At 35.0% G+C, this 60,948-nt stretch overlaps 2 protein-coding genes and 1 pseudogene across 2 annotated transcripts; all 3 read right to left on the bottom strand.

Moving 5' to 3' along the window:
- Positions 1 to 22,512: 22,512 nt before the first annotated feature.
- Positions 22,513 to 23,169, bottom strand: LOC133699398 (endochitinase WIN8-like). Its single transcript, XM_062122628.1, has 3 exons — positions 22,779 to 23,169; positions 22,627 to 22,679; positions 22,513 to 22,596 (listed from the first exon to the last, which is right to left on the bottom strand). Exons 1-3 carry the CDS (start codon positions 23,167 to 23,169, stop codon positions 22,513 to 22,515), a joined length of 528 nt encoding a protein of 175 aa, XP_061978612.1.
- Positions 23,170 to 29,415: 6,246 nt separating this feature from the next.
- Positions 29,416 to 30,549, bottom strand: LOC133698324 (germin-like protein subfamily 1 member 16). Its single transcript, XM_062121205.1, has 2 exons — positions 30,391 to 30,549; positions 29,416 to 30,292 (listed from the first exon to the last, which is right to left on the bottom strand). The coding sequence occupies exons 1-2, from the start codon at positions 30,515 to 30,517 to the stop codon at positions 29,739 to 29,741; spliced, it is 681 nt and encodes a 226-aa protein (XP_061977189.1). The 5' UTR covers positions 30,518 to 30,549; the 3' UTR covers positions 29,416 to 29,738.
- A 15,421-nt stretch (positions 30,550 to 45,970) lies between these two features.
- On the bottom strand, positions 45,971 to 48,368 carry LOC133699008 (endochitinase WIN8-like; annotated as a pseudogene).
- Between the last annotated feature and the right edge of the window lie 12,580 nt (positions 48,369 to 60,948).

Raw genomic sequence — 60,948 nt, 5'->3', positions numbered from 1 at the left:
TTAATACCGAATTTGTATCTTTACAGTATAAAAATACAAACCAATATTGATCAAAATGCAGTAAAAATACGCGCGAAAATCCTAAATTTTTTAAAAATATTTTTTTGATTTTTCTAGCTGGACAGACCCGGCCCAGTAAACAAAAACAACCAGGGGAGAACTCTTCACTGTTCACCTGCAACGTGAATAGTGGAGCAGCCCGGGCAAGGAGGAAGAAGAAGAAGAGAAGTGGAGGCTTACCTGGCGGTCGTCCGTTCTCACGGAAGCTGAAGCTGCCGGTTATATGCTGTTGGGCGGTGGTTCTGTTCCTTCTCTGTTCTGTTCTTTATGTGTTCCTTCTTCTCCCCGCTTCTGTCTCTTATTTCTCCTTTTCTTCTTGTGCTTCTAATGTTGGAGATGTCGTGGTTGATGGTGGCACTGGTGGCTGCAGATGATGGCTCTTCTCTGCGGTGGCGGGCAGTGTTTGCTGCTGTTCTTCCCGTCTGTGCAGAGGCGCGAGCTTCTTCTTCTTCTTCACGGGTGTTGCAGCAGGGGGAGGAAGATGACGGTGGCGTTGTTGTCGCGGCAGCCGACTGTGGTGGCTGACGTTGCTTCTCTTTCTTCTCACCTCTGCTTTGCCGTGCTGCTTGTTTCCTCTGTATTTCGTTTCTCTCGTCAACAGTGTTCTTGCCTCTCTGCAGTGGCTTTATGGAGGTGCTGCTGGTGCTAGCGGTGCTGCTGGTAGCTGTTAAAGAGATTTATGAAGAATGAAGTAATGAAATGTTTTTCCTCCATATTTTAGAGGATTACATACTGTTTTATTTCGCTAAAATCGGAAATATTCATTTGAATTGTGAAACGGTGTCGTTTCCTTTGACACTATTCATCACCATCTTCAGCCGTTTCAGCAGACAGGAACCGTTTTCAGCAACAAATGCCACAGATTATGGGAACGTTTCACAGCTACCATTTCTTTATCGTTACCACTGCAATAATGGTCCTGAACGTTTTCATTATAAAAAACACATGCAGTTTTGGCTATAAAAGAGGAGAAAAGAAGGACAAAAAAGGGGAGGGGAAAAAAGATGTCAGAGAGAGAGGGGAATGTAAGGGGGGAAAACAGAGATGACCTGAGGAGAACATAAGAGAACTGGAAAAAAAAAAGAGGAAACGAGAGGGAAAACCAGAGGGGAACGACAGAGGAGAAAAAAAGGAGGGGAGAGAGCCGCACCAGCATTAGCAACGCCATCGTCAGCTCATCATCTTCTTCGTCCAGCAGCCACTGCCATTCTCCATCACAACCGCACCAGCACTGCACAACGGAAAGGAGGAGAGGAGAGAAAAAAAACAACGAGAAAGTGAGAGGAGAGAGGACAGAGGAAAAGGAGAGAGAACAAAAGGAGGAAAAAGACGACACAGAGAGGGAAAGAAAAAAAGAACCGGGGGCAGAAACACAGAAAAAAAACGAGACAAGGAGGAGAAACAGAAGCACGCAGAAGGCAGGAGGAAGAAGAAGAAAATACAGAAAAAACCGAAACAGCGTCCCCCACTTACCACCACCCGTCTTCCTCTTCACAGCTAATGGCGCAACTGAATCTCCTGCACCGGATAAAGCTCATGCACGAGATAAAGCTCAAGATAAATCTCAACAAATGGATAAAGATCAAATTCAAAACAATCGAGAAGAAGAAGAAGCTCACGTTCAGGAAATAACAAACTCTATGTAAATTCAAATATTTTCAAATGCATCTTGTAACAGAGTTGTTCTCATCCAAAACCTGCTATAAATAAAACAGTATGTAATCCTCTAAAATATGGAGGAAAAACATTTCATTACTTCATTCTTCATAAATCTCTTTATGGTATCAAAGACAAACGTCTCTTATGGCATCTAACAATTCTTCTTCCTCTTCTGCTGCTATCAGCTCTATTCTCCCCACTCAACTCCACCACTTCATCACAATCAAACTCACCCTAGATAATTATCTCCTTTGGCGAGCTCAGCTAATACCATACCTTCGTGGTCAAAATCTTTTCGGCTATCTAGATGGTTCTGTTCCCTGCCCAGCTATTACAATTCCCAACTCCTCCACTCACATTCCTAATCCTGAGTACATTCACTGGTCCCAACAAGATCAAATAATACTCGGTGCCCTCCTCTCTTCCCTCACTGAATCCCTTCTCACACAAGTTGTGGGCCTCACATCTTCTCGAGCTGTCTGGCTCGCATTAGAGAAAACATTCTCTTCTACCTCCTCTGCTCGCATTCTCAGCATGCGTTTCCAACTCTCCACCCTTAAAAAGGCATCCCTCACCATCACTGATTATTTCACAAAAGTCAAACAACTCTCCGATACTCTCTCTGCCATCAGTCACCCCCTTGATTCCTCAGAAATCACCTCATATCTTCTTGCTGGTCTCCCTCCCTCCTATAACTCCCTTGTCACTTCTATTACCACTAGGCTTGAACCTATCTCACTTGATGAACTCTATGGTTGCCTCCTCACTTATGAAAATCATCTCAACCAACAAAACACCACCACTGACTTCAGTCTGCCCACAGCTAACATAGTCACCTCCTATCCCACTCGGGGTCACCATGGTCTGCCTCCATATAGAGGTGGCTCTCACTATGGAAATCGATCTAGAGGCAGGGGGCGTGGATTTCACAATTCCTTCCCACACAACCAATCACAATCCACCCGCACTCAATGTCAAATCTGCTCCAAAATAGGCCATACAGCAGCAACTTGTTGGTATCGCTTTAACCAGCAACAACATTCTCCTTCTCCACCCACTCCTCAAGCAAACATGGCCCACTCTTCTGTGTCCTCCTTTGATCAAAATTAGTATCCTGATACTAGTGCCACAAATCACATTACCTCAAATCTCAGCAACCTTTCACTCCAAGCCGATCCTTACACTGGTCCTGATCAAATTCAGGTTGGCAATGGACAAGGTTTGCGCATTTTTCACACTGATTCTTCTCTTCTTTATTCTACTTCCAAATCTTTCCTTCTTAATAACATTCTACATGCTCCTGAAATCAAAAAGAACCTACTCGCAGTTCATCAGTTCACAAAAGATAATAATGTGTACTTTGAATTTCACCCTTCCTTTTTCTGTGTCAAGGATCCATCCTCGGGTGCTATCATTCTTCAAGGACTGAGTAACAATGGCCTTTATCCTCTGCGTACTCTGACTTCTCCAACCACCAGTCCAGCCTCTCACCTCAGTGAAAAAGCTTCGTTTCTACAGTGGCATGCACGCCTAGGACACCCTGCTTTACGCACAGTCAAAGCCATTCTCTCCAAGTTTCAACTAGCAGTCACTAACAATAAAAATTTTCCAGTTTGTCATGCTTGTCAATTAGGCAAAAGTCATAAACTTCCTTTTCATCTGTCCACTTCTGTTTCATCTTCTCCGTTTCAGTTAATATTTATAGATGTATGGGGCCATCGCCCACTGAATCTATTCGTGGCAATAAATATTACTTAAGCATCATTGATGATTTTTCTAAGTTCATCTGGTTATTCCCTCTTAATGCTAAATCACAAGTTGCTCATACCTTCATCAACTTCCAAACTCAGATTGAACGCTATTTTGATTGCAAAATCAAAAGCGTCCAAACTGATTTTGGCGGAGAATTTCAGGCCTTAAAATCCCATCTTCTTACCTATGGCATCGTTCATCATCTATCTTGCCCACACACTCACGAGCAAAATGGGTCAGTCGAGCACCGACATCGCCACATTGTTGAGACCGGCCTCACACTCATGGAAAATGCCTCTGTCCCTTACCAATACTGGGACAATGCGTTCCTCACTGCTACCTATCTTATAAATCGTCTTCCGTCTCCTGTCATTCACCACAAAACACCACTTGAACTCCTGTTCAAACAAACTCCAGACTATACTCTACTTCGCACTTTTGGGTGCGCCTGTTGGCCATATCTTTACCCATATAACTCCCATAAAATGGATTATCACTCAGCCCTTTGTGTTTTTCTTGGCTACAACCCCCTTCATCGAGGATATCAATGTCTGCAACAATCTACTAGTAGAGTCTTTATCTCTAGACATGTCATCTTTGATGAATCCCATTTCCCATTCCAACAAAAGCATCCTCCTTCTCCTGCTCCCCCAAATCCTTCCCCAACACTACCCTCATCACTATGCATCTCACAGCCAAATACTGTACCCACTACCCTCTCCCTTCCACCAACCCAACTCGCCATTGACTTGTCAAACGGTCAAAACGACCCACCAGCCACTACTTTTGAGCAACCAAACTCCCATCCCATGATCACACGGTCTAAAAACAATATCCACAGGCCCAAAAATGTTCCACCAGATATGGCACCCACTCCACGGGCCTTGCTCACCGAAATACATTCCATAGAGCCCACTTTCTTCACTGCAGCCTCTAAAAGTCCACATTGGAGACATGCCATGAATGAGGAATTTCAAGCCCTGCTAGATAACGGCACATGGGTCCTAGTTCCTCCGAAGCCCAATACCAACCTTGTGGGCTGTAAGTGGGTCTACCGCATCAAGAAACGGGCTGATGGGACCATAAAGCGTTACAAAGTCCGTCTAGTTGCCAAAGGCTTTCACCAATTACTAGGTATTGATTATGATCACACCTTCAGTCCAGTGGTTAAACCCACTACCATTCGGACTGTTATCTCTTTTGCAGTCTCACAAAATTGGCCCATTCGCCAACTCGACGTCAAAAATGCCTTTTTGCATGGCACCCTACAAGAAACAGTTTACATGACTCAGCCTCCTGGATTTTCTAATCCATCATGCCCAGAGTATGTGTGTCATCTTCAAAAATCACTTTATGGGCTCAAACAGGCTCCTCGGGCCTGGTTCTCAAAACTCAGCAATAAACTGGTGTCCATGGGTTTTTCAGCTTCCAAAGCCGATACTTCATTATTTATTTTCAAATCACCACAGGCTGTCATCTACTTCCTTATATATGTTAATGATATCATCATCACTAGCCCTAACAAGTCTCTTCTACACTCTGTCATTTCTAATTTGCAACAGGATTTCCCTCTCAAAGATCTTAGAAACCTTCACTATTTTCTTGGAGTTGAAGCATTACTGGATAACCGTGGCCTCTTTCTTTCACAGCAAAAATATATTTTCGATCTGCTCAAGAAGACAGATATGATCAATGCCAAGCCAGTGAACTCCCTCATGTCTCCATCATCCAACTTATCTATGTTCAAAGGCGATCCATTCCATGATCCAACCCTCTATCACAGCATAGTTAGATCTCTCCAGTATCTCTCATTTACCAGACCCGACCTTGCATTTGCAGTCAGTAAAGTGTGCCAGTTCATGCAAAGTCCCACGATTGAACACTGGTCTGCTGTCAAACGGATTCTCCGTTATCTCCGCCAAACCATCCACCACGGTCTTCTCATTCGCCGCACCTCATCCATCGACATCCATGCTTTCTTCAACGCTGACTGGGCCGGTTGTTCTGATGATAGACGATCTGTCAGTGGCTACTGTGTATACCTTGGATCAAATTTAATCTCCTAGAGCTCACGCAAACAACCGACAGTATCACGTTCCAGCACGGAGGCAGAATATCGTGCGGTTGCCAACACCACTGCTGAAGTGATGTGGCTCCGATCTCTCCTCACTGAACTTGGCATCTTGAGTCCAACTCCATCTGTGCTCTGGTGCGACAATATCGGCGCCATGTATCTCACTGCAAATCCTCTCTATCACTCACGCACGAAACACATTGAACTAGACATTCACTTCGTGCGTGATCAAGTTGCCCAACGTCATCTTCAGGTTTGGTTAATTTCCAGTACAGATCAGATTGCTGATTCTTTCACAAAGGCACTCCCAACTGCCCAGTTCTGCAGTCTCCATAACAATCTCAACGTTCACGAGCTCCCGTTGCGATTGAGGGGGCATAATGGCGCAACTGAATCTCCTACACCGGATAAAGTTCATGCACGAGATAAAGCTCAAGATAAATCTCAACAAATGGATAAAGATCAAATTCAAAACAACCGAGAAGAAGAAGAAGCTCACGTTTAGGAAATAACAAACTCTATGTAAATTCAAATATTTTCAAATGCATCTTGTAACAGAGTTGTTCTCATTCAAAACCTGCTATAAATAAAACAATATGTAATCCTCTAAAATATGGAGGAAAAACATTTCATTACTTCATTCTTCATAAATCTCTTTAACAGCAACCAGCAGCACCGCTAGCACCAATGGAGTCACCATTCTGTCGCAAGTGTGCGGTGTCATTAGCGAAAACATCCACCCTCAAAATCTTATCTAATGTGGCAAATATGGGGAGACAAGGAATTCTTGTCTTTTATTAGTGGAAAAATGGAAAGGGAGTCGCCACCTAGTATTTTGGTCACTATGAACCCTAAGTGGTTTCAGAGATCGGGTGCGGGGACTGGTTGCGTAAAGGAAAGGTATTAGCATCCCAAATACGTCATACCTAAGGTAAGCTACATTGTTTTATTGTTTGATAAAATCTAAAGTCTTGTCGTGTTTTCTAGTTGTTGGTCCATCTGTGATTTAAGAAAAGTTCTCCTCGTAAGGAGATTCTTATCTTATCGGGTAAAATCTAACCGTTCTAACCTCAACAAAAAAATTTAATATCCAGAATACGCCTTATGTATAAGATCATAACCCTAGATATTAAAAGAAAACAAAATAATTTTTTTTGAATTTTTGAAATATTGGCTTAGTTCTCGTGACTTTAATAAATTGGTTATTAAAGCTAAAATGCATGCTAATACCTATTTTTTTGAATTTTTGTTGGATGAAAATATGATATGAATTTTTTTTAGAGACTTAGCCGTATGCATGAAAACAAAATATTTTTTTATGTTTTGATAAAAACCAGGTATTTTAATACCGGATTTGTATCTTTACAGTATAAAAATACAAACCAATATTAATCAAAATGCAGTAAAAAATACACAAAAAAATCCCAATTTTTTTAAAAATATATTTTTTATTTTTTTAGCGGGCAGACCCGGACCAGTAAACAAAAACAACCAGGGGAGAACTCTCCACTGTTCACCTGCAACGTGAACAGTGGAGCAGCCCGGGCAAGGAAGAAGAAGAAGAAGAGAAGTGGAGGCTTACCTGGCGGTCGTCCGTTCTCGCGGTAGCTGAAGCTGCCGGTTATATGCTGTTGGGCGGTGGTTCTGTTCCTTCTCTGTTCTGTTCTTTTTGTGTTCCTTCTTCTCCCCGCTTCTGTCTCCTGTTTCTCCTTTTCTTCTTCTGCTTCTAATGTTGGAGATGTCGTGGTTGATGGTGGCACTGGTGGCTGCAGACGATGGCTCTTCTCTGCGCTGGCGGGCAGTGTTTGCTGCTGTTCTTCCCGTCTGTGCAGAGGCGCGGGCTTCTTCTTCTTCTTCACGGGTGTTGCAGCACGGGGAGGAAGATGACGGTGGCGTTGTTGTCGCGGCAGCCGGCTGTGGTGGCAGACGTTGCTTCTCTTTCTTCTCACCTCTGCTTCGCCGTGCTGCTTGTTTCCTCTGTATTTCGTTTCTCCCGTCAACAGTGTTCTTGCCTCTCTGCAGTGGCTTTGTGGAGGTGCTGCTGGTGCTAGCGGTGCTGCTGGTGCTAGCGGTGAAGAGGAAGACGGGTGGTGGTAAGCGGGGGACGCTGTTTCGGTTTTTTCTGTATTTTCTTCTTCTTCCTCCTGCCTTCTGCGTGCTTCTGTTTCTCTTGGTCTCGTTTTTTTCTGTGTTTCTGCCCCCGGTTCTTTTTTTCTTTCCCTCTCTGTGTCGTCTTTTTCCTCCTTTTGTTCTCTCTCTTTTTCCTCTGTCCTCTCTCCCCTCACTGTTTCGTTGTTTTTTTTTTTCTCTCCTCTCCTCCTTTCCGTTGTGCAGTGCTGGTGCGGTTGTGATGGAGAATGGCAGTGGCTGCTGGACGAAGAAGATGATGAGCTGAAGATGGCGTTGGTAATGCTGGTGCGGCTCTCTCCCCTCCTTTTTTTCTCCTCTGTCGTTCCCCTCTGGTTTTCCCTCTCGTTTCCTCTTTTTTTTTTCCAGTTCTCTTCTGTTCTCCTCAGGTCATCTCTGTTTTCCCCCCTTACATTCCCCTTTCTCTCTGACATCTTTTTTCCCCTCCCCTTTTTTGTCCTTCTTTTCTCCTCTTTTATAGCCAAAACTGCATGTGTTTTTTATAATGAAAACGTTCAGGACCATTATTGCAGTGGTAACGATAAAGAAATGGTAGCTGTGAAACGTTCCCATAATCTGTGGCATTTGTTGCTGAAAACGGTTCCTGTCTGCTGAAACGGCTGCTTTGAAGATGGTGATGAATAGTGTCAAAGGAAACGGCGCCGTTTCACAATTCAAATGAATATTTCCGATTCGGTCCCTGGTTGTTTTGATAATTTTCTAATCAAGCCCCTGGATGAATTGTAATTGGATCCCTTGAGTTTAGCACTTTTTTAGTTTAGTCCTTGGTTTTGAATTGTTTCAATCAAGTCCCTAATTGGCCATCAAACTTCAAGAATTGTGCAATTAAGCTCCTAATTTGACTAAATCAACTCTTCAAAATTATAATTGGACCCCAGACCTTTAATTTCTTCCAATAAAAACCTAAATTGATTTTAAAAAATTAATTTTCTTGCAATCAAACCCTCCATAAATTCAATTAAACCTTGCATAAAATTTAATTGAGTCCATAAACATCTGATTTTGGACTTTTCTTTCTCCAATCGAATTTTCCTTATCCCTAGAGCTCTCATTAGTCAAAAATATACTATCAAATTTCAACCTTTTGTATTTTTGAATCTCCTCAACCAATTTTGGCATTTCTTCAGAATTCCAGCATCCTTTTCTCGCTCCTATTAAATTTTTGAATTTCTTCTGAATATTTTTTTGATATATTTTTTTGTATTTTCTTATTTTTTTTGAGGAATCCAAAAATAAATAACAACAAAAATATATAAGTAATCACTACTAACAAACACAAGCCAAATGTCTTGGCCTTTTATTTATTTATTTATTGCTTGGATTATTTAGTTATATTTGGATTATTTAATTCCAAGCAATAGCCTTAGCATCAAACTACATGGTACTGACACCATTTTTAAGAGTCCATTATCCTCAAATGGCTTTTGGTCGTCGCAATCAAGGTATTCACCAGGGTCAACCTCTAAGAAGTCGCAGTACCTCAAATAGTACTTAATGCGATTCTGCTCCCTTGTTTCCTCGTCATTTGTACATTCACTGCCATTAGAAAGTTCAATACCTGTAAAACAGTTTTTTATCATGGGTTTATGAAATTTCATAAGATAAAGTCAATGAGTTTTAAGTTTGAAATCATGATAAATTAAAGAATAAATTTTAAATTTTAAAAACAAGAGTGTTTTTTCTTATTTTTTATAGTAAATGCTTTGAGAATTAAATTATGAATACTCGACGAATAGAAAATATAAATCCTTTACCCGGATGCTTCAGAGGATATTTATAGCTCTTAAACCTTGTTATATTACTGAAATAGAGGGCTGGAGAGTTATTTTCTCCTATTAAAATTAATGAGAAATAAATATCTTTTACACAACATTAAACAAGAGACAAATATCTCTTATACCATATTGATAAAGGATAAATATTCATTACACAATATTAATAGCAATGGAAATATAATAGGCCGTTATACACCTAGGGATGTAGAGAGATAAATATCTCTGATATTTTCATTTTAAGTTAAAAATCAAAAGAATAAACAAATAAAGCCTCATATTCCAATATAGGGCCTATAATGGTCGTCAGACCCATATCCACTTAAACTTAATATAATACTAAGCTCACGAGTAGTAGGTCTGATAACTTGTCAGACTTATATTTATTTGGGCTCATCATGTAGCTAAAACTAGGGATATTGAGTTTGGAAGCTTACCAAACCCACATCTGTTTGGGTTCGGTGCTTAGTTGAACCAATGGATGTTGGTTCTAGCAACTCGTAAAACCTATATATACTTGAGCTTAGCATGCAACTGAATCCAAAAATGTTGAGTTTGGCAACTCGACAGACCATATATACATAGGTTCAACGCGTAATCGAACCCAATAACATTAGGTATGGTAGATTACAAGACCCATGTGGCTCAACACTTCATTGAATCCAAGAGCGTTGAGCTTGAAAGCAAGTTGGTCTCATGTCTTCTAAGCCTCACGTTCTATCAAGCACAGAAATATTGGATTATCATCTTATCTTTGACCCTTTTAAACATGTATTTAGGTTAAAAATTAAAATATTAAAATATGTTGATCCACATCTGTTTGGGTTCGGTGCTTAGTTGAACCAATGGATGTTGGTTCTGGCAACTCGTAAAACCTATATATACTTGAGCTTAACATGCAACTGAATCCAAAAATGTTGAGTTTGGCAACTCGACAGACCATATATACATAGGTTCAACGCGTAACCGAACCCAATAACATTAGGTATGGTAGATTACGAGACCCATGTGGCTCAGCACTTCATTGAATCCAAGGGCGTTGAGCTTGAAAGCAAGTTGGTCTCATGTCTTCTAAGCCTCACGTTCTATCAAGCACAGAAATATTGGATTATCATCTTATCTTTGACCCTTTTAAACATGTATTTAGGTTAAAAATTAAAATCTTAAAATATATTGATCCATTATATAGCTATAGTTAACCTAAAAAAATACTTAAAAGAGCACGTCAAGTATATTATTATGGGACAACACTAGGTATGGGTTGGTTATTAAGGGGTTATTTAAGAGTATTGTCATAACCCAATTTTGGCCCTTTGGCTTTTAATTTAATTTTTATAGGGTTTAAAATGAAAAATTAAAATATCAGAGATTTATTTCGATGAAAAGTGTGATTTGTCAACTTCCGTGAAAATTAAGGACTACAATGTGCTTTTGTCATTCTATCTTTATCTTCAAGATAATTCCTATCTTCAAGATAATGATAGTTATCCGCTTTCAAATTTGATTCTTAATTAAATTCAAAGTTCAAATAAGAGAATGAGTTTGATTGAAACTTGGTTTCTCACACGCGAAGGGACTCTGGCAATATAAATACAGACCTCAGGGTATGAAAAAAAGAAAAAGAAGGAGGACAATTAGAGAGAAACCCTAAAAAAGAGACCCCAAGAGGAGGCCACCAAAAGCCCTAAAAGAGAGAAACATAAAAAAGGAAGGGGATGGCGAACTCTATACTAGCCGCTGCCGTCCTCAACCCCTGTTTTTAGCCCAGTCTCCCTCGACTTCACCTCCAGCAGCCGCACGCCTAGGTAAGTTTCCTTCATTCCTTGCTAAAATAATTAAATGGTTATTGTTGCATGCATGCGTGAACCTTTCATGCATGACTGTGCTAGATCCAATCCAAAAGGAAAAAAAGAGGGGGCCGGGTCTGGGTTTAGGCCTAGCCGACCCAAACTGTGTTTGCTAAGGGTATGCTTGGCAAATCACCCCCTTATGCCTTGGCCATAATTTTTATGCCCATTTTAATTTGATATTTGACCAAACAAACCCCTTTTCGATAACAGAAAATTCCAAAAATATTTGGAGCCTTCATTGATTTATTTGTGGCCCCCTCACACTTTGTTTTATTTTTTTTCTTTGGGTTTGTATTTTTTATAAATGTGCTCAATCTGTAGACTATTACTGTTAAACGCAAATATGACATGCAATGTTTTTTTTTACTTCCATCTAAAAAGGAAAAATAATAATAAAGGATAAACAAGAAAAAAAATGACATAGAAAATTTCTTCTTCAAATTCATTTTTTTGCGAAAATATTCACTGACGCTAGAGTCAGGAGTATCGTATTTTTTGAATTTGTACGATATTTACCAACACCAGAGTTGGAAATATTCGTAGGAATTGTTCACTGATGCTAGAGTAAGAAACATGAAAGGAAGAATAAAAAAGAGAAAAAGGAGAACAAATTCTTAGCAATTTTAGAAAAAATTAGCAATGCAGCCTACCTTAGGTAGGATGCTTAAGGGGTGATAGCATCTTCCCTTTTGCGTAACCAGTCCCACACCATAGAATCTCTGTTGACCAGTTAGGGTTCCTAGTGACCATAATACTAGGTGGCGACTTCTTGAATAAGACCTTTTCCCCTAAAAGAACAAGATGCCAGATATCTGTTCTTTTTCTATATCGAGATAAATTTTTAAGGTCACCGCGATGTTCGGACTAAGCTTTGCTATTTGTCTTTTTTATTTCTAAACTATATTTGTTGTACTGTTTTTTTTCTCTCCTTGTTGTGGCTATGTTGAGTTTATCAGGTTTTATTTATCTATTTATTTATTTTTGCTCTTTTTTTTGTTTTAGCATGCATTGTTTTTCATGTTTATCATGCATAGATATTGGATATGGATCTAAGGTCTTCACGCATCAGTTATCTCATTTTTAAATACGTGTGGTATCAACTTTAAGATAAGTGGAGGAGTAACGGCACCCTAATGGCTTTAGCCTGGGTAAGGCTCGCGAAACTATCCAACTCTCACATGATTGTTTGCTCGACAGTGGTCGATATGCCAAACTGATATTACTCAAGGCCTCTATCTTCACGCTGCTTGTAAACCTCATATTAACCTTTCGAGGGCGATCACTGAGCATGCGAAAGACCATTGAGACTAGATAGCAAAACTACCCTGATGCATTTAATGACTAGAACCTATCCTTTAGGTTAATCCTTGCATAAATTCATTGAGATAAGCTTAAACGTGCTTTCGGGTGACATAATGACCGATATTCCTAAGATAACAACTGTTGAGTATGGATTCGAGTCTGAATCCTTGCAAATGATCGAGGAGACTGCCTTAGACTGGATGTCGGTGAGATACCGCTACTCAAAGACATTAGATGCATAGTAAAAGACACCAAGAATGTGGCTGAAAGCTCAGATGACAAAACACTAAACAGATCTCCTCTCGGCATTGCAATGAATATCAGATTCGGATCTGACCACACATTTAAAGAATAGCGATCGTTATGTCACCCCCCAAAAGGCGAATCCACACCCAATATGCTGTATTCATCTTTATGCATGTTGGAACATACAATTATGACCTGTCATAATACCGCACTCCAGGTGAAATATAGGTCCCCCATTGAAACCTACCTATAACAATCATTTGAGAAAAAGACAAATGGAAAACGAAGAAAGAGCCCAGTTGGAAGGCCTACACCAAAAAGAGGTGGACAATCTTAAAGAAGAAGTCACAAGGCTTACTAGTCTACTCGAACAAGCTTTGAGAGAGAAATCCGGAAAAGCAACACATATAGCTTAACCTGAACCTATGCTCGTAAATCCCTTCACTCCACAGAATCTGGGGGCAAACAAGAAGGAATCTTAAAAAGGCAAGATGGTAAAAGAAGATGATCTGAACAAATTCATTGCCCTAGAGCAAAGGATGAGGGCATTTAAGGGAATTCGCCTATATGATCCTATAAAGGCTGTTGAGATGTGTTTGGTGCCCAACGTTGTCATTCCTAAAATTTTAGAGTGCCAGAATTTATTAAATATACGGGAACTCAATGCCCTATAACTCATCTCAAAGCATACTGCAACAAAATGGCTAAGGTGGTTGATGATGAGAAACTACTGATTCATTTCTTTCAAGACAGCTTGAGTGATGGTGCCCTCACTTGGTATATGCGGTTGGACAATACCAAGGTTAAAAAATGGAAGGATTTAGTTGATGCCTTCATGAGGCAATATAAGTTCAATATAGACGTGGACCCTGATCGTTTAAACTTGCAAGCTATGGAGAAGGAAAACAAGGAGTCTATAAGGAAATACGCTCGAAGATGGAGGGAGGTAGTTGCACAAATTAACCCTCCTATGTTGGAAAACGAGTTGATCAGTTTATTTTCCAACAACTTTAAAGCTTTGTACTTTGAATACTTGGTTAAAAGCTCTGCATAAAATTTCACTGACCTGGATGTATAGCTGAGAGGATTGAACAAGCCATTGGGTTAGGTAAGATTGCTAACCTGATTGAGAAGAACGGTTTCACTGAAGGTGGTTGCAAAGACACTTATCATTCCTATAGCTAATTGCTTCACACCAATTCCTAGAAATCAACTATCTTGAAGATAAAGCTATGATGATATTATTGACTGTTGAAGAGATACCCTTGTCAAGGAGAATGAATGATTCCAGAAATTCTAATCAATGATTGTTAAATGTTTAGCCCTTTTATATGCTATCATGCCAGTATTCATAGCCCAAGATGTTGTCATAAGTTCTTTGTTGTTGAACTTCTTTTCCAAAGTTTCAATGAAAATAATGAGTTTATCATTCAATCGTGTTTACGACCAAGCATTATTCATTTTTCTGAGAGATTTTTCTTATAAAGACTCACAAACACATCTTTGAAGCCTTATAGATCTTATAGACGCAACTCATCTCTTTTACCAAAATCAGTTCCCTATTGGAGTTTTGAAAAAAAATTGATCTGGCATTTTGATTTCAAAAATAATTTGATGTTTATTCAAAAATGATATTTTTGACATTCTACTTGTAGAATGACAAGTGAATCAAGCAACTCCTTCATAGAGATGACCAAACTCTAAAAAGAAAAAGAAAAAGAAAAAGAAAAAGAAATGAATAAATACCCTTACCCCATGACTCTTGAATAATGTGTTTTTGATGTCACCATATTATTTGATAGTTTCACCCATATCTACCTAATGTTTTGTCCATGTTTTATATATAAAATGCCTTGATATTCTTTGTTTTATGTTTTGAAGGCATTTTTGGATGAAAGATGCAAAAAGGAGTAAATTGGAGGTAATTGGCAGATTTGATGTTCAGTCGATGTTTTGTGCAGAGCGTGAGTTCTAGAGATCGAAATGAAGTGATTCTAGTGGAACTAAAAAGCTAACATCCATACCTTTCTGGAAATGTAATGCAAGAAAAATAAAAGGAGAAAGATCATGGAAATCACATCCTGCAAAGTCAAATGTTGCATTCTGCCAGTGTTGATCTTTGGCCATTCAAAATTTAATATCTGGAGCTACAGAAGTCCAATTGATGCAAACTCAATTTTCTCAGATTTCTAATTCAAAGACCTATCCATGCTCCAAATTTCAGCAAAAAACAATGTGATATGAGGGAGATATGACTTTCCAAATATGACAACTGAATTCTGCCAGCAAACAGGTTTCGTGAAGAAACGAGTCCAAATTCCATTCCGAAGCATCTAAACCAACATCCAAGTTTTTATATCAGCAATTTAGCTCTTCTAAGTCAGAGTTTGAAGATTTCATGCAAGGCTATTTTTCCTTTTTAGGAAAAATAGTTAGTGAAGTACTTAAATGTAAACTGTCAACTTAAGGAAGGACTATTGTGTAAAATAGAGACTAGGGTTTCTTAGCATATAAAAAGAAAGAGAGAAGGGGCAGCAACCAGCAAAAAAGAGGGAGAGCAGAAGGAGGCAGCAGCCTGCAGAGAATAAACACAAATTCTCTCCTCTACAAACCCAAAAATCATGCTCTTTTCATTCTTTAGAAGTAGTTGTTCAATAGTTATGCAAGGCTAAGCTCTTTTCTTGGTTGCAAGGACACAACAAACCTTCGGATTTCAAGAACGGTGAGATTTATTCTTCCTTCTATTTTCAGTTTATGTTATGAATGAGTATGATTGTTTTCCTATGCATATTTCTTATGATTGTTGTTGATGATTGCTAGAGCGAACTCTAAGTTATTGTTGTGAACAATCTATTGCTAAGTTTAATATCAAAACCAGAGTTGTGATATATGAACTTGTGAAGCAACTAAGTTTGATAATTATGGCGGAACTACGTTATTGAACCTAGGGAGAATATTTGAACAAAGTGACACAAGCTGCGGACAGCTTGTATGTTAATCTTGATGAAATTATCTAGTTCTTAAAGCTACCATTAAATTGAATCATTAGTGCGGACAATTTGATTGTTTGTTGGCTAGGATTAGTTATACGGCGGATCCGTTAATTAATCAACGTTAAGAAAAGATAAAATTTCAGAACATAAACTGTAATTTTTGTTTGAAGGATCGGTTCTAATTTCCGTTGGTGGATGTGTGCTTGCGACCAATGTTTGTTTTCTTGATAAGTTTCGGTTTTAATTGATTTTGTTTGCTAGTTTATTTGCTGCCATAGTTTAGATAATCACAAACCAAATCCCCCCAATTACATAACGTACAACATACAAATCTGACTTGAAACTTCCTCGTGGGATCGACCCCTTTCTTGCTCTATATTATCTTGTGTGTTTTAAGCTAGGGTAATTAATTTGTGCGACCGCGACATCGCAACAGTTTTTAAATGTATGAATAATGGTATGTAGTGAATTTGTTACTCATAACTCATGAAATGCATCTTTGCAAAGACTAAACCATCATACTAGATGAGGTCAAAGTTTATTGATCATAGCTGCTTGCGCTTGAAATGAGGAAAGACCATCTTTGTTATTCCTTTCACGTTCTGAAATAAGTACATCCTTTGCGATCCCTTTTTGAGTCTGAATAATTTTTCTTTCATGAAAAAAATTCCCAACTAAGATCACACCCCACACTAGGGGCAAGTGAAATTTCAATGATCAAGAAAAATGATAAAGTCGTGAGAAAACCAAAAGGCAAAAGAGCCCAAGAAACTCAAGTGCTAGGAGGCATGCCCAAATCACAAGAAAAAGTAATAACCAAGATAAAGTGAGTATGCTCTAGTAAAGCAATGAAAAAGAAAAAAGAAAAAAGAAAAAGGGCAAATCAAAGAAGAGCGGCAAAAGAAAATATGAATGATGTCAAGAGTCAAACTATTGATAGTGATCTTCAGTCTTTGAAACCCTAAAACACTCTTTGAGCCTTATAAATCCTTTTCTTTCATGGCTAAAAACCACAACCTACATTACGTGCCTGTAGAAGTCCTTTCTAATCAAGCAAGCAAGCATCCTTGAATAATAAACAATGCTCTTAAAATGCAAAGAATACTTTTTCATAAGATTCATGACATCAAGAATAAACTATTCATTATTATTCATGCTGATAAAAATAAATGTTCAAAAGAGACAAGTTTTTCTCATACAAAACCTCAAGCTTTTTCTCGAGCCCTTCACGTTGAAACAAAAGGTCATCTCATAACATATTTTCACCGAAGACATCATTGCCAAACACAAGAGCAAATAATCTCTTTTCCAAGAAAGAAAATAACCAAGGAGTTGCAAGATTTCAAAAGCAAATTGTTTTAGACTCCCATCGAAATAATTTTTGTTTTCAAAAATACAAGATCAGTATTTCAAGATTCATTCTAAACCCATACTTCTTCAACAAACTGAAAAAGGATAGAAATGAGAAAATGGCCTCTTAAAACTATTATTTGTCTAATGTCGCTGACAGAGCACACTTAGAGGCAATGACCAATACAAGGGGACATTGTGTTCAGAAGGAAAATTCTAGAAAAAGAGATGGTAATTTCCTTCAACAAGACAAGGGGGCATTTTGGTTTATGAAAGACAACTTGATCCTTTCAACTAGTGACACTAAATGTTTTTAGCAGTGAGACGAGGAGTACTGAATGATCTTCTCAAATTACTTGACGAGATAGAAAATCTCTAGCAAGCAAGTGGGTCACGATGGGCACCACAAATGCTAAGTTGTTCAAACAAATCTGGAAATAGACTTACATGGGCTAACTCGAGTGGGCTAGAGAGCCAAATAACAAAGATGACCCAAATCAGAGGTAGCAAGTCTTCATCAATCAACAAGAAGATTAAGAAGACATGGGGGGGCCTATATTTCAAATCAGGTAAAGATGCATATCATCTAAACTTTGAGACATTGGATAATGATTTTTTGCAAATTTCATTAGAGCAAAATTCTAAACAGAATCTATCAAGTGGAAGGCCAACTTGAAATAGCGAACATTGAAATTACTTCTGAAAAATTTTCACTTTTGAGAATTTTTTCAACTTGGGTAGGCCGCCCATGAAAATTAGGCCACCTGAAAAATCTCTGTATTTTTCCACCACCTTTCATCTTCCATTCCTAAGGTAGTGCATTGCCTATCCTACCTCCTTTTTTAGTGCGCCTTTGAGCCCTCACCTCATTTCTTTTCGAGCGCGCCTTCGAGCCCTCGACCATCAAAGGTAGTGCATTTCCTATCCTACCTTCTTTTAAGTGCGCCTTCGAGCCCTCATAGTGCATTTCCTATCCTACCTCCTTTTAAGTGCGCCTTCGAGCCCTCATCTCATTTCTTTTCGAGTGCGCCTTCGAGCCCTCGACCATCCAAGGTAGTGCGTTTCCTACCATATCTCCTTTTGAGTGCGCCTTCGAGCCCTCATCTCATTTCTTTTCGAGTGCGCCTTCGAGCCCTCGACCATTAAAGGTAGTGTGTTTCCTACCCTACCTCCTTTTAAGTGCGCCTACGAGCCTTCATTTCCTTTTGGGCTCGCCTTCGAGCCCTCATTTCCTTCGAGCTTCCATCTATTGAATAGTGCGCCTTGGAACCTTATCTTGTCTTCTTAAAAAAAAACCTTGTATTTTTCCACTGGGCAGGTAACCCATTACAATGTGACCATCTGGAGAGGTAACCCATTACAATGTGACCATCTGGGTAGGTAACCCATTACACCATCCTGAAAAATCTTTGTATTTTTCTACTGGGCAGGTAACCCATTACAATGTGACCATCTGGGCAGGTAACCCATTACAATATACCATTCTGAAAAATCCTCGTATTTTTCCACTGGGCAGGTAACCCATTACAATATGACCATCTGGGTAGGTAACCCATTACAATATACCATCATGAAAAATCCTCGTATTTTTCCACTGGGCAGGTAACCCATTACAATGTGACCACTTCTGAAAAATCCTCGTATTTTTCAATCATCGGGCAGGTTGCCTGGAACAATTAGACCACTCGCGAAATTCTTCGCATTTGTTTTATCATCGGGCAGGTTGTCCAAAACAATTTGATAAAAAAAAGAAAGAAAAGTGGGTCATCTTCTAAATGTCTTGTTCTCTCTGTAAAAGTCATATGTCAATCTACTATTTTTGAAGTTTTCAGGACTCTAAAAAAAAAAAATTCTTTTCGTATCTACTTTTCTTTATAAATTTACTACACAAAGCTAAAGAAATGAAATTTTTCAATATCTTTGCGTCGTAAATATTATAAAGAGGGGGCAACTGTCATAACCCAATTTTGGCCCTTTGCCTTTTAATTTAATTTTTATAGGGTTTAAAATGAAAAATTAAAATATCAGAGATTTATTTCGATGAAAAGTGTGATTTGTCAACTTTTGTGAAAATTAAGGACTACAATGTGCTTTTGTCATTCTATCTTTATCTTCAAGATAATTCCTATCTTCAAGATAATGATAGTTATCCACTTTCAAATTTGATTCTTAATTAAATTCAAAGTTCAAAGAAGAGAATGAGTTTGATTGAAACTTGATTTCTCACACGCTAAGGGACTCTGGCACTATAAATAAAGATCTCAGGGTATGAAAAAAAGAAAAAGGAGGAGGACAATTAGAGAGAAACCCTAAAAAAGAGACCCCAAGAGGAGGCCATTACCAAAAGCCCTAAAAGAGAGAAACATAAAAAAGTAAGGGGGCGGCGAACTCTATACTAGCCGCCGCCGCCCTCAACCCCTGTTTTTAGCCCAGTCTCCCTCGACTTCACCTCCAGCAGCCACACGCCTAGGTAAGTTTCCTTCTTTCCTTGCTAAAATAATTGAATGGTTATTGTTGCATGCATGCGTGAACCTTTCATGCATGGCTATGCTAGATCCAATCCAAAAGGAAAAAAAGAGGGGGTCGGGTCTGGGTTTTAGGCCTAGCCGACCCAAACTGTGTTTGCTAAGGGTGTGCTTGGCAAAACACCCCCTTATGCCTTGGCCATAATTTTTATTCCTATTTTAATTTGATATTTGACCAAACGAACCCCTTTTCGATAACAGAAAATTCCAAAAATATTTGGAGCCTTCATTGATTTATTTGTGACCCCTCACACTTTGTTTTATTTTTTTTCTTTGTGTTTGTATTTTTTATAGATGTGCTCAATCTATGGACTATTACTGTTAAACGTAAATATGATATGCAATGTTTTTTTTTACTTCCATCTAAAAAGAAAAAATAATAATAAAGGATAAACAAGAAAAAAAATGACATAGAAAATTTCTTCGTCAAATTCATTTTTTGCGAAAATATTCACTGACGCCAGTGTCAGGAGTATCGCATTTTTTGAATTTGTACGATATTTGCCAACGCAAAAGTTGGAAATATTCGTAGGAATTGTTCACTGACGCCAGAGTCAGAAACATGAAAGGAAGAATAAAAAAGAGAAAAAGGAGAACAAATTCTTAGCAATTTTAGAAAAAATTAGCAATGCAGCTTACCTTAGGTAGGACGCTTAAGGGGTGACAACATCTTCCCTTTTGCGTAACCAATCCCGCACCATAGAATCTCTGTTGACCAGTTAGGGTTTCTAGTGACCATAATACTAGGTGGCGACTCCTTGGAGAAGATCTTTTCCCCTAGAAAAATAAGATGCCAGATATCTGTTCTTTTTCTATATTGAGATAAATTTTTAAGGTCGTCGCGATGTTCGGGTGTGACAAGTATGATAAATGTTATTTTTAAATAAGTTTTTTTAAAAAATATATCTAAATAATTTGTTTAAATATAAAGTTAATTTCTTAAAAGAACGCTAGAGGTTTAATTTCTTAAAAAAACGCTAGAGGAAAAACCAAATAATTTGTGGTGTTGAATACATGCTATCGTGATGAATGGTGCATCCACGTAAAGAATGCATAAGGCAAAGTAAAAAATAATAAAGAAAAGTTTTTAAAAAACCTTTCCCACCCGTGCTCCTGGTTCTTGTTGTTTCATGGATAAGAAATTCAAAAGAAAGAGTAAACCATAAACTTAGCCTTACCCGTGACTTTGTCTTGACTTGATAGGCATGGGTGTGTTTTATTTCTTGCCAAGTTTTGGAAGTGTTAACCTTTTTTAAAAACGTGTTTTTTAAAAAAATAATTTTTTTATTCCTGGGGCCTTGTTGTTTCAAAAGAAAGAGGAAATTCAAAAGAAAGAGGAAACCATAAACTTAGCATTACCCGTGACTTTGTCCTGACTTGATAGGCATGGGTGTGTTTTATTTGGTGCCAAGTTTTGGAAATATTACCCTTTAATTTTTAGAAACGTGTTTCTTTTTTTTTAATTCTTTTCTGTTCCACTTCATATCCAAACAACGTGGCTGCCATTGAATTGACATGACATGCAGTGTGTCACATACGTATTTAATCGTAAGGCCAACTTTCTTTCTTTCTTTTAAGTTGATTTTGATAGTTGGATAGTGATTTTTTTAATTTATTTTTTATTATAAAATAATATTTTTAATTTTTTAAAATAATTTATTTTTAATATCAATACAACAAAATAATTTAAAAATATAAAAAAATTAATTTCTTTAAATTTTTTAAAATAAAAAAATAAATAGGCTATTATATTAAGACAAACAAGCAGGATGTTTAAGTTTTGTTAGTAAACAAGAACGGAAAAATCAAATTTGTAAATAGAAGTGAAATGAAATCTTTAATATAGAGAAGAATATATTAAATTTAGGTAGAAATGACTGTAGAATGTTTTTTTAAAAATATTTATGTTGCAGCATGTGTTGTCATTGAGCCTTTTCTTCTTTTTCTTTTACAAAATGTTTTTTAAAATATTTTATAAAAGTTTTATTTGTTTTTAATTTCATCCTTCAATTTCAAATTACTAAATATTATATTTTTTTTCAATTTGATCCTCATTCTTTTGACTTCTAATCTTTTTTTCATAACTTTTATAAAAAGATTTATTTTTTTTAATTTCATCATTCAATTCAACTTGATTGTATTATATTTTTCAATTTAATCATTATTGTTTTGATTTCTATTTTTTTTCTTGCCTCTTTTAAAAAACTATTATTCTTTTTTAATTTTTATATCTATTTTTATCCTTATTCTTTTTTTTGTTCTTTTACTAAATTGATTTTTCTTTTTAATTTTACCCTTCAATTAAATATTAAATTTATTTTGTATTTCAATTTAATTTTTAATTGATATTTTTAAATTCATTTGTATAATTGGGATTATTTTTTAATTTTATCGTTCAATATGTTGATCCATTAGATAGCTACGGTGAACCTAAGAAAATACTTAAAAAAGCATGTTAGGTAAATTATTGCTACGGTGAACCTAAGAAAATACTTAAAAAAGCATGTTAGGTAAATTATTATGGGACAACACTAGGTATAAGTGGCGGAGCCACAATAGGAATTAAGAGGGCAATTGCCCCCTTAATCCTTTTATTTCAAACTATTTTTTATATTATAATTTTAATATAATAACTTAACAAGTTTAATTTTTTTTATTAATTACTAATTGATTCAAGCTTAATTTTTTAACACTAGGTATAAGTAGGTATAAGTGGCGGAGCCACAATAGAAATTAGGGGGGGGGGGGGGAATAAATAAATTGTACCCAAGTATATTGTACTCACCACCTAAGTTGGAGAGGACCTCGGCCATAATAATGCTTGTCGGCTACACATGGATAAACAGAATTTGTATTTGGATCACACTAATGAGATTTAGGGTTCCCCTCGTTAACAAAGCAATATCCCCATGTAAATGGAGCAATATCCTCTCCAATTATCCACCGTCCTATACATCGACCGTGTTAACCGCAAACAATTAGTCAACTGATCAAATCAAATGTGAGGTGATGTGATGCCAAAAATTAATGAATATGCCATAAATTACCACTAGTTTCTTGAGAGGTTTGGCCGAAGAAAGCAGCAAGCTCTCTCTTTCTAGTGTTATCATCGCCAGTCATGCCAAATTCAGGGTAGGCTTTACTGGCATTAATAAAAGCGACATACGTATAGAATCCCTTTCCAGGACAGCGGTCATCGTTTCTATTCGGTAGCATCTCTTCGAACATCGATTCTGTGATGATGCAGTTACGGCATTGGCTTTGACAGCCTGCACAACAGTAAGCATCTGTTGAACCGCAGTAACCAGCACTGCTACAGCACAGGTCGTTTTCGCTTGTGGCATTCCCAGCTAGCGATCCGCATTGTGGAGTATCCGATGAGACTCCTAGTAATAGAGACAACAATAAAGATAAAACTGTAAGTGCCCAGAACCTCATTTATTGTAAAATATTTATTATTGGAACTATTATTATATGTATTAAATTTTTTTCACTCTGACAAATTTTCAAGAGTGATATTTTTTTCCCTGATCTAATTTTTCAATAATAATTAATTTAGATTTGAGCCTGTGTATAAGATTTTACAGGTGCAAACTTTGAAAATTAACCTAACTTCATAATGTTTGCGAAGGATTGTTTTAGCTTTTTTTTATCATTTTTTTAGCTAATGTTTTTATTTTATTTTATCTTTTAGTATTTATTTAATTGAAAATTGAGCTCAGTTTTTTTTCATGCTTTCTATGACCTTGATTTTATTATTTTTTTATTTAATTGGGTTACCTCAGGTCCTTTTATTTGTTATTCTTTGTTAAGTTTTTTTTAAAAAGAAATTTTATTCTTAAATTAAATAGAATGATTTATTAAATATAGACGGATGCTCTCTTCATTTTGTTTTATTTGATTTGGTTTGGTTTTCCGAGATGTTGCTGCAGCGATCCATGTGACTTCTTCTTATGTTATTTTCCAGAATTTTTGGTTGGATTTGAATCATTTTTGTAAGTTTTTTTTTGTGATGGACGATGTCTACAATTGAGTGATAGTGGGTTGCCACCGATCTTTTTTTTCTTTTTCCTTTTCCTTCTAGGTATAATATCAATGGCTCTACTACTGGAAAATTGACAAATACAAATGTTTTTTTTAATGGTTCTTTTGAGTAAATTGTTTTTCCTATTTTGGTTGGTTTTAAACCGTTTCAGCAAGCTCATTTTTTTTGATTGATTGTTGCCAAATGTTTTTTTACAGTTCATCTATTATTGTTGCCTGTAGTTTAAATCAAATTATTAGACTATCCAGTCTTATTAGATTCAATCGAGTTAATGACTTAAGTATCAGATTTTCTTACTTCTTTATAAATAATATCGTTGTCTAAGCATCTCTTTTGTGTGCTTAATTTTTTTTTACTGACCCACGACGCACCACGAGTCATCGATCTAGCAAAACATTAAAGGGTATGTGTTTTTCACTGTGAATAACACTGTTCACACACTCACAAAATATTGTTGACCTGCTATTCATTTTGTTCCTCAAATTTTATTTTGGATGATTTGATCCTATTTAAAGACCAATTACTTTTGATTTCTCAGGCAATGATGGAATTAGAAGAAGATGGATCGCAATAAAAAAGGCTCCAAAATTGGATGGTGTGTAAGAAATTTAGCAACAAATACACTTAGTTCCTCAAACTTTAAAAATAATGCAGTTTATACAGTTTAGGTCCTTCCATATTTTTTTTTAATTAATCACTTTTGGTAAAAATGTTTATTTGTATTGTTTTTCGATCCATGGTTAGAGAGAGGTCGTCAAATTCTGGCAGTAAAGAGAGAAAAATATTGTTGGCACTGATTTTAGCTAGCAACCAAAACAATTGATCTCTGTGTCAAATAGTTCAATTTGTTGAGAGAAGTTCATATTATATGTTTTTTTACCTTAAAAGTGCGTAAAAAATAACAGATATGAACTCAAGAATTTTTTTTATTTTGAATTAGTTTCAAGTTTTATGATGGATTTTTGAGTTTTTTTTTTTAATGTTATGTATGGGTTTGTCAAGGTTTTTAGTGTATTTTCTAGGTGTTTTAGGTTAAAAATAAGTTCAAAAATAGATTTTAAGTAAATAAACCTTAAGGCCCAATTTATTTTATTTTTTTCAAAAAATATGAGTCGTCCACCTCATGTGCTATAAGAAATATATTAAAGGTTTAAGTGCGCAGGCCCTAACAAAATAGGTCAAGCCCAACATCACCTGATCTTTTCTTAAAAAAAAATTGATTTTTTTTATATATTGATTTTTTCAAAATTATTATTTTATATTGAAATTAATATATCCTTCTCTCTTTTATTTTGTTTATATAGCCTTTTTGAAATGACAATTATTTTTTAGTTATTTTGTATGCATTTAATTTTTGAAAAGATTCTAATTCATATAATTTTTTTAATGTTTTATATAAATTAAAAATATTTATTTTTGGATAATATTTCTAATATGTATAACCTTATATAATATTTTTTTTTATTTAATTAATTTTATGTGTATCTGTTTCTATTATCATTTGATTGAATTAAAATTTAATTTTAATAAATAAAGTTATTTAACACAATCAAATCAAAAGCTCATGTTGTAGCATCTAATATCTTGATATATATATATATATATATATAGATTTATTATTAATGATTTTTTATTTTTATTTTATTTTTATTTTTTAATACATATATTCTTGATTTATTTGATTTTATATATACTTAAGTTTTTTTTATTTATACTTATAACTTTTTTATATACAAATATGTGTTGAAAACGCCTATACATTTAATTATTTATAAAAGCACGTCACATAGCTAGTCTAATATACATACGTTGTTGTTCCCCTCGTAGAGTAATATTCGTGGAATCATTATTAAATAGTTTTATTGTAATTAATTAGATTTAATAATCATCACAAATTTAAAACTTACATTTTTTACTCAATTCATTATGACTATTTAATTATTAAATCTATAATAACATATAAAAATATTAAATAAGATATTATTTTTGTAACTTATCTTTTTAAACATTTGGAAAACCATTAAGCGTGCTTTCATGGTTGTCGTCTGTGCAATTTTGGTTTTGTTTTGTTATGCAAAAGCATGTTTTTTAAGAAAGTTGGCCTCCCAATTAAGCTAAGTTTGTTTTTTGTATTTAAAAAATACTTTTAAAATTTTTGAAATTTTTTTATTTTAAATTAATATATTTTTAGTATTTTTAAATTATTTTGATGTGATGATATCAAAAATAATTTTTTTAAAATAAAAAAATTATTTTAATACCTTTTCAAATAAAAAAAAACTTTAAAAAATAACCACAATTAATACACTGCAAGTCTTGTCAATTCAATGCCAGCCATGTTTGGTTATGAAGTGGAATCATTTTAATTTTTTTAAAAAAACACGTTTCTGAAAAAGGGTAATACTTCCAAAACTTGGCAACAATTAAAACACGCCCGTACCTATCAAGTTTATTGTTTTTTAATTGATTTTTGTTAATATAAAACTGAGAAAAATAATATCTTTTTCGGTACTACTTTGACGATTGTATAAATGATGAGACTCTAACGTACCTTCACTAGATAAATCTACATTTTTGGAGCAATATAATTAATTAATTAAATAACCAAGCAGAGACTAACAACAGTGACGATGACTAAATGGAGGCAAGATACTTTACGCCTCTTAATTGGCCAAAAAAGTGCTGTTTAATCACGACGAGGATTAAGAAGGAATGTGATCTTAATTAGTTACTCAATCATCAAGAACTTCTAGATTTTTCAATTCTTCTACTCCTGAAGAGAACCTCTTCATTCTTTTTTGGAGGTTAATGGACTTCAATTGTTTTTTCTTTTTCATTTTTTCCAACTCAATATCAAATTAACTTTTACCACTGCAAGCATAAATATTTTTGTTTATTTATTTATTTTTTCTGACGAGAATGTTGAAAAATAGTTTTAATTATTGGCGCACTCATTGGAGGCCGGGTGAAGCGGATGAAGCAAATTGACCCCATGGATGAAGCAATTACTTGCTGGGATATGGGAAAAGCTATCTTGCAAATTCATGATGAAAGCCAACTTATGACATACACACTGCATGGATTTACTGAAAATGATACGGAGGAGTGGATTAGTAGGAAGAAGCAGTGACTTACTTCTTTTGCTTCTTTTAAAGTGTGGTTTTTAATCCTTTCTATGGATTGAATGATTATTTGGAATGCGTGTGGTTTAGGGGCTAGAGATAAACAAAAATGTGTGAGAAATCTTGTTAGAAAGCGTAGTCTAGATGTCTTGGGTGTGTTGGAAATGAAAGTGGACAATATTAATAACTGTATTATTAATTCGACTTGGGATCGATGTTCTAGAGACTGGTGTGCAGTGCCTTCCTTAGGTCTTTCTAGGGGTATTTTATGCATATGAAATCCAGTCTTTTTTTGTGCTTCTAGTTGTTCAGTTGCTATAAATAGTTGTTCAGTTGCTATAAATGGGCGTATTTTACATCTTGAGGGTGTGTTTTCTTGTTCAAATTTGGATGCTTAGTGTCTTTTGTTTATACCCCAAATGATGGGTTGCTGAAGAAGAAGTTATGGGACTATCTTGTCAATTTTAAAGACATTGTCGGCAAACCATAGTGTCTTACATGTGACTTCAATGAAATTATCTTCCCCTCAGATAGAAAAGGTGGCTTTCGAATCTCATCTTCCATGACAAGCTTTAAGAATTGTATTGACTATTTCGAGCTTGTTGAATTGCCATAAAACAGGAAGAAGTTTACTTGGTCTAGAGGTAATGCATCAAACCGTATTGATAGAATATTTATGTTGACTGATTGGCTTCAGCTTTTCCCATCTTTTACTCTGTATGGACTTCGAAAGTATACCTTAGATCACAAACCAATTCATCTATTATTAGACTCTACGAACTAGGGTCCAAAGCCTTTCCGGTTCATGAATTATTGGTGGCTCTTATTTGATTTCAGGAAGGGGCTATAGGTCTTCTAGAATGCAGCTTTAATTACTAACTTTGGTAAAAATAATGTGGCTTCGACATTGAGGTTATTGAAAGAGAGTTGCATGCAGTGAGGTAAAAATGTGGTGGGTAACATTATTAGTAAAATCAAAGCTCTAAAACTTGAAGTGGATTCCCTAGATTCCCAAAAAGAAAGCTCTAAAACTTGCAGTGGATTCCCTAGATTCCCAAAAAGAAAGCAGAGACTTATGAGTGGATGAATTAAATAGAAACAACACCATTGCCTTTAGTCTTAGAAATTTATACAAAGTGTAAGAGTCTACCTGCAATCAATCAGAAATCAAGAGTTTAGTGGTGTAAGTTTGAAGATAGAAATACTTATTTTTTTAATATCTCTACCACAAGAAGACAAAAAAAAGAATCAAATTTTCTCCTTAGATGTTGATGGAACGACTCTAACAAAACCTTCTGATGTGAAGAAAGTCGTGTTAAATTTCTTTAATAAGCTCTATTCTCATGATGGTAGACCTAGAGCCTCTTGTTGTAATCTGGATTTTCTAAAGCTTCAGTCTTCCTCCTTGGCTGCTCTAGAAATTCTGTTCTCTAGAGATCAGATTAAAGCTGGTGGGGGTCAACGTGTTGTTGCCTAAATAGATTCTCAACCCTTTTTTCTTAGCAGGATTCTTTGGTCAATGACAAGTTCCAATAAAAAAGGCATGGTTGATGTTTTTCTAAGTTTCATGGTCCATTTGGCTTCTCTTTAATGATGTAATCTTTGAGCAGAAGACCCCGAACTATGACATGCTATTCTTTCTTATTATTACTAGACTCTGCTTGTGGCTGAAGGCTATAGATTCTTAGTTTCCTTATTCGGCTTCAAATATATTAACATCAGCAAAGAGACTACTTATATAGACTAATCTCCAAAAACCTAGTTTGGTTGTCATATGGTCTACCCCTAATCAGGGGCGAAGCAAGAAGAAAAAAAAGTAAAGAGGGCCAAATTAAAAGAATTATTTTAAAAAGAGTAAAATTTGAATTATTTTACAAAGGGAGAGGCTGGGAAAAATTTCCTTGCAGGAGCCCGGGCCCTTGTCAGCCTCCCCTGGCTCCGCCACTACCTCTAATGCTAATAGCTTCAAATGGAATGTGGATGGATCTTCACTGGAAAAGCCTGGTCTTTTAGATATGGGTGGTGTTTTGCGAAATCATTATAAAATTATTCTTGATATCTTCTTGTTGTCGGTTGGAATTTTAGAATCCAATGAAGTCGAGCCACAAGTTGTTCTCAAAGCTATTGAGATCTTATCAAAGCTATTGATACCTCAGCCTCTAACTCTTTCTTGCATCACAAATATATTATTATGGAATTTAACTATGTTAATGTCATTACTTGGATGAATAATCCAGAGAACTGGCTAAATATGCAGACTGAGAGAAACAAACTCCTTAACAGTATCGAGTCCAAAGAAGAAAAATCCCCGTGGAGAATGGACGACTGCCAATATTAGTCTGCCTTCGAATGATACATACCATGAAATATTACTAGCTAAAGCACCAAATTAGCGAGCATCCAATATCTCAGCCACCATGAAATCATTTCCAATATTGGTCTAGATTTTGACTCTTGATTACTTTGGAAAAAAACTTTTGATACCTTTTCTTTTTTTGGTAAGCCAAGGTACGTACGTAGATTAAAAAACTTTTGATACAATCAAACAGGACATAAACTTGGTACATGATGAAAAGAAGTTGGCAGCTTGCCATCTTAAGTTATTCAAAATACAGAGCGGACGTGGATAATCCAAAAGGGAAACCTCAACTGAAGAGCATAAACCCTTCAGCAACAAAACAGGTGGAGAACGTATCAAAAAAACACATAGACAAGGGACACAACCACTTCCTTGTCACCCAACAATTACGGTAACGGCATTACTCTAAAAGGGGGAAGAAATAAAGCACTTCTTTATTATCGCATATCAACTATGCGAATATGGGAAATTTAGAAAGTACTTATGTAGGGTTCACCCATTCTTGACTCTGGAGATCCTCCACAAGTTTTTTATCCAAATGGAATCCTGTGGTGAGAACTTCAGGATAAAGAGGCCAACTGGCTCCAAAGATTGCATTTGCTACTGTGATTACTCCTGGATTTTGGCTTGTTAGTGCAGCAATAGCAACGGCAGGAGTCTTTCCAATATTCAATTGAAAGTGAATGAGGCCGAATGGGAAGACAAAGAGATCTCCTGGTTTTAGGATTTTGGTAAAGAGACGATGATCAGGATTTGAGGTGACAAAGCCAGCATAAAGAGTGCCTTCCAAAACCAGCAGAACCTCCGATCCTCTGGGGTGATAATGTGGAGGGTTTAGGCCACCGTTTGGCGCCAAGTCTATCCGTGCTAAAGATACGCCAAGAGTGTTAAGCCCAGGCATCAGATCGGCTGTAATGATATTAACACGTGCTCCAAGTTGATTTGATATGTTTCCAGGAACATCAAGCCCCGAGTACGAGAAATCATCAGGAGTGGCGAGGCTTGGATTCTTACACAATTTTCCATTAACAAGAACTGCAGACACAAGCAAAATGTAATCAGTTGGAATGCGAATTCAAAATGAAATACATATAATAGTTCGTGATTCGGAAATATCACAATCTTGAATGTACCAGCAGAAGTAGCATCATCTATTGCTACGCAGAAGTCTTGGAGGGGGCTGGGGTCATAGGCAGTGACAAATGAGGAAGCCAGAGCCAAGGGAATAAAAACTGCTATCAAATTAGCAACTTTCATCATTGTTGAGAATGATAGAATGTGTTAGATTGTGCCTTAGCCAACCTTTCGATTTATATATATGCAGCAGAACACTGTATATATAAATGCTATACATTCTATAATATGCCACCTCAAGCTGAGGGTGGGGGATCAACCCAAAGCTTGAACCGAAAAGCAGTAAAGGATGCAACAGGAAACGGTTTAGTGAAGACATCGGCAAGTTGATCCCGAGAGGAAACAAAATGAATCTAAATCTCTTTCTTGGCAACGCAGTCACGGACAAAGTGATAATCCACTTCAACATGCTTAGTACAAGCATGGAAGATAGGATTTGCTGAGAGATAGGTAGCACCAAAATTATCACACCAAATGGTAGGAGCAGAGACTGAGGGAACCTGCAAATCTGTTAACAAGTATTGAATCCAAATGACTTCAGCGGTACCATCAGCAAGGGCTTTAACTTAGTCTCAGTAGAGGAGCGAGCAACCGTGCGTTGCTTGCTGGATTTCCAAGAAATCGACGTCTAACAAAAAAGACAAGATAGCCACCCGTAGACTTGTGATCATCAATACTACCAGCCTAGTCTGCATCTGTAAAGCCATGTAGAGCAAAAGAGGAGCCTCGAGTCATATGAAAGCCATAAGATGTTGTACTTTTAAGATAACATAGAATATGCTTAATAGCGGCCCAATGAGAATCTGTAGGAGCATGCATAAACTGACAGACTCTGTTAACAGCAAAACATATATCTGAACGAGTGAAGGTAAGATATTAAAGAGCACCTACGATTGATGAAATCATGTAGGATCAGAGAATGAATGATCCGGTAAGAAAGTGACTTTCGAAGGGGAGATTGGAGTATCAACGGGTTTACAGGAAGTCATACCAGCTCGGGTGAGGATGTCAAGAATATATTATGTTGATGTAGCATTAAACCTATACCGGTATACTAAACTTCAATACCCAGAAAGTAGTGAACAATACCTAAGTCACGAAGCTTGAACTCAGAGTTGAGTAACTGTATAAGGTGATGAAGCATAGCAGAGTTGCTACCCGTAAGTAGAATATCATCAACATACACCAGGAGATAAAAGATATTAGTACCATCAGATAAGATAAACAGAGAGGTGTCAACCTTGGAAGCTCGGAAACCAATGGAGAGCAAAAAATCACTTAAACGAGTGTACCATGCTCTTGGTGCCTGTTTTAAACCATACAATGATTTGTGCAATCTACACACATGAGATGGAAGAGAAGAGTCAACAAAACCTGGAGGCTGTTTCATGTAGACCTCTTCAGTAAGAACACCATTAAGGAAGGCATTATAAATATCAAGCTGATGAATCTTCTAATTTCGCGAAACCGCGATAGAGAAAACTAATCAGACAGTGGCCTGCTTAATAACTGGACTGAAGGTTTCAGAGTAATCAATGCCTTCTTGCTAGGTAAAACCTCTTGCAACAAGGCGCGCTTTAAAGCACTCAATACTACCATCAACACGATGTTCGATCTGATATACCCATATATTGCCAACAATATTCATCGAAGGATGAAATGGAACCAAGGACCAAGTGCGATTTGAGCGCAAAATGGCGATCTCATCACACATAGCATTATGCCAAACTACATACCGGTCAGCATCAGAGAATGCAAAAGGCTCAGAAGAGGGAGAATGCAGTACCCATGTGAAGGTAGAGGTGGCAGCAGCGGAAGCAACCAGATTTCCTGTCTTTGGCTGCCGCGGTCTCAGAGTCATAGGATGTCGGTTGCGTGCTGGTGGAGATGAAGGGGAAGATGGTGGCAGTGAGGAGACATGTGGCAGCTGATAAGAAGATAAATCAACCATAAGTTGTAGACCAACGAGAGAGGATGATGAAGAAGTCGCCTCAAGCACTAGACTGTCAGCAGAGGAGGGGCTGTAACTAGAGATCGAATCTGCAGGAATGCTAGGCAGGGAGGGCAAAGCAGAGGAGGGACTAGAGAGTGCCCGAAGACCATGAGGAGATTAGACCAATTGACGAACTAAACTTGCATCATAAGGGTAAGATAAACAAGCATGGGGTGATGGCCAAGAGATGGGTGGAGGCTGTGGTCGGGTGGCTGTTTGGAGTGGCAGAGCTGAGTGTTGTGGGCTGTTTGGGTGGCTGGTGGTGGTGGGTGGTTTAGCAAATTTGGGAGGGTGACAATAGCGGGTGGGGTGGGGGTTGTGGTGAAGACCTTTCTAATCTGTTCAGAATTATCAAATGGAAACACATGTTCATGGAAGCAGACGTGACGGGAAATATAAATACGGTGAGATGCAATGTCAAGACATCGATAACCAAGATGCGAGGAACTATATCCAAAGAACACACATGGAGAGGAACAAAAATCCAATTTATGATTATTATATGGACGCAGAAAGGGAAAACAGAGACACTCAAAAGTACGCAAAAAATGATAATCAGGAGACCATTAAAATAAACAATCAAACGGAGCGCAATGGGCAAGAACAGGAGTAGGCATGCAATTTATAAGATAAACAGAGGTTTCAAAAGCATAATTTCAAAATAAAAAAGCTGCTTTACAGTGCCCTAAAAGAGTAAGACCTATTTCCACAATATGCCTATGACGACACTCTACTGTGCCATTTTATTCATGAGTGTGGGGATAAATCAGATGATGATGAATACCAACGGTCTGAAAAAATATGGATAATTTTTGTTATTCACTGCCCCAATCAGTTTGAATAGATTTTAGTTTTAATAAAAATTGACGTTCAATGAAAGTCTGAAATTGATGAAAAACAAAGTAAACATCAGACATGGCAACAAGAGGATAATACCATACATATTTAGTATAAGCATCAACAAAGATAACAAAATAACGATAGCCATCAGAAGAAAAGAGAGGAGCGGGGCCCCATACATCACTAAAAATTAATTCAAGCGGAGCAGAAGTTTTGTGACCCGTAGGTCCTAAAGACAAACACGATGATTTTTCTAAAGGACAATTTTGACATTGAAAATTAAGATTTATTGTTACAAATGATCTTATTTTTCAAGATTAACAATTCAAAAATACGTGAAGTAGGATGACCTAGTCGACGACGCCATAAATTGGCAGAGGTAGAAGTGCTAGGAGACCAATAGGCTTGAGGAACTGACATGACAGAGATGACTGTGAAGATCTGCATATGATAAAAGTTCGGCCTTGGTAATAACACTTGTAACTAAGTCTTTAAACTCTCCCCAAAGACCACAAAACACATATAAATTGAATCTTTAAGCGAAACTGGCCGACCAGCAGCGACCACTTCATCAAATAAGGCCTTAGTTTTTTGCATAAATTGAGTTATTGATTCATCACCCTGTCAAAGATCCTAAAGAGAGTCTTGAAGTTGCATAATACGAGAGTTGGAAGTGGAAGCGAGAGTTCGCTCAAGAGTGGACATGTGTTGGAGCCATCAACAATAAGATGCAAAACTTAGAATGAGTTGAGAACAATAAGATCAACAATAAGGAGCATTGACAGCCAACAATAAGATGCAAAACTTTTATAGATAGGGAGGAAAGAAGAGCACTTAGAATGAGTTGGTCCTATTATTTCCAGAGAAGAAAAAACAGATTTACCTTAAGAGAGATACCATCTCTAGAAACAATATATGAAGATGGACATGTGTTGGAGCCATCAACAAAACCAAAAACTCCTTGGCCTAGGAGATATGGCAGCATCTGCATACGCCAATATAAATAATTGGTGTTTGTTAATTTGAGGGAGATGACTTGATAAGTGTAAGAGAGGGAGGTAATGATTGCAGCAGCAGAAACAGCAGCTGCATCAGACGTGGGTTGCAAGAGGAGGCGTTCACTAGCCATGACAGAGGAGAAACCAGGCGGTGAGGCAGCAAAAGAGGCGCTGCAGAAGAAGAAGGATGCACTGCTAGAGAAGAAGGCTAGACTGCTGGTGCTGTAGAAGAAGAAGATGTATGTGGCGACTGTTCCATTAAAGAAGGGAGGTTGTGAGGAAAGTAGGTTAATTATTTTAGGGTTTTGCGACTCTGATACCAAGTTGAGAATAATAGAATGTGTTAGGTTGTGTCTTAGCCAACCTTCCTATTTATATATATGCAGCAGAACACTATAGTAACTATAGGGATTACAACATTAGAATAATCCTATATTAATTTCCTATTCTGATATATACATGTTATACATTCTATAATAATCATGGTTCTTCTTTGGCTTGCTACCTTGAATTCTTTCCTTTTCTTTTTTCCTTCTTGGGTATTGTTTGTTGGGTGAGGCGTGAGAGCTTACATGCAAAGCATGGGTATTTATAGGTTATGAAACTCTATAAGATTGTTTAAGTTCTTTTTTCAATAACATGTAGTTATTTTTTTTGATTAATTATGCAGACTTTTTTTTCCTCTACTTTGAAATCTTCCCCTACTACTGTTGTTGCCATAAATCTCCCCCTATTTAGGCTTCATTTACAATGATTGTTCCCATATCTAATACTCAGCAAGTTATTTCTTTAAACCTTCCAAACACCAATATCTTTTTGGTAAATGCAGATGAAACCGTATCTTATTGGACAAGGTATTTTTCATTTTGTTGACGGCTCCTTGTTGTGTCCTCCTTCTCATGTGGTTGTTGTTGATGGTTATTCTCTTCAAACTAATCCTTTTTTTTTGTTGGAAGCAAAAGGATCAACTTATTATAAGTGCACTACTTTCTTATCTTTCAATGGATGTACTATATCTTGTTGTCAATTGCGAAAACTCACATTGTATTTTTCATACTCTTAATCAAGCCCTAGCTTCCCCATGTAATTCTTGCATTATGCAACTTCATGGATCTTTTCAAGATCTTCATCAAGGTGATGATTCGGTTCCTCTACACATACACACACACACAAAAGGCAAAAATATTATTTGATAAATTAGGAGTTGTTGGCTAGCCAATTTCTCTTGAGGATTTCAATTTGTTTATGTTTTTAGATCTTCGCGGTGAGTTTAAAGACTTGGTAACAAACCTTGTGACAAAGGCATGATCTTTTTTGTATGCAGATCTTCATAGTTATCTCCTTACCAATGAGTTCCTTCACAAGACCTCTCTCCAACCCATAGTTGTCACTCTTTCTTACTGCCTACGCTAGCTCAGCCACTATCAATTAATATTACACACCATCAGTCCTCAGGTTTGTATAACAATAGTCTAATTTTAGTTGTGGAAAAGGATGATTTCATGGAAGCTAGCATTCCAACAAGAATTGAAACAGCACCTAAAACAAGTCTGATTTTCATGGTTTTTGGGGGTCTTATAACAGTGACTAGAGGCAGAGCAATTGGCAATAAAATAGAAGGAATAATGGCTTTTCACAATGGTTCAATAATTGTTCTTTTACGAATAATGTCAAATGCCAACTTTGCCTATCATTTAGTCATACAACTCCTCAATATTCTCAGCTTCACAGCTTGGATAGCAACCAAATGCCAAAATTGCTGTCAATAATGTCTCCTCTTCTAACTCTATGGATTGGTTTCCAAACACTGGTGCGAATCAAAACGTTACATCTGCTCTCGTGACTCTAACCAGGTTTGAACTCTATCTTGATAATGATCATTTGCATGTTGGTAATGATAATTATTGTTACTCATTTTTGGGGCCCCACATAAATAAAAAAATTTTAAAAAAATCAAAAAAACAAAATACAAAAACAAAATTGAAAAAATGTTGCAAGAAAATTGAAAAATATATATAAGTGAGAAGTGTATATCAGAACGCCTAGTAAATTGCCACAAATAGGCTGAGGAAGATGAAAATATACAAAATTGAAAAATTTGACAACGTATTTTGGACTAATAAAGGCTCTACTAGCAAATAAAATTCATTTTGAGGAAAATTCAAATTTTTATATTTAAGGACTCAATTAGAATTCTTCAAGGTTTAATTGAATTTATTGAGGGCTTAATTACAAGGAAAAAATGATTTTTTAAGTCAATTTAGGCTTTAATTGGAAGAAATTAAAGTCTGGAGATCGAATTGTAATTTTTAAGAGTTAATTTGATCAAATGAAAGGCTTAATTACATAAATTTTGAAGTTTGATGAGCAATCAGAGACTTGATTGAAGAAATCCAAAACTAAGGACCAACTTGTAAGACATGCAAGACTTCAGGGATTGATATCGGTGAAATCAGAGGGCAGATTGATGAAAATTAAAAGTTTGATAGTCAATTAGAGATCCAATTGAACAAATCAGATTTATGGCTGATTAGGTTGGCACCTTTAAATGAATGAATGCGGAGTTACAGACCTCCAAATTAAGCAAAATTGGATTCAAATGAAATATGTGCACCCCCTCTATCAAATTTAGGTGGTCTCAAGTGATGATGATGTTAGAATTGCCCCAACGAAGTCTCGAAAGTGGGTAACTCAGTCAACTCTAACAATGCAACTATCATGCAAAAAAAGATTTGGTTTTTGTGTGTTCACACACAAAGACCCCTCAATGACTCCTTATTAAGGGTTCACAGTATTCCTCTCAAGATCAAGACGTTAGAAAAAGATTCAAAACCTTCCAAAACCCTATAAATACCCTTTTCAAGATTAAGAAGGGGTTGGACAAAAAAGAAGGAAAGAAAACAACAAGAAAAGACTAGAAAATGGAGAGTAATATCAATAAGATATATAAGGGTTGAGATCCAAGAGCAAAAATAAAATTTTTCTTAAGCTTTGTAAGCTTATGAGGGGAAATTTTTTCCAAACAAAAGCCAAGAGAAAATAGTTGTTCTAGGTATTCATTGCAGACCAAAAAATAGGTCATTTATGGCCTACTTTTGTTGTTTTTGTTATTTGTTTTGTTTTATGCTTTATAAGCATAAAAAAAGTTTGAATGCTTAACAAATAATGTTGCATTCACCTCTTTGTTGCTTTGATTTCTATTTAATGAAGTTATTTTAAAGTTATTTTTTATGTTTAATGATTATTCTCAGCATGTGATAAGATTGGGTAATTGGTTTTTTTTTATGTAGAAGAAATAAATTTCCTTTTTGTGTGAGGACATTTTCAGCCAAAAGGAAGAAATGGGAAAGCAATTGAAGAATTAATACAATTAATTAAAATTATATTAAATAACATGATTATAAATGTAAATGGAGGGAAAGAATAAGATTTTTTTTAAAAAAAAAGAGGATTCTTCCATACTCTCTCCATTAGTTTCAACCAAGACTACTAAAACAGAGAGGGTTGAACCTTGGCCTTGACAATAAGGGAACATGTTTATTTAGATGAATTGATGTGTTGTAACAACAACAACAACATAAAAAATTAAGAAAGGAATTTTATTCCCTTGAAATTTAGCAAAGCTTGTGGTGGAAAATTGAGTTGGGAAAATATGTGAATTTGTTGATTTTAAATTGAAATTTACATGGAAGATAAGATTGATTCTTATGAAAAATGAACAGTTAGTGATTCATTAATTTTGGTGATACAAATGAGGGTGTAAGTGTTTAACACCTTGAAATAATCTATCAGCGTATTTCCATAATTCTTGGAATCAATTTCCATTGTAATTTTAGTATAAAATTGTGAAATAAAAAAGTAGAATAATTCCCTGACGAATGGGCATATCAAAAAATTAATTCTTGATTAATGAAAATAATATCTTGTTGAATGGATGAGCGAATCAAAATATTATTTTTGGATTGATTGAAATAATTTCCTGTTAAATGGACGGGCCAAAGATTAATAACTTGGCTAAGGGAAATAATGCACTAACTAATAGACAAGTTGAAAAGATTATTTCTTAATTAATAAAAAAAACATCTTAGTTAAAGATTGACGAAGATGTTAACAAAAAAATAATAAGTTACTCCATTATTAGATGATAAGGTGAATCAATTATTGAGCTTGAATTAAATAGTTCTTATTCTATTTGTTACTGTAAAATGTAAATTTTAATCATATATGTATAGGGTTGTTACTAGTTATGCCATATGCAAGATCTTCCTCAAGACCTTTAGAAGATTTCAAAGCAGAGTTCAAAATGAGATTGGTTATCTATCTTTTTCAATTAAATTAAAAAAATAACTTGGTACGAGATAGTATGAATAATTAATTGTGGTGTAAAGTTAGTATAACAACATAACATTTATTTTTGTGTAAGAGTAAAATTTAATATTTTTAAAATTTAAATGTTAAATAGCTTTTAAATTTGTTTCTATCTATTTTTTTTTAAATTACAACTTACCAATCATAAATATTATTATTTATTATTAATAAACCATATTGTTTTACTAAAAGTGGTTTGAACATTTTTTTCCGTATTTCTTTACTAACAAAACTTAAATATTCTGCTTGTTTGTCTTAATATAATAGCTTATTTATTTTTTTATTCTAAAAAAATTTAAACAAATTAGTTTTTTCTTTAAATTATTTTTTTTGTGTTTTTTAATTATTTTTTTATATTGATATTAAAAATAAATTTTTTAAAAAAATTAAAAATATTATTTTAATATATTTTATAATAAAAAACAAATTAAAAAAAATCACTATCCAACTATCAAAATCAACTTAAAAGAAAGAAAGAAAGTTGGCCTTACGATTAAATACGTATGTGACACACTGCATGTCATGTCAATTCAATGTCAGCCACGTTGTTTGGATATGAAGTGGAACAGAAAAGAATTAAAAAAAAAGAAACACGTTTCTAAAAAAGGGTAATACTTCCAAAACTTGGCAACAAATAAAACACACCCATGCCTATCAAGTCAAGACAAAGTCACGGGTAAGGCTAAGTTTATGGTTTCCTCTTTCTTTTGAATTTCTTATCCATGAAACAATGTCTTTAAAATTGACAAGGTAGTCCCATAACTCCTTCTTCAGCAACCCATCATTTGGGGTATAAACAAAAGACACTAAGCATCCAAATTTGAACAAGAAAACACACCCTCAAGATGTAAAATACGCCCATTTATAGCAACTGAACAACTATTTATAGCAACTGAACAACTAGAAGCACAAAAAAAGACTGGATTTCATATGCATAAAATACCCCTAGAAAGACCTAAGGAAGGCACTGCACACCAGTCTCTAGAACATCGATCCCAAGTCGAATTAATAATACAGTTATTAATATTGTCCACTTTCATTTCCAACACACCCAAGACATCTAGACTACGCTTTCTAACAAGATTTCTCACACATTTTTGTTTATCTCTAGCCCCTAAACCACACGCATTCCAAATAATCATTCGATCCATAGAAAGGATTAAAAACCACACTTTAAAAGAAGCAAAAGAAGTAAGTCACTGCTTCTTCCTACTAATCCACTCCTCCGTATCATTTTCAGTAAATCCATGCAGTGTGTATGTCATAAGTTGGCTTTCATCATGAATTTGCAAGATAGCTTTTCCCATATCCCAGCAAGTAATTGCTTCATCCATGGGGTCAATTTGCTTCATCCGCTTCACCCGGCCTCCAATGAGTGCGCCAATAATTAAAACTATTTTTCAACATTCTCGTCAGAAAAAATAAATAAATAAACAAAAATATTTATGCTTGCAGTGGTAAAAGTTAATTTGATATTGAGTTGGAAAAAATGAAAAAGAAAAAACAATTGAAGTCCATTAACCTCCAAAAAAGAATGAAGAGGTTCTCTTCAGGAGTAGAAGAATTGAAAAATCTAGAAGTTCTTGATGATTGAGTAACTAATTAAGATCACATTCCTTCTTAATCCTCGTCGTGATTAAACAGCACTTTTTTGGCCAATTAAGAGGCGTAAAGTATCTTGCCTCCATTTAGTCATCGTCACTGTTGTTAGTCTCTGCTTGGTTATTTAATTAATTAATTATATTGCTCCAAAAATGTAGATTTATCTAGTGAAGGTACGTTAGAGTCTCATCATTTATACAATCGTCAAAGTAGTACCGAAAAAGATATTATTTTTCTCAGTTTTATATTAACAAAAATCAATTAAAAAACAATAAACTTGATAGGTACGGGCGTGTTTTAATTGTTGCCAAGTTTTGGAAGTATTACCCTTTTTCAGAAACGTGTTTTTTTAAAAAAATTAAAATGATTCCACTTCATAACCAAACATGGCTGGCATTGAATTGACAAGACTTGCAGTGTATTAATTGTGGTTATTTTTTAAAGTTTTTTTTATCTGAAAAGGTATTAAAATAATTTTTTTATTTTAAAAAAATTATTTTTGATATCATCACATCAAAATAATTTAAAAATACTAAAAATATATTAATTTAAAATAAAAAAATTTCAAAAATTTTAAAAGTATTTTTTAAATACAAAAAACAAACTTAGCTTAATTGGGAGGCCAACTTTCTTAAAAAACATGCTTTTGCATAACAAAACAAAACCAAAATTGCACAGACGACAACCATGAAAGCACGCTTAATGGTTTTCCAAATGTTTAAAAAGATAAGTTACAAAAATAATATCTTATTTAATATTTTTATATGTTATTATAGATTTAATAATTAAATAGTCATAATGAATTGAGTAAAAAATGTAAGTTTTAAATTTGTGATGATTATTAAATCTAATTAATTACAATAAAACTATTTAATAATGATTCCACGAATATTACTCTACGAGGGGAACAACAACGTATGTATATTAGACTAGCTATGTGACGTGCTTTTATAAATAATTAAATGTATAGGCGTTTTCAACACATATTTGTATATAAAAAAGTTATAAGTATAAATAAAAAAAACTTAAGTATATATAAAATCAAATAAATCAAGAATATATGTATTAAAAAATAAAAATAAAATAAAAATAAAAAATCATTAATAATAAATCTATATATATATATATATATATCAAGATATTAAATGCTACAACATGAGCTTTTGATTTGATTGTGTTAAATAACTTTATTTATCAAAATTAAATTTTAATTCAATCAAATGATAATAGAAACAGATACACATAAAATTAATTAAATAAAAAAAATATTATATAAGGTTATACATATTAGAAATATTATCCAAAAATAAATATTTTTAATTTATATAAAACATTAAAAAAATTATATGAATTAGAATCTTTTCAAAAATTAAATGCATACAAAATAACTAAAAAATAATTGTCATTTCAAAAAGGCTATATAAACAAAATAAAAGAGAGAAGGATATATTAATTTCAATATAAAATAATAATTTTGAAAAAATCAATATATAAAAAAAATCAATTTTTTTTAAAGAAAAGATCAGGTGATGTTGGGCTTGACCTATTTTGTTAGGGCCTGCGCACTTAAACCTTTAATATATTTCTTATAGCACATGAGGTGGACGACTCATATTTTTTGAAAAAAATAAAATAAATTGGGCCTTAAGGTTTATTTACTTAAAATCTATTTTTGAACTTATTTTTAACCTCAAACACCTAGAAAATACACTAAAAACCTTGACAAACCCATACATAACATTAAAAAAAAAAACTCAAAAATCCATCATAAAACTTGAAACTAATTCAAAATAAAAAAAATTCTTGAGTTCATATCTGTTATTTTTTACGCACTTTTAAGGTAAAAAAACATATAATATGAACTTCTCTCAACAAATTGAACTATTTGACACAGAGATCAATTGTTTTGGTTGCTAGCTAAAATCAGTGCCACCAATATTTTTCTCTCTTTACTGCCAGAATTTGACGACCTCTCTCTAACCATGGATCGAAAAACAATACAAATAAACATTTTTACCAAAAGTGATTAATTAAAAAAAAATATGGAAGGACCTAAACTGTATAAACTGCATTATTTTTAAAGTTTGAGGAACTAAGTGTATTTGTTGCTAAATTTCTTACACACCATCCAATTTTGGAGCCTTTTTTATTGCGATCCATCTTCTTCTAATTCCATCATTGCCTGAGAAATCAAAAGTAATTGACCTTTAAATAGGATCAAATCATCCAAAATAAAATTTGAGGAACAAAATGAATAGCAGGTCAACAATATTTTGTGAGTGTGTGAGCAGTGTTATTCACAGTGAAAAACACATACCCTTTAATGTTTTGCTAGATCGATGACTCGTGGTGCGTCGTGGGTCAGTAAAAAAAAATTAAGCACACAAAAGAGATGCTTAGACAACGATATTATTTATAAAGAAGTAAGAAAATTTGATACTTAAGTCATTAACTCGATTGAATCTAATAAGACTGGATAATCTAATAATTTGATTTAAACTACAGGCAACAATAATAGATGAACTGTAAAAAACATTTGGCAACAATCAATCAAAAGAAATGAGCTTGCTGAAACGGTTTAAAACCAACCAAAATAGGAAAAACAATTTACTCACCAGCGCTCCTTTGACAATTTTCATGATTCCATTGTCTATTCGAATCTTACAGCCAAGACTATCAAATTGTCCTATGGACAAAAGATTCTTCTTCAAGTCTTTCACATGTCGCACTCCTGAAATAGTACGAATTAAGTCATCATACATCTTTAATTTGATGGTGCCAATGCCAGCAATCTCTACAGCATGATTATCACCCATGAACACTTTGCCTCCAGAGATAGGTTCATATGTTTGGAACCAATCTCAATTAGGAGTCATATGCCATGTTGCTCCTGAATTCATTAGCCAAACCTCAGTAAGCTCTTCTCTATTTGTAGAGATTGTCGCTGCTTCACTATATAAAACCTCTCCATCTTCTGAGGTGCTCGCAACACATCCTTGAGGTTTTGATGACTCTGCAGTGTTCTCTATACCCTTTTTAAACCAAAAATCCCTTTTGAAGTGCCCTTTTCTGCCATAGTTGTAGCATTTCACATTCTTCTTGCTTCTTGATTTGGACCTCCCCTGCCTTTGACTCCCACTGGAGCCACGCTCCGTTGATCTCCCTCTTGACACCAACAATGCCTCTGCTTGGTTTGAACTATTTCTGTCTCCTTTATTTTTGCGCCTATTTTCTTCTTCCAAGATGGCGGCTGCAACATCATCAAATACTAAATAGTCTGTGAGGATATTATTAGTCAAGTTGATAATGAGTTGATCATACGAATCTGGAAGACTTTGAAGTAGAAGCTCTGCACGTTCACTTTCCTCTATTTGTTGACCCAACATAATGAGTTGTGAAAATAGAGTTCTTATTGTGTTGATGTGGTCAGTCACCGCGTGGTTTCTGTCATTCGAAGGGTATAAAGTCTCCGCTTTAAGAAAATCTTATTATACAAAGACTTGGACTCATATAGCTTTATTAGAGTCTCTCATATCTCCTTAGCTTTTTTCTTCTCCGCCACACTTGATAATACTTCATCGGCTAATGCTAAATGTATGTTAGCAATAGCATTGCCATCCATTTCATTCCATTTTGCATTATCAGTGATCTTTGCGGGCCGATCCCCAATTGCTGCCAAGTAATTGTCTTTCCTTAAGATTGCCTTGATTCTCATTTTCCACAATGAGAAATTGCTCCCCTTGAACCTCTCAATCTCGTACTTTGCTGCCATTGTATTCACCGAGATCTATTCAGCTATCATCGTTTCACAGATCTGTAACGTATATAGAAATAATATCGTGTGAATAATACTTCACTAAGTAAGTTCTCAGGAAAGATTGGAGGGGTCACAAACGGTCCCGCTTAAAACCCAATCTCCTTAGACAGAACTTCCTAGACTGTATTTAATCACCGCACTGACTTTCTATATACGCCAACAGTAGCGTATGTGAACAGTGCTGTATAGGTGAATAGTGTCGTAGACGTGAATAGTAACCGTATGCACGAATAACTTTTGTGCATTAACAACACCAACTAGAAGGCTCTGATACCACTGTTAGGATTCTGGCATGCAAACCCGACAAGATAAAAGGCAAAGAATAGGATAAAATGAGAAATTAGACACACAAGAATTTACGTGGTTCACCTAATTTGGCTACGTCCACGGGCAAGTATGGAAGAATTTTATTAAGTAATGTGGGAATTACAACCTCTCTCTAATAATAGAAGAACAACTCAAATCTCTCTATTAATAGGAGAAAACACCTCACTTACTCTCTCACAAATACCTCACAATTTTGTGGGATTACTTTCCCTCTCTCACTCTTCTCTTCCTCTCTTGTTTCTCTCTTATGGTGTGTTTACAATGCTTGGATGTATTGCCTATTTATAGGCAAGCATCCATGTAAATATAAGGGATAAGGCAAGTGGCACAAGTTTGGTGCCTACAATTTGTGACAAAGGAAGGATGGCTTAACCACCATTGTTGACTCAAGTGGCTCGTTTCACAGCATATATATGCTACCTTTTTGTTGTGGTGCACCAGCTTGGGGACCGATGACCAACCAGTGGTCTTTGCCTTAATTTGGTCCAGATGAAGGAGAGGAGAGATTGTAATTCTTTGAGAGAAACTACTTCAACCTCTTTTATCATGTTAAAAATGGTTGTAGTTTCATGGTCTCCGTTAGAGGTAGAGAAGTTGGCTTTGTTTTGCATACCCTTCAAGGCCTTGCGAATTGCCTTGTTCACTGTCTTCCTCCGGGTTAAATATCTCTTAATCTCAGTTGCAAGACCAAATTCATGGCAACCTTTCCTTCGTAAAATCGGTTGAAGTTCGTATCGTATACGCACTCTTTTGTTTGCAACAAGGCATCCTTCGCAGTATTACACAAATCAAGAAAAGTTCAGGTTGCTGTGGGGATGGAGAGAGAGAGAGAGAGAGAGAGAGAGAGAGAGAAAGAAGAAGAGAAAGGGGGGAGAAGAAGGCTCCCTGTGCTATCTGTGCGTATCGCATTTAACAACTAATAAATAAGGTAGAATTATGCTGTATTTATAACTTGTAGAAATTATTATTTATAACTTGGGAAATTATGCTGTATTTCCAAATATTTTTTTCAGTGTATTACTTTACTAATATTTTTTAACCGTGCTAAAAAAAACTCACTAATGACACAATTGCATATCTTGTCAATTCAATGTTAGCCACATTGTTTGGAATTTGGATATAAAAATTGAAAGGTTATACTTTCAAAACACATTATGAAATTATTCGGAATATGGTAGAATCCTAAACCTATCTAGTCAAGGCAAGGGTGAGCTCCCCTCGCGGTATCACTTAAGGATATATAATATGTCCTTTCATCACGGATAATTCAATATTTTTATCTGCAAAAAGACAAGTAAAGAGGGGGGCCTGGACAATTAATGATCGGAGAAGTTTCAGTTTATGATCAGCCCTCTTTTTCCCAGTCCATCTTTTTGTGGCATGTCTCTTAATTTGTATCAATATGCACAAATAACACACTGGAAGATTGATGAATCTGACCACAAACCTTTAATTTTCTCGCCGTAGTCCTCATCTCATTTGTGAACACATACGAGTTTTATGAACACATTCCAGACAGAGATATAATACTGGCATACTGAGCTGGCCATTAATGAAGTAATAATATATAAGTAACAAACACAAGCCAAATGCCTTGGCCTTTTATTTATTTATTTATTGCTTGGATTATTTAGTCCTTGCTAATTCCAAGCAATAGCCTTAGCATCAAACTACATGGTACTGCCCACCATTTTTAAGAGTCCATTATCCCCAAATGGCTCTTGGTTGTCGCAATCAATGTATTCACCAGCGTCAACATCTAACATGTCGCAGTACCTCAAATAGTACGCAATGCGATTCTGCTCCCATGTTTCCTTGTCTTTAGTACATTCACTGCCATTAGTGATAATGTTTGTTAACATACCAAAGCCTGGATTCCTGCCGGCCTTAATATCCTCTTCTGATGGAGACCATTCGCCGGTGATGACTTCATGGCACGACGGTGCACCTGCTGAATGTGAAGTCATCCAGAACCAGAGTGCTGCCTCGAATTGAAAGCACTTGATCCGTTGCCACCTTTTCTGGCTGGTATAATAAGCTTCGATTTAATTCCTTTCCCAATCTCCCGTAGTTGTGGTTCCTGTACGACATAATATCGAATTAACTCAAATATTACTACAATAATAATTTAATTTAATATAATATCCCGTTTCTAACCCGGAAAAGGATTAAAGGAACAAAGATTAATTTTAAGATATCTGTTCTTTTTTTTTTTTAAAGTGAGACCCTACTTTGAAAACATCAAATTGAAGAAAGAGAATGAAGAGTATGCAGGGAAAACTAAATAAATTGTACCCAAGTATATTGGACTCACCACCTAAGTTGGAGAGGACCTCGGCCATAATAATGCTTGCCGGCTGCACATGGATAAGAAGAATTTGTATTTGGATCACAGTAATCAGATTTAGGGTTCAGCTCGTTAACAAAGCAATATCCCCATGTAAATTGAGCATCCTCTCCAATTATCCACCGTCCTATACATCGACCGTGTTAACCACAAACAATTAGTCAACTGATCAAATCAAATGTGAGGTGATGTGATGCCATAAATTAATGAATATGCAGTTTCATTTGTAGTATGCCATAAATTACCACTAGTTTCTTGAGAGGTTTGGCCGAAGAAAGCAGCAAGCTCTCTCCTTTTAATGACATCATCGCCAGTCATGCCAAAGCTAGGGTAGGCTTTAGTGGCATTAATAAAAGCATCATAGGCGGAGGTATGGCCAAGGTTGGGGTAGGCTTCAGCCCAGATCAAGATTTTATCAATATTTTTTAACTAGTTTTATGTAAAATAAATTTATAATTTTCAATTAAATTATTAAAAAATTCTGAAAATTTGCATGAAGTCTTTTAATATGATGCTTTAGTTTGGGTTAAAATTTCAGAATTTTTCGAGAAATTTAGAAATTTGATGAAAAATCATAATTTGACAAGTTTTACGTTATTGGACGTAATTTTCAATCCGACCATCAGATCGAGCTGAAATTTTACGAGAGATCTTAAAATATGTTGAATAAAATCTGGTTAAAATTTTAGAATGAATGGAGCTTGGTAGTACTAACGAAAAAAAAGGACCGTCAAATAAAAGCAAAATGACTCATTAAGAGTAAAATGGTTATTTGCCATTAAAAAATAAAACAAATCAGCTCCTCCTTTCTTTTATATGTTGCCGACTGGGCAGAAGCAGAATAGAAAAATAAAAAAAAAAAAAAGACGAGAGAGAAATAGAAAAAAGTAAGGGAAAAACATAAAAAAAATCTAAGAAAAAAATAAAAAAAAATGAAAGAATAACCTCATAAACTTACAAAGTTCAACTTATAAAACACTAATCTAGGGAAGAATCAAGTGAAGAAGGGAGGAAATGAAAGAGGGAAAAAATTTATTTAGTTTGTTTTTCTGTTAACATGAGATTGTTATTTTATCCCGGTTGAGAGGTTGTTACAATATCGATTCAGATTCGATTATAGATGAATTATATTTCACAAAATATCAAAGGATGTAACTTTAATAGTGAATTTATTTTTACTTTCACTTTAATTTTATGTACTTTCAAATTTATTTTTTAATATTTTGGGTAGTGTATTTGAATTAAAACTTTATTGTTAACTTCAAAAATTCATGTACATGAGTTAATAATCAATCTTAAAAAATATTTATATATTTATTTAATAGCCTACGATAAAAAAAAAATTCATGACTCCATCCTTGCGTGTAGAATCCCTTTCCAGGACAGCAGTCATTGTTTCTATCCGGTACCATCTCCTCAAACAATGATTCTGTGATGATGCAGCTATGGCATTGGCATTGGCTTTGACAGCCTGCACAACAGTAAGCATCTATTGAACCGCAGAAACCAGCACTGCTACAGCACAGGTCGTTTGGGCATGTGGCATTCTCAGCTTGCGATCCGCATTGTGGAGTCTGCGATGTGACTCCTAGTGACAGAGACAACAATAAAGATAAAACTGTAAGTGCCCAGAACCTCATTTCAGGAATATAGCTATTTGAGATTTGATGATGTTTAAGAAGGTTTCGGGATTGGTATTTATAGAGAAGGATGGAGATAATGAACAAGGAGTAAAGTTCTTAAATTATTTTATTCAATACATTATTTCTATTTAATCATTAAATCTGTAATAAAATATAGAAAATATTAAATAAGATATTAGAAATAATTTTACTGCCACATTATCACTTCTTCTCTATATTTTAGTGAGTAAAATTTATTTTTCCTCCCACTAATTATCTTGACACGTTTATCATTGATCAAAGGCCATACATACAATAATATATTGTTTTTAATATGGAAGAGGCCACGTTACCACTTCTTCTCTATGTATATTCTAATTCTAAAACAATGTTTTTTTTTTAATAAGACTTTTACCCGATATGATTTTGATTGAGTGGATTAATAGTATTGTTCAAGCCAGTTTCGTATTTTACTAGTTAGGTAGCTTGCGCTATGCCGCGGGCTCATCTTTTATTTTAATAAAAAAATATTATAAAAATTTAAAATCCAAAAGTGTTTGGTCTGGTTGTAACGTCGAATCCAAAAGTGTTGAGTCTAGTTATAACGCCAAACCCAACAATAATATTTGTAATATTAATCATAATATTTAACTTTTCTGCAAAAAATATTATGTTTTTTAATCTTTCAAAAAACATTATAAATTTTCTTCAATAGTAATAATAGTTTTTTTAATAATTATTATTATTATTATTATTATTATTAATTTTACATTTAAAATCAAATCTATATTTGTTTTCAATTTTGATAATAATTTTTCAAATTTATTAACTACTGCACAAGGAGAGCGACCATCATTTGTATTTATACCTTTAGGGTTGTGTATAATATAGTGATGGAATGTATTACATGTGATAACTATTCCTATATAAGAGTATTTACATATATAGGGTCTCTTTCCTTAACACACCCCGTCAAGCTGAAGGTGGAGATTCCACCCAAAGCTTGGATAGAAAGTAAGCAAACAAAACTGGAGGAAGAGACTTGGTAAGGACATCAGCTAGTTGATCCTTGAAAGAGATGAATCATACCTGAATTTCTCGCTTAGTAACACGATCATGGACAAAGTGATAATCAACTTCAACATGTTTAGTACGAGCGTGAAACACTGGATTGGCAGATAAGAAAGTGGCCCCTAAATTATCACACCATAACATGGTCACAGTCGAAGAAGGGACCCGAAGTTCTGACAATAATAAGCGAATTCACAAAATCTTAGCAATACCATCAGCTAACGCTTTGTATTCTACTTCAATAGAAGATCTCGCAACAGTGCATTGTTTCCCGGATTTCCATGAAATAGGGGTAGAGCTAAGGTACACAAGGTAACCACCTGTGGATTTGCGATCGTCAATACTGTTAGCCCAATTAGCATCTGTGAAACCATGAAGAGACAAGAGATAATCCCGAGTGATGTGCAGACCATAGGTTGTTGTAGCTTAGAGGTAACGCAGGATACGTTTAACAGCAAACCAATGATCCTCAGTAGGGGCATGCATAACTTGACATACCTTATTGACTGCATAACATATATTAGGTCTAGTGAAGGTAAGATATTGTAATGCCCCAACAATCTAGCAATACCGTGTGGGATCAGAGTAAAGAGTACCAAGCACGAGTCCTAATTTTGAGGAGGCAGACATAGGAGTATCAACTGGTTTGCACGAAGCCATACTTGCTCGTTGGATGATATCGAGGGCATACTTGTGTTGGCTTAATAAGATACTCGTAGTAGTAGATTTAACTTTAATGCCCAAGAAGAAATGAACAGAACCCAAATCCTGAAGCTTAAATTCTGATTGCTGCAATGTAATCAATCTATGAAGCACAAATGAGTTACTCCCAGTTAATAAAATATCATCAACATACACAAGCAGGTAAATCATGGCACCATCAAGAGAGAGAATAAACAGAGAAGTATCACCCTTGGATGCCTAAAATCCAATGGAGAGTAAAAACTCACTCAACGAGTTGTACCTAGAGCAAGGAGCTTGTTTCAAGCCATACATAGATTTATAAAGATGACACACATGAGACGGGAGTGCAGGATCAACAAACCCGTGGGAAACCATATGAGCCATGTATACCTTTTCCTGAAGAATGCCATTCAGGAAAGCATTATGAAAATCCAACTGATGAATGTTCCAACCATATGAGACAACAATAGTGAGCACAAGGCGAACCGTTGTAGGCTTAATCACTAGACTGAACGTCTCCAAATAATCAATCCCTTCTTACTGAGTGAAGTCATGGGCAACCAACTGTGCTTTATATCGGGCGACCTCACCATCAGCATGTCTTTTAATCTTGTAGACCCATCTACTGCCAATCACATTCATAAACGGACAAGGGGCATCAATGACCAAGTCTTATTATAGTGAAGTGCCTGAAATTCCTTCTACATGGCAGTGTGCCAAGTCACATACCTGTTGGCGTCCTTAAATGACAATGGCTCCTGCTGAGGTAAGGACGCAACTCGTGAGGCAGCAATAATGCTAAGATTTGCATTTTTGGTTGGTCGTGGGCAAAGCACCATAGGATGGGTGCGAGCCAGCTAAGGTGGAGAGGAGACAGAGGCCAAGATGTGCTGAAGATTGAATTTAGAAAAATCAACACATACGTTAATTCCATGAGGGGAAACAGAGGAAGAACATGTAACTGAAGAACTCAATATAGGCACAAACCATGAGGGAGACCCTGCAGGAGAAATGGCCATAACAGGGGAGCTAACAGGGGAAAGGCCAGGGGAGCTGGCAACAGCGATGGGCGATGCCTGCGAGTGTGAAGAATCTAAACCTGCACTTAAAGAATGATCATGATAATAACATACATATAATGGTAAGTGAATCAAATGAGGGGTAGGGGGTGTAGGGGGCAGTGGTTAAGGGATTGGGGAGGGTGGCATAAGAGGATGTAAAGTGATGGGTATAGGGGAAACAGAGGGCTGTATGGGTGGAGCTGCAATCTGTTTAGATTTATCAAGAGGAAAAAGATTTTCATGAAACCAGACATGATGAGCAAGATAAATATGTTTGGACGACAAATCAAGACATCGATAACCTAGATGAGAGATATTATATCCTAGAAAAACACAAGGGGATGAATGAAAATCTAACTTGTGAGCATTATATGGATGAAGAAAAGGAAAACAGAGACACCTGAAACTACGAAGAAACACATAATCAGGAGTCGATTTTAGAAGACATTCAAACGGTGTCTTATGATTAAGAACTGGAGTGGGCATGTGATTAATCAAATAAACAAAACTTTCAAAAGCATAACTCCAATATTTATAGGGAGCGTGACACTGTCCAAGAAGAGTAAGCTCAGTTTCAACAATATGTCTATGACAGCATTCAACCATGTTTTTTATATTCACCACCCCAATCGGTTTGAGCAGACTTAATTTTTAAGGAGAATTGGCACTCCACAAACACCTGAAATTGATGAAAAATTGTAAAAACATCAGACTTGGCAACCAAAGGATAAAACCATATAAACTTTATATGGGCATCCACAAAAATAATAAAATAGCGAAACCCATCAGATGACAACATAGGGGATGGACCCCAAACATCACTAAAAATCAAGTCAAGATGAGCCCAAGTTTGATGACCCATAGTTTTTAGAGTTAGATAAGACGACTTGCCTAAAGGGCATGCAGGACAATTAAAATTAAACTGAGTGGACGTATTTGACACCTTTTTTTTATTTTTCACTAACAAATGTAGAATATATGGACTAGGATGCCCAAGGTGATGAGCTAGACATCAGCGGAAGTAGATAGACAGGTAGATGAGAAAACTTGAGGCAACGACGTTGTAGACGACTCGGACAAAACATATAGACTATCTCTACTCCGACCGGAAAGAAGAACTTCCTTTGTCATGAGATCCTTAACATAAAATAGAGAGGAATGAAATTAAAAAAAGATGTTATTCTCAAGAAAATTTTTTTGAACAGATAGCAGAGGTTTTTTAATGGTAGGAACATGTAAAATATTGGATAAAGTAAACATGCAGTTGGGTGAGCGAATTTTAGAGTGAGTAATATGTGAGATAACAAGGCCCTTACCATCACCAACATGCAGATGATCATTTCCAAGGTCCGGCGTGACATGATGATTTGCACCTGTATCAGGAAACCAAGTGACAGGAGTAGTGGTAGAGACATTATTAAATGCGAGATTAACATTAGTTTGCATAAGATGAGTAGCCAACTGAAAACATTGTTGAGTAGTAATGCCCATATTCATAACACAATTGACACTTTATATTGCAAGTATAACCACCAAAACAATTTCCTTGCTGCCTAAAGCTGCCTGTTGTCCGTGAGGGAGGGCCAGAGGAGAACCAGTTTTCATGTTGGCCAGATTGTTGACCCGAAGCATAACTGTGAGCTGAGTCATTGCCACAATAATAGTTATTGTGATTGTTAGGTCTCCAGCCCCACGAAAACGACCCCATTTGCTAGTATTAAAACCAGATTGATGCTGCATAAAAACACAACTGGCTGCTGCGTTGGAGTAGGTAACAGAGGAGTTGTTACAGATGGTTGGAGAGAGGCTTTGTGAAGAAACTCATGTGTAAGAAGGCTGCTATGGAGATTAGTGTAGTAGATGAGAGCATCCTTAGTGGACAAGCTGGTGACAAGATCCTTAAACTCACTGCGTAGCCCTCGAAATACATACAAGTTGAATTCTGCCAAAGAGATTGGTTTGCCAATGACAGTAAGTTCATCAAATAAGGCCTTTGCCTTCTGCAAGTACATGCTGGCATAATCATCATTATTTCATAAATCTTGGAATGAGCCGTGGAGTTGCATAATCTTGGAGTTTGAGGGAGAGGCAAGAGATGTTTCCAGTGTTATGCAGATGACATGGGAGGTGTTACAATCCACAACCAAGTGCAGATCTTCCACCGAGAGAGAAGATATAAGGGCACTCATGATTAAGTGATCTTGCTGCTTCCATGACAAATATGCAGGGTTGACAGAGAGTGCAGATGTCGCAGCAAATGCTAAATGTGGTGGAGGACATGGTGATGTGCTATCAACAAAGGAATACATGCCTTGCCCAAGAAAAACAGTTTCATCTGCATCCTCCAATACAGGAAATTATGGTTGGAGAGTTTTAAAGAGACTACCTGGTGTATGTTAGGAAGAGGTATGATGGAAGCAGTAGTGGATGCGCCATTTATAACAGATTGCGCCACAAGGGAGAAAGAAGATTGAAGAGCTGATGCAGCGTTAATAGATTGTTGAAATTCTTGATTGTCCATGTTACTAGGGAGGAGAAGTTGCAGTTTTGATTTTAAAGAGGAAGAGCTTTAGATAATGCTGGTGAGGAGTAACAGAGGGAGGAGATGAAGATCCCTGCTAAGAGGAACTATTGCTGGTGAATATAATAGATGAGAAGTAATAGAGGTAGGAGACAAATAAAGAACCACTGCTGGATGATTTTGCAAAAGAGTTTTTAAACAGTTGCGGAAAAAGGCTGCTAAATGATAATCGTAGCTCTGATACCAAATTGAGTTAATTGAGAGATAGTTTTTGTATTAATTGTGGTGGTGCACAAGGAAAGCAACTATCCTTTGTATTTATACATTTAGGGTTGTGTACAATATAGTGATGGAATGTATTACATGTGATAATTATTCCTATATAAGAGTATTTACATATATAGAGTCTCTTTTCTTAATACCACGTTCCTTGGATCTCGGAAAGAATGCCTGACCCAAGTTAATAATAATAATTGATTTTATTCTTTAAATCAATTCTATGTTTTTTTATAGTAATAATATTTTTTTTACAAATTTAATAATATTAATGAATATAATAATATTTACAATATTAATAATAATATTAAAATTGTCTTACCTAAGTTTTTATAATATTTATAACATAAATAATAATATTTATAACATAAATAATAATATTTTTAATATTAATAATAATAAAATTTAAAATATTGATATGACTGCACAACCAGATCCAAGATTGATGGGTTTGGCTAGGCCACCAAATCCAACTATTTTTGAAGTGTTTTGGACAATTATCAAAATAATTGTTTTTTCAATTAGATAATATTCTTAGGTTTTTTTAATTGCACTTGTTTGATGACTCCTGGCATCCATCCGTGATTAAGGAACACTAACATTAACTCAATAAAATCCTATAAAATGAGGCGGCTTATCTCATGTTAGAGGGGTTGTTTTACATAGTTTTAATTTGTTTTTAATAAAATTAATTTTTTAAATTATTTTGATGGATTAATATTAAAAATAATATTTTAATATATTTCTAAAAACAAAATACATTTAAAAAAATATGTATCATTGATTCTTAAATATCTTCTCACATTTAGACCATGTTTGGGAACGCAGTGCAAACCGCATTTCCAAAAAATTTAATTTTTTTTGTTTAAATTTAATATGATTTATATGTTTTGGATTGTTATGATGTGCTGATGTCAAAAATAATTGTTAAAAAATAAAAAAAATTATTAACATGTATTTTGATACAAAAAATTATTTAAAAATTAACCATTATCACATTGCCAAGGTAATCACTGGTGGTCTTCGTTGGTTTAACATTATCGAAAAATTTATACATGTTTAATAAATGAATATAAACATCACATGAAGACATGTACTCTGCGAGGTCGATGATTAAGCTGGAATTAATTAAAATATATTATCACTGCCAGCTTTTCTTGGGTGGGTATAAAGTTTAAAACTAATTAAATTAGAGAATACAAAAGTGGGACACACGTGAAGAAAATGGAAATAAGTTGGAGTCTCTTGGACTCAATTTTTTTCATTTTCTATGTAAAAAAAGAACATTTTTACTGATCATCCGAACCGTGATTTGGACTAAAAAAAGGGGAAATCTCTACAATCTATATATATATAAGGAGATGGAAGAGATCTCAATATTCCTCAGAAATCATTTGAAGGAAGATAATAGCTAGTTTCTTCTTCTTCTTCTTTTCCGGCGGTGTACTTAGAGGGGCAAAGAGCTTAAAACAATAGGAAGATAAAACTGTAAGTGCCCATAGCTACGTGAGTTTTGATGATGTTCAAGAAGGTTTCAGGATTGGTATTTATAGATAAGGATGGAGATCATAAAAATGCCAGCCATTTATTGTAAAAATATTATTATTGGAACTATTATATATATATATATAAAGAAAAATAAAAGAGAAGGAGAATACACTGTTCACCTAAACATAGTTCACTATGAACGAGAATATTGTTTTTTCCTTCTTGGCCTTAAATAAAATGAAACAACCTCAATTCTGTTATCTAGTATGGACTAGTCTTGGTTCTGCACTTCACTGTCAATAAAACTATTTTTTTGACGCAAAAAATTATATTTATATACTGCATATATGTTCTAAAAAAATAATATATACGATTCAGATCATATACCCAACCAAGATGAATAAGTTGGGGAAAATTATTTCAATCAGACGAAAAACAGGAGTATAATCTACAGTGATACGATATTAAACAATAAAGAAATGAACAGGATATGAACAGTGCATGGCGGCTTTTGGATTAAGCGTGCTTTTGTGATTGTCGTCTTGGTAATTATTGGTTTTGTTTTGTTATGCAAAAACACGTCTTTGATTCTAAAAATAATATAAAAAAATATTGTTTTGTTTTGTTGGTTTATCATTATAGCATCATTTTCTGTGTTCACTACATGTGACCTATACTTAATCGTAAATTTTAATAAATTTTATTTTAGATACATCAAGACTCGGGTTGGCCACCTCCTCATCATTACTCACAGATAAATAATATTGATGTGCTAATTGTCATTCAATTCTGATCTTTAAGATTTCCTGGTAGTACAGTTGATGTTTTATATCTTGCCTAAAAACCCATGTTTTAAAAACATAAGCAATAATGAGATGCAACATTCTTGAGCTCAGCATCATATCTAATATACCAAGAATCAGCATCTCACAAAACCTATATGAATTTAAGATTGATATTTTTTCTGCGCCATATATTGAGCTACATAACTCTGTTTGATTAGTGATCCTTGACATAAATTTTTGAAGATCAAGAATCATCTTTTTATACCTTTAACATGTTTTAAAGTCTTCAAAATAACAGATCTTTTTCTCTCATTAATAATGTATAAAAAATATTTATCTCTTTTGAATATATATGTCAAAGATATTTTTTCTTATTAATATTATTTAAGGGATATTTATCCCTCTTGAATGTGCACATGTCAGAGATATTTTCTTTGATCAAAGTATGATAACATTTCAACCCCTCTTCTCCACAAAAAAAAACAAAAACAAAAAAACAAAATTCATGGGCTATAAAGACCTGCTAAAGGAATTGCATTATAGGAGCCTTTATGGTCAAGGTTGGAACATTGACCTTAATAGAGGTAGAGACTTTCCTCCACTTAAAGTGAATAGTAGTGCCCACAATCACTTTAGGTAGAGTCAAATCTGTCTAACCCTCGGATAGAGGAGTACGACTGCCCCCAACTTCCTTTTATGCAGGAGTTTTGAATCTCATTGCTCTTCCTTTAAGAACAGAGAGTTCATCAGCAATGATAGGGCAACCCTCCATCTCGTTTTCAGCTCAATCTTCACCCACTCTAACAGATGAAGACTTTCTTCATGAACTCTCCTCTATAGACTTTACTAAAGTTTTCCCTTCTCCTTTAGCTATTAGTCCTGCATGATAATATAATCAATGCATAATAAAAGAATCAACAATGAACTTAGGGATAACTAAAAAACAAGAGGTAAGAAAGCCTTATACTTTGTAAAGGCTTGATAATGTCTTATAACCATCCTATTGACTTCATATTCAGTTGAGGCTGATGCAAATACAACACATGTTTTCTCCTTTTTTGAACTCAAACAAGGTCTATGGTTGACATCGAATGAATGAACATTTCAATAATAGAAACAACCTCAAATTTGTTGCATCATATCTTTGGGCTTACTAACCCATTATACCTCACTATAAGCCACCTTCCCCTTCACTTTTTGACATGAGTAGGTTTTCCCTATAGGGTTCCCTACATGGCTCAGTGGGTCTGTTGGCGAACATAAATAACCAACACATGTCATTACCACTATCAGTGCCAACAACCATATGGTAACATGTCTTAAAGACACTGACTATAGGCTTAATCTCGATAAGCCTAAAAAAACTCATCCAAGGCAAATAAGACTATCCACCTATTGGGGTGCAACTGGCATGGACCCAAATGATAATTTTTAAAAACTTCCCTCACAAATCCTTGGAGAGGGAAGGTATACCCAACACATACATGCAAAAAAGGGCAATAATTTCAAAATAATCACGGGAAAAACCCAAGGTAAAATGATTGATGTGCTTGGTATCGGCATGCAATTGAGCCGTGTACTCTCTTGCTTGCTGATCATTGACAAATTATATGTCCTCAACACCTAATAAGCTAGGAGCATCATCCTTAAGGGTCTGAGGTAGCCTTCCTCTCTTCTAAGATTCCCTGGTAATGATAGAAGAAGAACTTATCCTATGGGGAAAGCTACTTCCCCCTACAATAAGTGGACATTAAGATTCTACCTCTTCTCCTTTTAGGGCCCATTCTAATGAACCCCTCCCTCTTTTTCTAGTCTAAGGTTAAGACTTGAACTCCTTATCAAAGGCAACAACATCCCTGCTTATAGGGGTAAATCTAAATCTCTTTGGGTTCATTTCTATATTCAAAGTAAAAAAAGGAGGTTTATAGTGGGAAATACCTAAGGTGATGTTTTTCTTAGATGAAAGCAAGACTGGCTCGTGATTTTTTCACAAAATTATCTCTCAGGAGTTGCAAAAAGTGAAGTAAAAGAAAAGTTTGGAGCATGAACGACTAGGGTTATAAAGGAAGTAACATTTCACCTACACCGTTTGATGAATGACCTTTCATGTCATCTCGGGTCTCCATAAATCTACTCAATTGTTGTACTATATACACATTGTTGTTTTGTTCCCAAAAGACACCTTATTTTAATTAAGGTACACCACTTGTTCATCTCTTTCAATAAGAATGAGACACATGGCCATGAAGAATCCTAATAGTTCTATATAATAGATTTCATGGAGAAGGTAAAAAGTTTCTCATTTATGGGATAGATCACTTCGAGCTGAAAGGAATGTCATTAAAATTGATGACCTTTCAAAAGTATTTATGTATCAAAATACACAAAAGACTTAGGGGGCTACTAAATTAGTATGTTTTATATCTTGCTTAAAAAACAGGTTTTAAAAAGACAGACAATAATGAGACCCAACATCTTTCGACTTAGCCACATGCTGACTTGCTCTAAGCCTAAGCACATGCAAGTCTGGGGAACCACCATGCCCAACATCCTGAGAATCAACATCTCGCAAAACCCATGTGAATTTAATATTGATGTTTTTTCTAAGCTATATATTGGGCCACATAACTTCATCTGATTAGTGATTATTATCATATATTTTTTTTAAGGATATTTTCCATCATTAATAACAAGCAAGGGATGTTTATCCATGTTGAATGTATATGTTAGAGATATTTTATCTGATCAGAGTATGATGACACTTCAGCCCCTCTTCTTCATAAAAAGACAAGATTCGTGAGCTATAAAAACCCATTGAGCTCTTCAAAACAGCAGGTTCATAATTTTTATTCTCAAATATATACATATTGTATAAAGTATATCTCTTTAGAAAAACATTATTGTCTTTTTTCTCAAAATAGATACTTAAGCATTTAAAATACCCTTAATCTCTAAAAGTGGATCTTTTACAGGTACAAGCTACCAATCTCTATGGTCATGAAGAATGAATTAGATTGTTAGAGCCAAAAGATAAACTAGAAATCTAACACATAAGCCTTGTTCTTAAGCTATTTGAATATCTTAAGACTTTAGTAGTATTGCTAGTGTGTTTTAAAGCAACAAAAAGAATCCATAATTTAGGTTATAAACCCAAATAGGTTCAATAAGCTTACTTAATTTAATTATATTTAACAAAATAGAAAAATAACAAATGAACCAAATAAGAAAAATGATCATGATAACTTGGAAAAAATAAAAAGAATGCTTGCAAATATTCTAATAGGATCATTATAATCTTACCTGATAACAAACAAAAAAAGAAATGGATTTTAATCCAAGAATATCTCAAAAATATTTTTAGTTCATCTAGAAATAAAAAAGGCAAATAAAAAAATCTAAAAATAAAAAATAGAAAGAAAAATGAAATTAAAAAAAAAGATAAAAAACAACTCGAGTTAAAATACCAAATACGTGATCCAGGTCATAAAAAGGAGATCAATTAATAGAAAACAAAATAAAAAAAAGCAATGAAGTTCAATTCCTAGCCAACACAAGTTAGGGGATGAAATTGAAAAAAAAAACCAATTTAAAAAGAAGACAAAACAAAAACCTGAGTCTATTTAAGTTAGCCTGCCAAACTAATGATCCAAATCGTGAAACTGGGATAACTACATCACAAGAGAATCAAGAAAAATCACAAAACTCAATTTCAAAATAACATAATGTAGAAAGATAAAACAAAAGAAAAAGGAAAAAACAATTTAAAATAAAAAGACAGCAAAAACATGAGTTTACTCGAGTTAGCCTACCAAACCTGTAACTTAGGTTGTGAAACTAGGGCAATCACATAGAAAGCAAATCAAGAAAAATCATGAAAATCAATTCCAAAATAACATAATGCAAAAAGATAAAATTAAAAAAAAAGGATAAAAAGTCTAGTAAACCTGAATAAGCCCACAAAACCTCGCGACTTGTATCATATGATTGGAATAATCTAATAGAATGAAAAATAAAAAGAATTAAGATTATCGAATCCTAAACCAACAAAATCAACAAAAAATAAATGGATTTTAATATAAAAATATCTCAAAAATATTTTTAGTTCATCTAGGAATAAAAAAAGACAAATAAAAAAAAATCTAAAAGGGCAAAATAGAAAGAAAAATGAAATTCAAAAAAGACCTGAAAAAAAAATTACTTGAGTTAAAATATCAAACACACGACCCAGATTATGAAAATGAGATAAACTAGTAGGAAAAAAAAGAAAAAAAAACAATGAAGCTCAATTCTTAGCCAACTCAATGTTGGGGGATGAAATTGAAAAAAATCACTTAAAAAAAAGACAAAATAAAAACTTGAGTCTACCCAAGTTAGCCTACCAAAGTTATGACCCAAATCGTGAAATTGGGATGAGTTTCATAAAAACATGAGTCTACACCAAAAGAGAATCAAGAAAAATCACATAACTCAATTCCAAAATAACATAACGCGGAAAGATGAAACAAAAAAAGAAACACTCAATTCCAAAATAACATAATGCGGAAAGATGAAACAAAAAAAGAAACAAAAACAATTTAAAAAGGATAAAACAAAAACATCAGTTTACATGAGTTAGCCTACCAAACTCGCGATTTGGATTCTGAAACTGGGGCAACCACTTAGAAATCAAATTGAAAAAAAATCACAAAACCGGGACAACTCAATGTTAAGGGGATGAAATTGAAAAAAATCAACTTAAAAAGAAGAAAAAACAAAAA

Source organism: Populus nigra, chromosome 7 (assembly GCF_951802175.1).
Source record: "Populus nigra chromosome 7, ddPopNigr1.1, whole genome shotgun sequence".
NCBI lineage: Eukaryota > Viridiplantae > Streptophyta > Magnoliopsida > Malpighiales > Salicaceae > Populus > Populus nigra.
This window is presented reverse-complemented; position numbering and strand designations above follow the sequence as displayed.

Coding starts and splice junctions, on each gene's coding strand:
- LOC133698324 (XM_062121205.1), bottom strand. CDS start 30,517: ATGATGAAAGTTGCTAATTTGATAGCAGTTTTTATTCCCTTGGCTCTG. Junction 30,293..30,390: donor AGATGATGCTACTTCTGCTG/GTACATTCAAGA, acceptor TTGTGTCTGCAG/TTCTTGTTAATGGAAAATTG.
- LOC133699398 (XM_062122628.1), bottom strand. CDS start 23,169: ATGAGGTTCTGGGCACTTACAGTTTTATCTTTATTGTTGTCTCTATTA. Junction 22,680..22,778: donor AACCTCTCAAGAAACTAGTG/GTAATTTATGGC, acceptor GTCGATGTATAG/GACGGTGGATAATTGGAGAG. Junction 22,597..22,626: donor TTACATGGGGATATTGCTTT/GTTAACGAGGGG, acceptor AAATCTCATTAG/TGTGATCCAAATACAAATTC.